Raw genomic sequence first — 72,089 nt, forward strand, 5'->3', positions numbered from 1 at the left:
TTTTCTACACAATAGCCCCATTTTGAGGTTAATGGGTAAAAGTACAAAGTCCATAAACTCAAGAAGGGTTTGATGTAGTCAACGAGGTATCAATACAACCTCATGACATCATAAAGTGACGTTGCACATGGGTAATATTTCTTTTGCATATATAAGGGACCATTGCATATTTGCATTACAAAGGATATGCTATGAGAAGGCTTGTTGAATACCTTGTAATGATGAGATGTGTAATAGGTTGGCACTACCAAGCTCTTTACTCATTCACAATCATACAACAATGAAAGCAGTTACATAATCATTCAAGGAATGGTGGGCAAATTGATGTATTTGGGATATTGTGCTTAGAGTCTTCTAGAGGTTACATAATCATTGCCCTAAAAACCCTACCACTAGGCTAGCTATTACTCCTTGAAATTACCTTGTGTTCAAATTAATACTTCTGATGAGTTTCATGGAACTTGTTTGATTTACTAAGTCAATTGTTTGATCACCTATCTTGTAAAAGAGTTCTAGACACTGTCCATAATTAGCAAGAGGAAAGACTAACTCTCACCATGCCTTCCTCCTATGAGTCTTCAAATAGTCTTAAAAATTAAGAAGAATAAAACCAAGAAAACTAAGCTGACGGAGTCTCATTATTACAACTATGCCAATGCTATGGATTTTTCTCTGTTTTTAATATGCATTTATATAGTCGAATTTGTAATAGCGTTAAACACAACCGTTCGAAAAAAAAGACCTTCCCACAATCATGTCTAGTTTAGAAAAGATCAAGAATTTTGAGGAAGATCCCTTTCACACTTGGCAAACTAAGATAAATTTCACTTTTACGAATAAACGTTTATGAAGTATTGCCCATAGAAGCCCTCAACTAGAGAGTCCGAAGCAATATAAAGGCAAGCAAGCTCTTGCTATCATAGCATTAGGATTGAGTGATCAATTCATCCTCATATCAATGGAGATAACTCTTTGGTGCACAAGCCATAAGTTCAAAGGTTGGTCTCCTTCTACAAGTTCAAGTTAAATCAAATGAAGAGTTTGACTTCTCAACTCTTAGATATTGTACCACAAGAAGAATATGGCAACATTGTAACTATACTAATCTTCCCTTATTAAAGCTAGTGGACATCTTTGGATTACATACGAAAGAAGAGAAGATCAAACAATGACAAGGATTCCACTATAATAAAGCTTACTTCAACAAGAAGACGTTTACGAGATCATCATCTTGAAGGGAAACTATGTTAGAATTATAGATATAATTCAGCAGTGACCAATGTAATTTAATAAGCTAGTTAGGGGCACTTTTCCCTCTTTAAGAGGTTTTTCCCCCTAACCGCAGTTAGTTCACTATGGTTAGTGACTACTAAGGTTTTATCACTAGGACAAAACCTTATCTCTCACTCTTTGAGTTGTACTCTTTACACTCTTCTATTGCAACTCAGCTCTCAAGCTTTCAGCTCTCCAGCTCACTCTCTCTTGCTCTCTCTCTCTCTCTCTCCAATCTCTCACATTTGGTATCAGAGCAATTGATCCCGCTCCCTGCTTCTTCCCCATTTAGCTCTAGCCTACAGCCCACACTCCTCCTGCTACCTGTCGTACCGTACCTACCGTACTGCTCCTGCATCGTCCGTACAAGCAAAGCAACCAACGATCGTACAGTTCCTGCGCCATACAGATCTGCAACACGCATGGTTGTCGTATAGCTCATCGTCCGTACAAGTGCCGTACAATCCGTCGCCAGACTGTACGGTTCGCCGTATAGTTCCATACCTGCACGTACGGTTCACTGCCACTAGCCGTACAGTTCGCTGTCACCATCCGTACCTGCGTGTACAAGCCATACAATAGGTCCTTATCCCTGCTTCCGTATAGGCCCCGCTTCTGTACAGGTCTTCATAAATTTATGCACCGTACAATTGTACCTGCTGATCCGTACTTTGTTCGTCCGTACAACTGTACCAGTTGAGCAGTACCTTGTTCGTTCGTACAACTGTACCAACTGATCCGTACTCTGTTGTACATCCGTACATTCTAATCAGTACTCTGTCGTACAATCACTGTACCAGTAGATCTGGTGGTATTTGTGCAGACATTTGCAGATCTTTGCAGTCATTTGGGTATTTTCGGGTTCATTGTTGCTTGTGAAGCAGACATTGCAGGCAGATTCAGAGGTTTAGCCAAAAATTTGGGGCTTTTTGCTGAAATTGCAAAATTTGGGGCTTTCTGTACTTCTGCTCCTTTCTGGTTGCAATTTCAAGCTCGAAATTTGGGCCTTTCAGTTTTGCAGTACAATTTCTTGAAGAAATTTGGGGATTTTGTAATTACACTGCAATTTCGCAGTGAAATTTGGGGCTTTTGCAGATAGAGCGCAATTCTTGCAACATTTGGGGCTTTTGATCAATTTGCCCCTTTTTGATTATAATTTCAAGCCTATTTTGGGGCTTTTGTGTTGGGAGAGCAATTTCTTTAGTTTTCAGTTCATACTGCCTTTCTTGAAGTGTTTTGCAGCACTTTTGGCAGATTCTGGAGAGTTTTTGATGCTTGGACAAATTTTTGACAGTGCAAGTACAGAAATCTGAGTTGCATTTACAGCCAGTGCTTGGCTGTGTTTTTTGGGAGTTGTGCATTTCATTCCCAGTAAAGGAATTCAGTTTTGTATCTGCTTAAATCTCTTTCTCAGATATGGCCCAGTAAAATCAGAATGACTTCCAGTTCGGTGGTCTTTCACAGGAAGACAAGTTGGATGGTACCAACTACTCCCTCTGGAGTTTTATGGTACGCAACATTCTGATTTCTCACAATTTATGGGATTATGTGAATGGGGGTGAGATCCGACCAGCAGGTATGGCACCTAATACCCCTCCTCAGCAAGGAGGTGGAAGAGGTCGTGCACAGGGTGCAGCTGCAGAGAACAAGTTGTTTGTGCAGATATAGCCACTACTCCATAGCAGAAGAGATGGGATTCACGGGATGCCTTAGCTTTGTCATGTATCTCTCTTTCAGTGAAAAGATTTATCATTCCGCATATCCGGTCGTGTAAGACCTGGAAGGCAGCGTGGGATATTTTAGAAAGCATGTATGCAGCCCGGAATGATGCAAGGGTATCTTTCTTGAAAAGAGAGTTAAGTAATACACATATGGAAGAGGGTGACTCCATGTCAGTCCACCTCACAAAGCTACATGATCTCAGAGAGCAATTATCAAACATAGATGAGATTATTCCTGATTCAGAGATGATTACAACCACTCTGAATTCTCTTCCTGAGTCTTATCTCAGCTTTCATACCTCGCTGAAATTATCATTGAGGGGGGGTGCAAATCCTCTCACTTTTCATGAGTTGATAGGACTTCTGCTTCAGGAAGAGCAGACCAGGAAAAACTTGGCTTCACGTGCAGGTGAACAAGCTATGCTCTCAAAGTTTAAATAAAAAACAAAGGGACGGGCAAAGACATCAGTAAATCAGCCTTCCAGTGGGTCAGGACAGCCTTCACAAAACACTAAAAATGATGCAAGTAAGCCCAAGAAGAAGGGTTTTTTTCACTACTGCAAAAAGCCAGGTCATCACATTGCAGAATGCAGGAAAAGGCTTGCAAAAGAAAAGAAAAACAGCTCCGGTATGGATGTTTCAGATTCAGCTCCTCATGCATCTGACAGTGGGGATGCTGCAGCCAACTTTGTTGGATAGGATTATGCCTTTTTATCTTGCATTTTAGATTCTAGGCTGGCTGCTCCCGATGCTCGGGATAGTACAGCCACTTGTAATGATGATACATATGCATTTTTGACTTGCAATTATGACTCTTCTACGGATGCATCTGCTCTCAGTGTCAATGAAACACTGAACACTTGGTATTTTGACAGCGGTGCATCCAAGCATATCACTTCTAGGAAGTGTCTTTTTACTTCCTTGCATCCACCTCCCATTGGTAAGAAAGTCACTTGTGCCAATAACTCATCATATTCAGTACGTGGCATAGGTGATGTTGAGCTTACTGCCATTGATGGCTCAATTTTCAGACTTTCAGATGTCTTATATGTGCCTGGTATAACCAAAAATCTTCTTTCAGTGTCCACTCTTAACAGAGCTGGATTTCAGGTCATCTTTGAGGATGACAAATGTGATGTCCGAGACAGGGAAGATGATTATGCCATAAGATTATCTGGTACTCTACTGCGTGGGCTTTTTCAGCTTGATCTTTTTAGCCCATGCTCTTGTAGTTTCTACCCCTACTGCTGCCATGCAGAATGCAGAATGATGGCATGCCCGATATGGCCACATGCATTACAATAGCTTGATGACACTTCAAAAGCATTCCATGGTTGATGCATTGCCACCTCTTGAGATACCTCCTCCACATGCCTGTGAAGGGTGCATTTTAGGCAAGATGCATAGATTCCCCTTCAAGAAGGATGGTTCAGTTAAAGCTGTCCGCAAATTACAACTTATACACAATGATGTCTGTGGTCCCATGAGGACTCCATCATTGGGTGGTCATCTCTACTTCGTTACATTTATTGATGATTACTCCAATTTCACTTGGGTCTTTGGGCTGAAGCGCAAATCAGAAGTATTCATGGTGTTTAAACACTTTTCAGCCATGGTTGAAAATGAAACCGGACTCAAGATACAGACATTACGCACAAATAGAGGTGGGGAATACTTGTTTGCAGAATTTGATGCTTTTCTGAAAGGCAAGGGTATTGTGCATCAGCTCACAGTTAGGTTGACCCCTCAGCAAAATGGCAAAGCTAAGAGGAAAAATAGAACTCTCATGGAGATGGACAGATGTATGCTGAAAAGCAAACACATGCCTCACAAATTCTGGCTTGAGGGTCTGATGTGTGCCAATTACATTTTGAATCGGGCTCCCACTAAGGCTTTAAAAACAAAAACTTCCTATGAGGTGTGGAATGGGAGAAAGCCTTCAGTGGATCATTTCCGCGTCTTTGGATGCCTTGCTTATGCTCATGTGCCAGTTGAATTTAGGCACAAGTTGTCAGATAAAGCCATTAAGTGCATATTTGTTGGGTACAGTGCAGAAAGCAAGGGGTACTGTCTCTACAATCCTGCTACACGCAAGATCATTGTCAGTAGAGATGTGATATTTGCTGAAAATTCAGCTCACACTCAGGCTGAATTTCAAATGCCTTCTTCTTCAGAGGATGTCTTTGAGGGGTTACTACCCATTGCCTTGGGTTCCCCTGCTGATATTTCTGATGCAAATCAGAATTTACAGCCACCTCCCGATGCTTTAGTTCCGCCACGGGATGTCTTGCCACCTCCACAGGCAGTGGAACAGGTGGTGCAGCAAGAAATTGCAGACATACATGCAGCAAACACAGTCCCAAACTAGCTGTTACAGACTCTCAGGGAGAGTAAAATTGATGCTCCGTTACCTGGCAGGACTCGCATTGCAGCAAGGCACATGGAAGGTGCTAATTCAGTGGAATCAACATATGCAGGTACTCTTCTTGATGAGGAGGAGCCTGCCACATTCGAAGAGGCAAAGGACAATGTGCATTGGATGAATGCCATGCACGATGAGTTGCAGTCCATTGAAAAAAATCAGACTTGGGATGTTGTAGACTTGCCACCAGGTAAACATGCCATTGGCACACGCTGGATTTTCAAGGTCAAACGGAAGCCAGATGGCTCCATTGACAGATACAAGGCAAGGCTGGTTGCTAAAGGCTATGCTCAGAGAAAGGGCATAGATTATGAGGAGACATTTGCTCCTACATCCCGGATGACCACCATCCGATCAGTTATTGCAATGGCTGCACATTTTGAGTGGAATGTTCATCAATTGGACATAAAAACAGCCTTTTTAAATGGAGACTTGCTGGAAGAGGTGTATGTCAAACAACCTCCAAGCTTTGAAATTACAGCAAATGCACTTCAAGCATGCAAGCTAAACAAAGCTTTATATGGGCTGAAATAGGCCCCTCGTGCATGGTATGCCAAGATTCATGCCTTTTTGACCAACAAGGGGCTGCACAATAGTCCTACTGAGAGCACCCTCTACATCAAGATGGATGGGGGGGAAATTTTAGTCATCCTTCTTTATGTTGATGACTTACTGCTCACAGGGTCCAATGAAGACAAAATTGCAGATTTCAAAGCTGATTTGCAGACCAACTTTAACATGTCAGATTTGGGACTGCTTCACTTTTATTTGGAGATCCAGTTCTCTCATGAGACACGTGGCACTGCTATGTCTCAGTCCAAGTATGTGCAGAAACTCTTGGACAGATTTAACATGCATGATTGTAAGCCCATAGCCACTCCCATGGAGCCGAGGCTGAAACTCACAATGCATGATGCAAGAGAATTAGTTGATGCCACACTTTACAGTCAGGCTGTTGGATCCCTCATATATCTCTGCAACACTAGATCTGATATTCAGTTTGCAGTATCTCAGGTGAGCAGGTACATGCACAGCCCAAAAACTATGCATTGGCAAGCAGTTAAGCGCATCTTTCTTAATGTCGATGACTTACTGCTCACAGGGTCCAATGAAGACAAAATTGCAAATTTCAAAGCTGATTTGCAGACCAACTTTGACATGTCAGATTTGGGGCTGCTTCACTTTTATTTAGGGATCGAGTTCTCTCATAAGACACGTGGCACTGTTATGTCTCAGTCCAAGTATGTGCAGAAACTCTTGGACAGATTTAACATGCATGATTGCAAGCCCATAGCCACTCCCATGGAGCCGGGGCTGAAACTCACAATGCATGATGCAGGAGAATTAGTTGATGCCACACTTTAGAGTCAGGCTGTTGGATCCCTCATATATCTCTGCAACACTAGACCTGATATTCAGTTTGCAGTATCTCAGGTGAGCAGGTACATGCACAGCCCAAAAACTATGCATTGGTAGGCAGTTAAGCGCATCTTCCGTTATTTGCAAGGCACGAAGTCTTTTGGCTTGCTATTTCCCAGGGGGGGTGACTTGCAGATGCATGCCTACAGTGATTCAGATTGGGCTGGTGATTATGACACTAAGCAGTCCACTAGTGGCAATTGTTTCTTTTTTGGTAAATCTTGCATTTCCTGGCTGAGCAAGAAACAATCTACAGTGGCTACCTCATCATGTGAAGCTGAGTACAAGGCAACTTTCACAGCACCAGTTGAATGTGTCTGGCTGCGACGTCTATTTGCTCATCTTCATCTATCTTTGGAGGGTCCTTCTCCAATTCTCACTGATAGTCTGAGTGCCATTGCAGTGGCAAAGAATCCAATGTTTCATGCTCGCACGAAGCACATTGAGGTTCACTATCACTACGTCAGAGAGAAGTTGCATGCAGGAGAGATTAGTATGATCTTTGTGTCCACACATGACAACGTTGTAGATATTTTCACCAAAGCACTACCACGTGAAAAGTTTGAGGCATTTCACAGTGCCCTGAACTTATATCCGTTTGGTGATTGATCAGCCTTGTACATGACATTGGCACTGCAGGGGGGTGTTAGAATTATAGATATAATTCAGCAGTGACCAATGTAATTTAATAAGCTAGTTAGGGGCACTTTTCCCTCTTTAAGAGGTTTTTCCCCCTAACCGCAATTAGTTCACTAACTATTATGGTTAGTGACTACTAAGGTTTTGTCACTAGGACAAAACCTTATCTCTCACTCTTTGAGTTGTACTCTTTACACTCTTCTATTGCAACTCAACTCTCAAGCTTTCAGCTCTCCAGCTCACTCTCTCTTGCTCTCTCTCTCTCTCCAATCTCTCACAACCTAAAGTGTCAATCTTATGAAAATTTCAAGGACTGCTACACCAAGAAGAGACTCTCGACGAGCCTTATCAAGGACAATGAAGACAAAAAAGAATTTAATGGTGTTGAGGCCATTGATATGATCCAACTTTTTCGAAGATGATTGGGTCTTTTAGGGTGAAGGCTCATCCTAGTTTATGTTGTTATCCCCCACTATTTGTAAACCAATAGACTATAATTAAAGTGAGATCACGTTAGATCTAATGAGTCAAATGAGTCTACTATTAATGCGACTAGAGGGAGTTCCAAGTCAGGGCCAATGGACTACCGCTTGGATTAAGGCCATCAATTTGAGGAGTAAATGTTGAACGAAGAGAGTGCTTTTAGTCTAGGTCATGTATGAGCATGTGAACATAAGTGTGTGAGACTAGATGTATGTGGAGTAAAACCAAATGATCCACAAAGTAATTTATATTGCTGCAAGCAATGTTGTATGGTACAGTAAGCAAACCAGAATTCTTGCTCTATCTAAATGAAAAATAAAATTCCTCAAGTTGACCATGTGACAAGGGATTCCTACTCCTACGCATGTCACAAAGCTGAGTAATATGTGTTCTTTCAGGTGCTCAATTGTGAAATATAGCAAGCTCCTTGTTAAGCTTGAAATTAACATTCCACAAACTCACGATTATCTTTGATAATTTTGCGCCTGCACTCACAATGGTTGTAAAAAATGCATGCATGTAATTGAAAGCGATTTCCTTTGATGACAAACAGCATAGCTAGAATTTGTAGCAAATCCATACAGCACTGGTCACCAGACACATGCTCATTGAAACCTTCTTCGACAATGCCATTAAGCCTTGTACAAAATTAGTACCCTGAGGAATGGACAAGATTACTAGATTGGAGTTTCTAAGAAAGGCTCCCTAAGAGTTCCAGTCAGTTGTGCTCCTCACAGTTGTTGGACTGCTACGGTTCACAGGGGAAGTCGCTAAATAAGCCTCTTCACCTTTCCATTTGCCTCATTTTGAACTTTGAAGCAGGTCGTGTCTGTGCTTGTGTCTGCTTCGAGCCCTGTCCATGCAAGTGAAATAACACATCCACAGAATCATAAGCAGCATATGAAAGTTTTAAGACTTTGAAAACTACAAAACTAACAAAATAAAATCAACGTTTCCAACCTGAGAAATCTCTGCAGGGAGATCTGGTCTATTTCGCTCTAATACTGTACCGCTGAAGGCCTGCACCAACACATCTTTATTTAAGGCCACTGATAACAAATTACAATCATGTTGACTAGACCTCATTGTACATTTGGGAAAAGTTTTCTAGCTTTTATACAACTTACAAGTACAAGATTATGTGCTGGAGCCAGTGGTGACCATAATTTTAAACACCTATAAATGATACTTTCCACTTGAGGAGAAAGGTTTTGGATGTGGCTTGAGCAGAGAACAGCAAGGAAAAAAAAACCTTATTTGCCACTGCTTTCTGTGGGGACCATCGTGTCTCCATTCTATCTGGAGGTGACATTGGAGCTTTCTCCAACTTGGCAGGGAATGAAGATGCATTTTGTGCTTGAGATTCTGCGTCCCATCTTAGCCTCTGGGCATCTGCTGCCGTTTGCATCTCCTGCACAGACTTGCTCACAGATTCTGTGAAATATTACATATCAGTTAAGTCAGAAATGAGCTTTGTCCTTGGCTGATCCCCTCTTCTGATGAGAAAGGAACAACATCTATAAAAAGGACTGAACGCAGTAAGGTGTGTTCCAAAGAGGAGCACAGGATAGCTCCACGATAAATTATAATCCTCTAGCCGATGATGAGGGGAAATGTGTCAGATTTACATGCAGCATTGCTTGACAAGACAGAATCCCAGAAAAGTGAGGACTGGGGAGAGCAACAGCTAGAATTATGATATCCAACAGCATTCTCTGATCTATGATCCTGTTGCTAATATGAGTACCAAGGGCAAGAGGCATGGGGGAGTTGGAGTTACAAAGAGAAAGAGAGTGTAGCATACCCTTTTCTGATTTGTACTTCCTCCACTCTTCAAACTGCATACAAAACGCCAAACCATGTAAAGAAGCTTTCCTTTAAGTACACAATCCGAACCACCCTCTGGTTGAAACTCGCCATTAAGAATTTTGATTTTACATATCAGACATCGTACTTGTGCAAACCCCGTAACGAACACACTGCCAAGACTTCTTCTAGCAATAAAAAAGCATGCTACACGAAGCCTTGAACACAAATGCTGCTAAAGCCAAGCACGTTTTGACAAATTTGAATTAACTTCTCAATAATGAGCATTCTGAAGACATGTACTGGCCTAGATATTCACAAAACTAGATTGATCACAGTCATAAGACAGTGATTGAAATTGTAATAGATGTTTGTAAACAGGCCGAAAATTTCCCACCAGATTCCTTTAAGTAATGCACTAGAGAAATTCTAGCAGAGTAAGACATTAACCTGTATTAAGTCACCTGGACCTCTTATACTTGGGCGCCGATCAAAGATCTGCTTATGAGAGGTTTTTAAATCTTCTGGTTGCATTTTATCTGCATGTTTTCCCCTTTCAGGCAACTCTTTTGTACTGATATGCTCTTGATTTCCATCTCCCTCTTTTTTTTCAAATGGTCGACTCAACAAGTTCTTCGTATCTTTTCCAAGCCCCCTTGCAGTCAACCTCAAATTGGCATCCTCTTCGTAGCTCACCTCCAATTCTGTGGCAGCTTCTGCAGCTTCAAGTTCACTGAGACGTGCCATAATTTGTTCATGCTCCTTGTCTTCACTGTCAGATGTTGATACATCTTGCTCCGTCAGCATATTCTTTAACTCACGAACTGTTCCTGTCGCATAGTTCTCTAATAATCAATTCAATAAATAAATCAAGCGACACAAAATTACTTAGCAAGAAACCTGTACTTTAGTAGAGTCGAACCTTTTAATATATGTACCTTGCTGAGTCTACAATACATTCACTCTTACAAATTCAGAAACTCAACAATGACTTGCCTAAAACAACAATAATAATATGACTTGCCTGAGAGTTTTGAAGGACCAGCTTCTAAGTTTGGTGATTCCCAGGAAGAAGGCTCAACAAAATCCTCTCTTATCTCTACAACACCTGCCTGATAAAACAATCAACTTTGATAGGAGCTTCTTCACAAGGCTTATTCACAAACCTGTTGAAGCAAATATACATAAAACTAAATTCAAAGGAATGTGCCCCTCTATGCAGCATGTGCGCACATATTTTTCTGCACTCCTAAGCTGAAAAGTTGAAACAAGATCCTCATTACAATGAAGTTTCCATGTAAACCAAGTGTTGAATAGTGTGGGAGTAGGCTGGGTTGCTATGCAAATACATATTCATCAACAAGATCGAATATAAGAAACCCTAGCAGGGTTGCCCTACTTCATAAAGACGTATTCAAATTGGACCTAGATTCCCATAAAGGTTCAAAGAATAACCCTAATCCACTTCACAAAGTTAACATATATCCACTAAATGTACGATTGTGTAGACCAGCCAATAACCCATTTATCACCACTCACCCATCATTGGAAGATCTTATCATAAAAAAGACATAGATAATGTTCAACTTGCCAGACTTCTCACGAGGTAGGGCTCTCAAGTCTCTTGTCTGATCCTCACAGAAACCATGGACTGTTGAACAGTCCTTAGGTCACCCCACAATGCCAAATGAAGTGATACCAAATGTCAATGTACTTGGACTTCTCATAATCTTTCGTATTTTTGCCAAGGGTATGACCTCTAGTTATAAAAAAGATCATGGCCACACAAGAACACGTAGCACGTGAGGTAAACTCAGCCTCTGCTGAAGGTTGTGTCACAATGTCTTAGTGGAAATACAGAGTGACAATTCACCACCATGAATGTGTACCATGAATGCTTGAGGCCACCTCCCCAATTAGCATCACAACACCCAATGAGCTGTGGGTTTGTGGACACGTTGTCTTGAGGTATGACAGCTTTAGGTTTGCTGTGTTATCTTCGCTCCGGAGTCCATTCCAATGGTGAACATACTGTTGAAAATGGGGAGAGGGTGAGAGACACTCAATCACAGGTTAGAGACAAGAGCTGAGGCACGAACTGATGTTGATAGATTGTGTTAAAGTACATGGCCTCATTTATAGGCTGGGCAAGCCTTATCTTCCCACACAAACACCTCATAGATGAGGTCACACACAAGAGAATCTAGATCCTATAATCTAGGGGAGGAATCACACCTACCACATGAGGTGGCACAAGTGGCCTCAAGACTCTTCACTCACACAACTGTAGGACACTCCTAGGACTCTAGGACCACACACACTAGGACTCCAATAGTTCCAACAAACCCCCCTTCGGAGCTAGGGTGAGAAACTATGACATCATCCAGACTGTGCATCCCAGGCAATCTCAGAGGCTAACACCTGAGCATAATTCAAAGGTTGAACCAAGCACTCTCATGGCTTAGGTGTCAACGTGATCAGAAACTCAAATCTGAGCATGGATGCATGACCAACTCATAGGTCTAGGGAGTACACCAACATCCTGGAACTCGGCCAGGCCTGATAAAGAAAAGACATAACAACCCCCCTGTCTCCTAACTGGGTACATGGAAATAAGTGGAGCCTTTTATAGGACAAGGCACACAAAATGACAAATTATTACATCATTTTAGGGGGACTACCCAAGGCAGAGTACCTAACACATTGACTCTAGAAAGCCCACTCTTCATCTATCACCTCATGGAGGGATAGACCAGAAACAGCAGCAGTGCAGGCTTGTTCCTCAGGTCCAGAAGGTGTAGCTTCATCGTCTTCGTCCTCGCTCTGCTCCGCAACCAGATTGGCATGTTCTTTGGCTTGTACCTTTGCCATCTTCTTGAAGCAACGATCCTCTAGATGGCCAAGCTTCTGACAGTAATTACATTTAAGAGGTTTTCCTTTCTTCTTGGGTTTATTCTTGAGAAAGAATGCTTTGCCAGACTCAAAGGAAGATTCTGCTTTCTCTGTAAGCCTACGGTCCTCATCAATGAGATGAGCTACCATACCCTTACAGCTCATATTGCGGCTGACTCTTAGGACAGCAAGGATCTCATTGTACTTGGAAATGTCTTCAATACTTGAGAGAAGTACAGCAACTTGATCATCATCTTCAACAATGGCTCGGATGGCAGATAATTGTTGGAGAATTGACCCAAGATTGCTCAAGTGTTCATTGAGGGTTTCACTTTCCTTCATCTTGAACTTGAAGAGTTTTTGTTTGAGAAAGACTTTGGAATTATTGATCTTATTTCCAAACAAATTCTCTAAATTTTCCCAAACATCATTTGCAGTCTTATCAAAATCCACATGGTGGATAAGGTTGTCAGCTAAAGCTAGCCCAATGATAGCCATTGCTTTATCATTTTGGTTCTCCCACCAACTGATTCTAGCATCATCACTTTGGGGTTTTGGCTCCTTGCCATTGGTGATATTCCATATGCCTTCTCGCATAAGAAGAAGCTGGAGTTTCGTCTGCCAAGTTGGGAAATTGCTCCCTGAGAATTTCTCGATGAACGAGGAGTTTTTTATGCTATCCATTGGTGGGAAGGTCTTAGCTGTTATTACAGCCAATGTCTAAATCCCTTACAATGTTTACTCAAATTTTGCAAAAAAAGCCCCAAATTTTACATAGTAGAAGCTTCCATTATGCCAAAGGAAAAAGCCCTAAATTTTTGGGTTAGGGTTGCTGCAAAATTAGGGTTTGCAGAAAATTGGGGCTTTTCAAAATTTCCTAGAGCATAGTGTTCTAGCAATACCAGGGAAGCTTCAGACCATAAAAGCCCCAACAAATTCACCCAAAATGAGGCAAAATTCTTGAAAAGCGCAATTTAGGGCTTCGGGCTCAGAAATGGGCTTCAAGGTCGGGCTGAATCCCCTCCAAATGTGGCGGCGATTTTGACACGGGCAGCTGTGATTGAGTTGTGGCAGCTGAAAGACGACTTCCAGGCAGCAAGATACTTCATGGAAAGCTCAAGTTCGATCAGCCATTCTCGTGATGCCATTCTCTTCCAGAAATATATGCGCCTCAGAAAACAAGCTGCGTAGAGAGGCGACGTACGTCCAGCATAACTCCGAGTTCACAGCAGGGAAATGGACCGGGCAGTCAAGCTGAGCAAAGGTGGAACTGTTTGCTGAGGCGTGGGCAACACAGATCAACACAGAAGCAACATAGGATGGTCTTCGATGTAGATTGAGGAAGCGTGAACTGCAAACCAAAAGAGCTGCGTTGACGTGCGAGTCAATGGCCACGGCCCTCACAAGGTCGTCAGTCGCCGGTACATGCGAGACGCCGCCAAATCATCGCAATGACACCTTCGCAGGAGCTGTCGCAGGTCATTGGGGCAAAATGCTGCTGCTGGAGATTGCGCAGATCAAGGGCGGAAGGAGGAGAGCTGAGAGGCGGCAGCAGCAATGGGCAGAACTGAAGCGGCCATCTCGACAGCAACGTGGAGATGGCGGAAGAGTGGCCCAGCGGAGGAGAGAGGTAGCGGGTAGAGGAGTTAGCAGGAAAGAGGTAGCATCAGCATGGGTAGGATTACTGCCGCGACTTCGGCATTCTTGAGGCTGATGGCGCAACAAACAATATCAACTCGATGAACAACATAGAGCTGCTCAATCGAAGAGGAATGCCATCAACCAGGAGCTTCAAGGTGGCTCTGATACCAACTGTTGAAAATGGGGAGAGGGTGAGAGACACTCAATCACAGGTTAGAGACAAGAGCTGAGGCACGAACTGATGTTGATAGATTGTGTTATCATAGCAAGTACATGGCCTCATTTATAGGCTGGGCAAGCCTTATCTTCCCACACAGACACCTCATAGATGAGGTCACACACAAGAGAATCTAGATCCTATAATCTAGGGGAGGAATCACACCTACCACATGAGGTGGCACAAGTGGCCTCAAGACTCTTCACACTCACACAACTGTAGAACACTCCTAGGACTCTAGGACCACACACACTAGGACTCCGATAGTTCCAACACATACAGCTTAACCATGGACTGGTTGACAAGTCTGATTTCATAGCATCTGTCAAGCCATGTTGATGTCATCCAATATATCAGCTTGCAAACTGTTGGCCAATGTAAGGTGGGACCCTCAAAAAGGGTCACTCTCCAACTTTCACTTTGACAGTGGATAGGGTCAAGTGATCTTAGATAAGATCAAGTGTTGTAAGGCATGAGTTACTCAGAGTGATCTAAGCCATGATGTGGATGGAGGTGCCCTTATAAGTTATGGGCATAAAACTATGTAAATGGTTTATGAAACAAATCGGAGAGTTTTTGTTTTCTTTCACTGATGCGTCACTTCTATCCCCTTTGAGTCCTCTTCCTCTCCCCTCCCTCAACCATGTTTTCTAACAAGGTATCAAAGCCAATTTCTACCCCTGCTTGCAGCAGATCTTGCCTTGGTAGCTTTATGTTGTTCATGCCATTTCTGCCATCAGGCCGTTGTCTACCTCTATTGTTACCACCACCTTGCTGTGTGAAGCAGTCTTGTTCCTTTTGCTGCCGTCATTTTCTAATTGGTCGACTCAGCAAGCCTGTCCACTTCCTTTCTAGTCAGCATAGCTTGCTGGGTAAACTTTCGATCCATGGGAGATATTCCTGAAGAGACGAGCAAAAGCTTGCAAATTTGGATTTGCAAGAGCAACGAGTAAGCTTTTGGGCATTCAAAGAGCCAAGCGAAGAGGCATTTCCGAATTGGATGAAGAGGAAGTGAGGGTTGTGAAAGTGTAGCCTTGGAGGAGCGGCCCGTTTTATAGCAAGTTGTTTCCTGAGGCGCCCGACCTGCTTCAGCCGCTGTTCATCTTTTGCTGACACGGCAACGAAGACTCCAGAGTAGTATCTCCAATCCAGACTTTGTGCACTAATAATGATCAGATCCAACAGCCACCGTTTGGCTGCTTGTGTTCTTTAATAGCCGCATTTATCCATAATATCTAATTCCTTCATCTTCCATGCACAGCTTGCATTGCAGTCTGAGTCTGGCTTCCCCTTGTACCATCCACTGGTAGACATGTGCAAGATTGTTTCCCGCTACGAAAGGGGGCGCGAAAGGGAACTGCTTGCGGGCTTCAATTCCTTACATAGAGTGGTATTTGATAGATTCATGATCAATCAATGCAACAAACTTGGCTCCATATAGATAATGTCTCCAACTTTTCAATGCGTACGTGACCGCATATAATTCCTTCTCCTCAGTCGGCCTCCGAATCTGAGTATCATCTAGCTTTTACTCTCAAAAGCTGCAAGTCGCTCCTCCTGGAAAAAAGTTGCAAAACACTAGCATCAGCTCTGCTCGGACTTCGAAGTGGAGCGAAGCTGATTCGCTGTTGTCTAAGGAGGTATTCAATGGAAACCACTTAGTAAGCACCCTGTTTAGATTTGCAATTTTTCTTCCATTTGGGTCTGCTGCAACATTTGAAAGGGCTGGTGCATAGACTGATAACAAGAGAGGGGTGTGGGGTTTTTAGCTACTAGCCCAGCCCAAAAGCTATCTCCTAAAAGCTCCGTAAAGCAGGAGCAAGTTATTAAGATTCAAAACAAGGAATGCACATAAATGCAAAGCACAAAATCCACCCAAAGCAAGTTATTAAGGCTCAAATGACTAAACAAGGAATGCACATACCAGATGATCCACTTGCTTGTCACAGGAATCATTTGACCTTGAAACCAGAGGTCCTTCCAAAGACTCCTCCCTCATGTTAGTGATACCAGCCAAGCAAGAGAAATACAAGCACTCAATGCTGTCCTTCACCTTCACAAGTGTTTCTATATCTTCTCCAAAACATTCTTATTGTAACGTCGAGATGTCACCAAGGAAAGCTCTTCTAAGACTACATGTGCTGACGTTGACTTTGTCTCCTTTGGATCTTGATCAAAGTCCTTTTGATCTGCTCTTTCTTTCTACAATCCTTTGCAAAATGTTCCTGGCTGGCCGCAATAGAAGCGCTTCTTTTGACATTTTCTTTTCTTCTTAATCTCATCATCAAAAGTATCCCCATCCTCGTCAGATTTGACATCCTTCTTCTTCTTCTTGACGGGCTTGCCGTCTCGCTAGGCATGCCCTTGTCCTTGCCATAAAAGGCCTTTTCATTGGATCCGTCATACTTCATTTCCTGAAGTTTCTACTACAGAAGCAAAGGCAATAGCTCCTCAAAGGTAACCAGGGGCGACCACTGGCCTGCTATCATTGTTGTCACAAAGCTCCTAGGAAGCGTGCCGAGCAAAAGCCTAGCCCATCCTCGCTGAATCTGTGGGACCAACTATTGAGAGTTTGTCCCTCCCCACCTTCTCTTGGTGATGTGGTCCTGTACTACCTCCCCCTCTTCCACAGTCATGCCGTACAACTCCATCTCGAGGTCTAGAATCCTTGCGTCATTATTCACCTTGCACATATTCTTCAATAGGTCCACACAACAAAGTGTCTGCCAACTGAATGTGTGGGAGCACCAAATCCGTAGTGATAGTGGCCGGGGCTTGCACATCACGCGTCACCAAGTCTTCCACTGCTACACGATCTGCCAGTACAATAACCACCGCCACAGTCACAGTGGCTGAAGTCGTCGTGGACTATGGCATCAACTCTACTCTATACCAGCTAGCTCTTGACCTTCATCTTCCGCAGAGGATAATTTGACCCATCCAACTTGCCCGTTTCCCCAAAGTTTGGAAGTGGATATCTTGCAGCCATGATAAGGAGCTGTCGGAGATAGAAGCCTCGTACACTTGGCTGAATCTGAGCCACCCTCCTCACAAGGACACTGCTCCTTCAAACGTAGAACTTGATTAAGGTTGTCCTTTCCCAAGGTCCTTTGCGAACTTTTGTCAAGGCTCCAATATCATTTTAGAAAATACAATAAAGGGTATGCAAATTGGAAACTAACCCCAGAGTAGAGTTATTGAGCCCAGGAACTCACACAATGGTAATATTCAAATCCAAAACTTCTTTCCTTAATGCGTACTATGCACAGATGTGCAGAAGGTAAATAGACAATGCTCAAAAGAGAGATGTAGAGCCAGCAAAATATATTTCTGTCCAATTTGGATGCAATACAAAAACTATGTCCAATGCCCCATGCAGTGTTTGTTTTGGTTCCTTAGCCTCCTTTGCTGCTCTGAATGCACAAGTCACCTCGAAAGTTGTCTTCTTTTGCTGCTCCTACACAATCATGATCCAGCTCTTCCACTCCGTATAGATCTGCTCCTTCGTGTGCTCCAAGAAGCTGCCGCAATCCTAAGATCTCTTCTTGCTTGCCTCTCCCCAGAACATCCACCCTGGGGGCTGGACTGCTCTGAAGTGGCTGAAATGCCCAAGATATGAGCTCAAAATGAATGTATTAAATGCCCCATCCAAAGGGGCTTTATATAGAGGGCCGTATGCCTCACAGACAGGCCGACTTTCATAGACCAGTCAGCCAACCTAGTTGGCCAACCAACCTGCCTTACCAGCCAACTTGGTTAAGCTCTATATAATACCTTTGGGTCTGCACGTTGCATCCCTTTCTCCAGTCCTTCCTCCTCTTCTGTCCGACTGGTTTCAGCCCTATTCCAGGTCCAGAGCTACTACTTATTGTCTGTACTAGTGCGCCACCTGTACCAGTGTCTCCAATAGCCTCTAGTGACTGCAGCAGCCTCCCAAAGATGACGCCTGACTGATGTGTGGCAGCCCAAACCTGCATGCCCCTGTTCAGTATGGTTCTGCCCATCAACTCTGCTACCAACAGCTCCATGTTGATACTCCACAGTTCCGTACACATCCTGTATGTTATGTTCACACATGGACATAACTAGGCTAGTGTTATGGAGGTCAGGTTGACCTATGGTCATGTGTCCTAACCATGGGATAGTTAGGACACATGGTACCTTTGGTACACTAAAGGGAGTCTTAGGCTTGAGACACCTAAGACACCCTACATCTATATAAACAAGAGCCAATGCTCATTTGGGGCATCCATACAAGTGGGGCCCCCTGAGAATACCTAACTGGATTGAGAGCATAAGGGACTGCTGGTATGGGACGCGTAGACTTACCCGAGATGGACTACGATTGGAGGTTGCACAACCTCTAGCTTGCGGGTGATCCTAAGAGATCTACTATTGGGTGCGACATACTAGCCGATACCACATGTGTCCCTTGGTTTGTATTATGATGTTAGTCTATGCTTGCAGGTTCACACGAAGAAAGAGGAGATCCAAGAACCCTGGCTTAGGGGTTGTTTCCTTTGGTATCAGAGCGAAAACTATCTTCTTGATTCGAGAGCTTCGAATGTTTTGTTTGCCTGTTGCAATTGCTTATGTGTAATTTTGAGCTAAAGGATGGATTAGAGAATTCGTGGTGTTTGAATCTTGACCAGCTGTATCACCTTTCCTCAGCTGGTGAATTCTCACAGCAGATTCACGCGCAATCAACTGTTCTTACAGCCCATCATCTGCTGTGATTAGCTTAGATGGAGGCCACTTCAACAACTAAACAAGGCTGCGACATGAGAGTTCGGAAATGGCTGTTTGATACACAAGATTACCATAACCTGATGACGCAAACTTTGTTCAAGCTGTGAAGAAGGTCGAAGAAAAACATGTGATGGTTATCCTTCAGCCTGCCTTGTTCAAATGGTAGACAAGTGAAAGAGCATTTATCAAGCAGAAGTATGAATTGTATTGCCTTCTACTTACCGCATATAGTGAGCTAATTAATCTTCCTTTCCTTATTACAAGGAGCGCAATAGAAACTTACGGCAACTTCAGCAAGAGTGTCATTGAAGAAGCGAGACTCTGCCTGGAGGTCTGCAATTTCTGAATTAATACCAGCAATTTTGGAGTCCAGAAAGGTTCCACGTCTGTCTAGTATCTCCACAGTCTGCTTTGCAGTGCACTCTGCATAGTAGCCCTCACCAAGAAGAACCTGCATGAATAATTCAACGATCTAAATCAAGATAATCTTCTGAAATGTGGTCTTACTTTTCCATGGATGTAATCCATTATCCTTTTGAAATCGAGCACCCAAACTCCTTTTAAAAAAAGGTCTTAGCAGAGACCCAATGGTTATAGTTATAGTTACAGCTATAGCTTCACCCTAAAATTTCACTCTAATAAATTTCTTACTGATCAAATACCAGGAATTCATTTGTGTGCACCAATCGTCCTGGGAAAAAGGCTGCCTTCCCAAATGGAACCTGGCAACATAAGCCTCTTTGCTTAGTAATTACTTCTTTGTCACCGAACGAGGGACTCAAGAACGCATTAGAAACATAAATAGACCTGCCCGATTTAGCAGCCACACATAATATCGACAAGTTGCAAAATAGCTTTCATGTATCTGGTGATATTCATATGGTAGATTGCTTGACATCATTTGAACAATTGAACTTAAAAAAGAAAAACAAGCAAACAAATAGCAGATCACTAGCTGATGGAAATTCAATGTATAAAACACATAAAGAAGTTCAAAACAACACAGATCGCTCTTGTTTCCTTTGCTGACCCTACCACTCCCTCGAGGATATGCTGGGAAATGTATCCAGTGACATGAGACAATCCAATGCATGCTATGGTCACAATGTTTACGCAGGTGGAGGGTGAAAGCCTTCCAGACATACAGAGGGGGAATTCTCAAGACAGAGGCATTCGGAGCTGTCTACATGTATTCTAAAGATGTTAATATCTTGGACTTTGCAAGGATAGAGATACTGACAAATGCATGTGAAAAGGAGGATTCTCCAAGAGGGATCATGTGCATGTTACTGAAGAGGGATCAATAGGGAGTACATGTAACCTTTGTAGGCTCAGGATTCGAGCTTGAGTGGAGGTCAACAAGAGCTTGGGTTCGGAGGCCGCATGGAGCAATTCCCGAGCTTCTGGAAAGAGACTCATTGGTGGAGAGATACGTGCAGCAGCCACTTCACAAGTTCCAAGGATTGAGGTTGAGGATGCAGCTGGAGGATGATCAGGTTTAAATAGACCCAGGATGCTTGGTACCTTATAGTATCTAGCCTATTCCCAGATCGACCAGATGGACACATTGTTGGGGTAAAGGCACTATAGCCACCCAAGTACAGTTAGTACACTTAGTACTTTATTTGTTAAGTACACTAAGTACACCGTACTTAGTGTTGTAACCTTATCCTTTCATATAAAAGGTTGACTGTGTGCTAGGGGAGGTACACACATACGTTTTATCCCCACACTTCTTGTGTTTATCCTGCTTGTGTGTGTTGGTGTGCTCCCACTCTCCCCTTCCACAACTGGTATCAGAGCCATCATCAAAGCCATCGCTAGGCAGCCAGCATCAGAGCCATCGCTAGGCAGTCAGCAGCACTGCCATCGCTAGGCAGCGGCGACAGCAACAGCAGCCTGCAGATAGCGCCTTCAGCTGCTAGCGCTACCAGCGCTAGCAGCCTTCGAGGCTGTTCGTCACCAGCGCCAAGGCCACCGACGACGCCAGCGCCAAGGCCACCAGCAACGCCAGCGCCAAGGCCACCGACGACGCCAGGGCCAAGGCCACCAGCGACGCCAGCGGCGCCACCAGCAGCAAGCCAGGCGGCGCCAGCAATTCCGCCATCAGCGCCACAAGTGGCCACAGGTGCATGTCCTCGCCATCGCCATCGCTGGAGAGCTCGGAGACGTTCACGATCGTAGAGCAGCCCGCTTCACCCGTTTTTTTTTTGTTCCTTCAGCCTTCAGCTCTTTTCAATCCCAGCGCAATTTCCAAGCTCATACTTGAGCATTGTGGGTCAGATGTATTGTCAGTGAGGTAGATCTGCAGATCTATGCCTCCTATGTGAGAGAAATTCTCATTTTCTTTGAATTGCGGAATCAAGGGGCTTTTGTAGCCACAGCCAAGCATTGGCTTATACACGCACTTGTTTGCGTATATCCTCCTGATTGGAGTTGATTTGTGCAAGGATTTGATGCATTTTATGACTTACGGGACAGTGGCAGATGCATATGAATTGGGGCTTTTGACATTGTTATGCATATCAGTGTTGGGGGAAACACCTAGATGCCTTATGTGATCAGTGGAGCTTTGGGAAAGCGGTGTATGCACTAAAATCTTCAAAAATTGGCTTCCAGTCAAGGGGCTTTTGCCTCATTCAAGTTCTAAACTGTGTAACACAGTTATAGAGGCAAGAGAAAGTCTAATTCTGACAGTTTTGGACAGTTATACAGTCAATTTCTGTTGCTGTACTAGAAAGTACAGTCGGGTACTGTCCGGAGTCAATTTTTGGACTGTAAACAGTCACTTTACTGAAGTTTAAAGTGCATAAAACAGTGCTGTTTTCACTGTTACAGCAGGGACATACATTGTGTCAAATCAAGGTACTGCTGTACTGTACTACAGAGCATCAATTAATGCATTAAGTATTTCTTTTCTGGATCTGCAGCAGGCAGGAAACAGACAGTATTTACTGTTAAGTGGGAGAAAGTTGCAGGTCCTGTGTTCCATTGCAGGAATTAACTTTTGAGCACAACTACAAGTGCATCTGTGCACTTAGTTTGCAGGGAGTCAGGCACCCAAGTGTGGGTTATATTTCTTGCTGATTGTAATGACTTCATCCTCGGAATCTTCTCTTCTCAATATTAAAAAGTTGCAGGGTGCTGCTAACTACCCAATGTGGAAAAAGATGTTCCTGAATGTGCTAATTCTCAGGCAATTTCATGCTCCTATTATACACAAAGGTGTGAAGCCCACTGGCACATCTGATGATGCTTGGGCACTAGCTGATCTGTCAGCAAAGTCCATAATTGAATTGTCACTCCATGAGAGTGTTGTTTGGAATGTGGATGGTGAAAAAACAGCCTGGGGTGTGTGGAAAAAGCTACAGGACACATATGAGCAGCAGAGTGTAGCCACAAAGATATATTGGCTGCGCAAGTTCTTCAATCTGAAGATGAAGGAAGGGACCTCCATGGATGCACATCTCAATGAGTTTAATTCAATTGTCACTCAACTTGCAAATCAAAAATATGTGGTGGATGAGGAAACCAAGGGTATGGCACTCTTGATCTCTCTTCCTGAAAGTTGGGATACATTCACCACAGCTGTAACAAATGCAAACACTTTCATAAGTTTTTCAGATATCACAGGGCTGATTTTGCAAGAAGAGCAGAAGCTGAAAGCTCAAGATGCAGTAAAGCCTAACAATACCTTAAATGCAAGGGGGAGAAGTCAGCAAAGAGGCAAATCTCAGGAAAGGGGAAAAGGGAGGAGCAAGTCCCGCTCCAACAAAGATGTTGAGTGCTACTACTGTGGCAAAAAGGGACATACCAAAAAGCAGTGCTTTAAACTGAAAAATGATAAGAGAGACAAAGCCAAAAACACTGATGCGTCAGATGCAAAAGCAATTGTACCAGTAAGCAATGGCAAGAGCAGTGTGAAGATTGAAGAGCTTCATTCTACACACGGTTATGACAGTGAGGGAGAGGTTCTATTTCTCTCTACTTTGGATGCTCATTCTCTCCATGCAGGAGATTTTGCAGACATGCACTCTTGGATCATTGACTCAGGTGCCTCATTCCATGTTACACCTTACAAAGAATTGTTTGTAAGATATGCAGCAGGCAGTAATGGAGTCGTTTTTCTAGGGGATAATCATGCATGCAGTATTGTTGGTATTGGAGATGTCGGGCTTGTATTTGCTGATGGTACTCAGCTTATGCTTCACAATGTTAGGCATGTACCCGAAGTCAAGAAAAATATGATTTCTACTGGCATGTTGGATGACGAAGGTTTGTGACCAGCTTTGGTCATGGTTTCTGGAAGGTCACCAAAGGTGCCCTGGTTGTTGCCAGAGGCTCTAAGGTTGACACAATGTATACTCTTCATGCTAAAGTATGTAATCATGCTGATATTCATGCCACCGAGCTGCCGAATATTTCTATGTGGCATAGCCGGATGGGACATATGAGCATAAGTGGAATGGAGCACTTGGCTCGCCTTGGCTACTTACCGTCTCTTAAATTTTCTGATTTAAAGTTTTAAGAGCACTGCATATATGGTAGACAGTTACAGTGTCCTCATAAAAGGAGATTAGGACATAAAGATGCTCAACTTGAGCTTGTGCATACAGACGTGTGTGAGATGCCTAGTCCTTCACTTGGAGGTGCATGGTACTTTGTCACATTTATAAATGATTCCACAAGGAAGGTGTGGGTGTATCCTCTTCGATTGAAGAGTGATGTCTTTCCAGTGTTCAAGAAATGGCTTGCTATGGTTGAGAACCAAACAGGCAGAACACTGAAGGCTTTGCGATCAGATAACGGTGGGGAGTATATGTCTAATGCATTCAATGCATTTTGTGATGCTAGAGGTATTAAAAGAGAACTCACTGCTCCTTACAGTCTAGCGCAAAATGGCACTGCAGAGCGTATGAATAGAACCATACAGGAAAAGTCTCGCTCTATGATGTCACATGCTGCTTTACCTCATGGATTTTGGGCTGAAGCTGTAAAAACAGCAGTACACCTCATCAATAGGTCACCAAATAAAAGACTAGATGGCAGAGTGCCAGAGGAGCTTTGGACAGGAAAACCTCCTTCCTATAAGCACTTGAGGGTCTTTGGCTGCACTGTGTACGTGCATATACGCAGAGAAGATCGCAGCAAGCTTGATCCTAAGTCTCTTAAATGCATTTTTCTTGGATATGGTGACAGTGGTGAGATGGGTTACCGCCTATGGGATCCTGTGAATAAGAAGCTAATACGCAGCAATGATGTCTTATTTGATGAGTCATGTATGTTTAAGGCAGCAGATAAGCCTTCTGATGCTTCAGAGGTTGACATTGATGACTCGGGACATCCTGTACAATTCAGGCAGGCTGCAAATCAGCCACAACAGCAGCGTAATCAGCCAATGCATGATGCTGCAGCAGGTCCAAATGGACAGCCCGCAGTGGCGGAAGATGTACTACGGGACATGCCACCTTTGGAAGACCTCCCAGGCATAATTCTGCAGCCTGACCTACTAGAACAGCAACCTGTTTTAGGTGAGCAGCAAGTTGGACAGCAAGACCAATGGGTCCGAAGGTCCACTCGACAAACGAAACCGCCAGACAGATTTGTTCCAGGAGCAGATTTTATTATGCTTACAGATTGTGGAGAAACCTTCCTGTTACAAGGAAGCCGTGCAAATGCATGATAAAAGGCTATGGGAACTAGCCATGAAGCCTGAAATGGACAGTCTCCATAAAAATGGTACTTGGGAATTGGTGCAGTTGCCTAAGGGCATGAAAGTACTACCATGCAAGTGGGTGTATAGATTGAAAGTCACACTTGGAGCTAAGCCAAGGTATAAAGCCAGGTTGGTTGCCAAGGGCTTTAAGCAGGAGTATGGTGTTGATTTTGATGAGATCTTTTCTCCAGTGGTTAAGATGACCACACTCAAGATTGTACTTGCTTTGGTTGCATGTGAGAATTTGGAATTATGCCAAATGGATGTGAAGACAGCCTTTCTTCACGGTGATCTTCATGAGGAGATCTACATGCAGCAGCCGGAAGGATTTGCAGTCAAGGGCAAGGAGTCACTTGTATGCAAGCTTAAAAAGAGCCTTTACGGGCTGAAACAGGCACCAAGGGAATGGTATAAGAAATTTGATACCTTCATGAAGTCCCAAGGTTTCAGGAGAAGTGATGACGATCACTGCTTATATACCAAAAGGGCTGCAAATGGCAGCTTAATCATTCTCATTTTATATGTGGATGACATGCTTATTGCTGGTAAAGCTCGTGAGGAGCTTGATGACCTTAAGAAAAGATTGCATGAGGCCTTTGATATGAAGGACCTTGGTGATGCAAATCACATACTGGGAATGTGGATACGGAGAGACAGGGGACAGCGTTTGTTGTATTTGTCTCAGACCGAATATATTGGCAAAGTATTGCACAGGTTTCATATGGAGGGGGGGAAGACCCTTAGTTCTCCATTGCCTCCGTATGTGAAACTCAGTGCAATGGACAGCCCACACTCAGATGCTGATAGGGCTGAAATGGCCAAGATTCCGTATGCTTCAGCTTGTGGCAGTCTCATGTATGCCATGGTTGCAACCAGACCTGATATTGCGTTTGCAGTGGGAGTGGTTAGCAGGTATATGGCAAATCCAGGCAAGAAGCATTGGAATGCAATGAAAGGTATCATGAGATACCTGAAGGGCACACAAGAGTTGTGCATATGCTTTGGCAAGCGAGATGCAAAGGTGCATGGTTATGTGGATTCAGATTTTGCTGGTCATCCCGATAACCGGAAGTCTACTACCGGTTATGTTTATACATTCACTGGAGGTGCAGTGTCATGGATGTCAAGGATGCAGCAGTGCATAGCCTTGTCTACTACGGAAGCTGAATATATTGCAGCCACAGAGGCATGCAAGGAGGCCTTATGGTTATCTCGGCTAGTGGGAGACTTGGGCATTACAGGTGATATTCCATTGTTGCATTGTGACAATCAGAGTGCTATTCAGTTGGCACACAATCCTATCTTTCATGCAAAGACAAAGCACATTGATGTGAAGTATCACTTCATCAGGGAGGTGATAGATGATAAGCTGATTCAGCTTGTCAAGATTCACACAGATGATAATCCAGCAGATCTGTTGACAAAAGGCTTGCCTGCAGAGCGGTTTGCACATTGCCGACAGTTGATGGGTATAGGTTGAGCCTCATTTATTTTTACTTGAGGGCATATTGCCTTTAAGTGGGAGGTTGTTGGGGTAAAGGCACTATAGCCACCCAAGTACAGTTAGTACACTTAGTACTTTATTTGTTAAGTACACTAAGTACACCGTACTTAGTGTTGTAACCTTATCCTTTCATATAAAAGGTTGACTGTGTGCTAGGGGAGGTACACACATACATTCTATCCCCATACTTCTTGTGTTTATCCTGCTTGTGTGTGTCGGTGTGCTCCCACTCTCCCCTTCCACACATGTTGGTGCCTGGGTATCTTGAAAGATTCTGGCATGCTCGTGACATGGATGGGCAATGCCACTGGCATGTGGTGCTAGGATGGTATCATTGTTCTAGACTGGATCCAGTTGTTCAGGATGCAGACCAGGTACGCATTCATGGACCTGACAATACACTTCTCTTCGACAGAGTAGGTATCAGACCGCAGTGTGCCATTGAGAAGGGGTGTTGGAATACGAGGTTCAATGCCCTAATTATGACCACCATATGAGGAGGACAAAGGTGCTTGACACCTATAGCATGATAGGTGTAGAAGGTGCACGTGATATTGGTGCCACATAGCCATATGTAGGAGGATGCAACATGGGCAGCACACTATTGTCCTATACGGCCACCCTGGCCAGCACATATGGCTGGCATTAGGCCCTGGTTTAGGGCTGGTTTTTAGGACAACCCCCAGCAATAGGCACTCGCAAAGTGTCATGTGCACGGATTGGTATCTGACGTGTACTAGGTACACAGAACTAGCTCAAGTTAGCCTGGGGAGGCTTAGAGCTAGGCAGGCTTGATTCTCGGGTTGAGTGGCAAGGGTACGAACTATTTATAGGTCTTCGCTATTTTTGGCGCCGGGGCCCAAGTCTATAAAAGAGGCCCAGGGGGTTCAGTTCTCAGTGTGCAGTTGGGAGCAAGTTTCGTTCCCAGGTGCCAGGTCTGATCCTGGATTGAGTCGCGGACGCGCGCTTGCATCTTAGCGTAGCCCAAGGCCCAGTGGCAGATCCAGGGCTTCACAGCGCCACCTGGTGGTATGGGACACCAGGCTGGTTTGGATCTGATTGGGAGTTCGTGCCAGTAGCTCAGCTCGTGGCTCGGAGGGGACATCTTCTGATTCGGGATCACATCCCGTAGATGTCACGGTTGGGTGGTGAGCAGCCTGCTCAGTTCTGATGTTGTGTGTGGTTGTTTTGCAGATCAGGGGTTTCAGGAGTGCTGGGATGTGTCAGTTGGTATCAGAGCCAGCTCCTGAGGTAGGAACTTCTGATGCGAGAACTTTTGACGAGTTTTCCCTCCAGGTATGCCCTAAATTTCGAAATCTGTTGCTGCATTTTTGCTGGAAACCTGGGATAGGAGGGGTGGAGAGATATCTAGGAAAAGGAAGAAGAAAAAGAGAGAGAAAAATCGAGATCCCTGAAGGCCTGTGAGAGAAGGCTAGAGGAAGGGGAGAGAGAGCAGAAAAGCAGGAGAGAGTGGCGGAAAAAAGCTGCAAGGGAGGCGAGGAAGGGGCGCCTGGGATTGTACGGAACAGTCTGGGGGCAAAATGAGGCTCGTGGGGCGGTGAAAAGGCTGTGTACAGCCTGCGCAGAAGGCTGATTACAGCCTGCACATAGGGCTGCGTACAGCCTGCGCATAGGGCTGCGTGCAGCCTGCGCAGAGGGTGCTTTTTTCGAAAAAGCACCCCTCCAAAGCTAGGGGAGCTTGGCCTTTTTTGGAAGCAAAGTTTCCAAATAAGGCTGCCCTGCTCCCTATATAGGTGGGGGCAGGGTACCAGCCTACCCACAAGCCAGCCTAGAGCTTCGAAGCAGTGCCTCGATTTGAGCGCCAGCCTGCGTCAGCCGTCCCTGCCTGCGCCAGCGCTACCCTGCACCGTGCAGTCTGCAGCGTCCGTACACTGCCAGTGTCAGCCTGCGACAGCCATCATAGGCTCTGCATCAGCACCATACGGAACTGTACGGAATACCCTGCGCCAGCCTACGCCACAGTCAGCGCCAGCTGTGCAGATCCCGCTGCAGCGAGCCCTGCGTCAGCCCTCCCTGCACCGAAACAGTACCCGTAGACTGTACGGACGCCGTACAGTCCACATCAGCGGCCGTACAGTCCACGTCAGCAGACCGTACAGCCACTTCAGCAGCGCGTGTATCCGGTTGCGGGTTCGGAAAGGTCTCGGGATTCGTGGGCTTCTGATTCGCCAGGTTCCAGCATCTCCTTCCGTCAGCATCCTTCGGGACAGTTTTCTTCTGCTCCATTCTCCTCTGTGTTTCGTTTCAGTCAGTTATTTCTCTCAGTTCGTATTCAAATCAGATTTCAGCCATGTCTGAGGCTCCAAATCCCGAGTTCACCATGGGAGAGCAGGACTTGGATTACACTCCTGTGGGAGAGGAGGATCAGGGTCTCTATGACGACCTGATAACCAAAAAGGCCTTCAGTGAATTTACGACTGCTCTTGATGACAAATTCGAGCAGGTCAATGCTAATCAATCGGGGTTGACACAGCAACTCCAGGGGATACAAGCAACTCTCACCCTTCTAGCTAGCACTGTACAGGCACTCACGCATGTGGATGCCATGGCTTCAGTGCTAGGCCCGAATATAACTCCAGATCCTTTCCCAGGTGACCAAAAGTCAAGAACAAAGGAGGTAGTTGACACTTGGTTGCACAAGTGGCAGGTACACTTCCAATTCCACCCCTATCCAGATGAGAAAAAGATCCAGCTTACAGCAGGGTTTATGTCAGGTAAAGCCTTGCTATGGTGGAAAGAACTCCAGCCTAAGCCTGATACTTGGACAAATTTTGAGGGCATCTTCAGGAAGGAGTTCCTGAAGAAGGAGGATGACTACGATATCGTTGGCAAGCTCAAGGCCCTCGATATGTCAAAATTAAACTTGACCTTTGAAGTTTATCTTCAAAGATTTAGGGATCTGCAAACCAGGGCCACTAAAATGGATCCAGTGACCTTGTTCGGTTTCTTCGTGGATGGTTTGCCAGACTCCTAGAAGTTGCAGATAAAGAACAACAAGTGCACAACGTTGCAGGAGGCCATGACATATGCACGCATATATGATGATACCATGGCCGGTACCAAGGCAACCACAGTTACCGATACGAGTGGAAAGAACAAACGCAAGTTCTTTCAGCATACGACTGGTATTGCGGAGACGAAGTCTACGGACAACGCCTCCAGGAAAAGCTTAACTCCAGCAAAGAATGGTAAAGCCCGTTTCCTTCGCACTCTGAGGCTCAAGAAAGAAGGGCGATGCTTCTATTGCGAGGAGCGGGGCCACACAAAGAATGAGTGTCCTAAGCGGAAGAACCAAAAGTTGGTGCTAGGACCGAAGCTCTAGGCGGGTCCACGTACCGCAGCCAAGGGAGCAAACCAAGTCGCGATGACAGGTATTTCAGTAAATGTCATTACCTGCCCACTCTCTTGTAATTGTACTTTCAATACTTCGTTGTTTGGTTCCCATGATCTTTTCCGAGTTTATGGAGAAGTTAGGGACCAATAGGTTCACATTCTTTTTGATCCGGGCAGCTCTCACAATTTTGTTAATTACAAATTTGTGCAGAAGATGGGGCTGTCCACAGTACCTAGCGACCACACCTATGAGGTGCAGCTTCCAGCTGGGAAGCAGTTTTGGGATCGCAAGGTTGAAGCGCTTCCTATCCGGATTCAGGCCTACACGGGAGCTCTTACATGTTATGTTATGCATCTGGAGCATGTAGACTTGTTGATCGGGATAGAGTGGTTTAAAACCCACAATATTCAGATCGGATGGACGGAGCATACGCTTTCTTTTGTAGATAAGGACACCCAATTTTGTATTCAGTGTGATCAAATTTCCCCTTCTCAGGGGCCTATTGTATCTGCGATGCAGCTTCGGAATATATTAAACAATTCTCATTATGATGTCTATCAGTGTGTTCTGATTCCACTTTCTTCATTTGTTGTTTCGGTAATTAACAAGAATGAATTAAGTGTGTTTGAACACGTGAATTGAGAATGTTGTTAGATAATTTTAAGGACGTATTCCCAGCTCAACTACCGGAAGGTTTACCTCCAGAACGGGCAGTAGATCATCGCATAGACTTAGTCCCAGGGGCTCAACCTATCAGTGTAACACCTTATAGGATGAGCCAGGTAGAGGAGGATGAGTTAGCTATCCAGCTTCAGGATTACCTGAATATGGGCTATATCCGCCCAAGTAAATCACCTTGGGGTGCACCTGTCCTCTTAAGAAAGAAGAAAGATTCTTCCTGGAGAATGTGTATAGATTACAAACGATTGAATAAAGTCACAATTAAGAACCGCTATCCTTTACCTCGTTCCGATGATTTGATAGACCGTTTGGCGGAAGCGAAGTATTTCACTAAGATTGATTTGCGTACGGGTTATCACCAAATCCGTATCTATGCTAAACACATAGATAGGACCGCATTCCGAACTAGGTATGGTCATTACGAGTTCCTCGTATTACCTTTTGGTTTGACCAATGCTCCTGCTACTTTTCAGCAGATGATGAACGATTTGTTCAGGGATTTTCTGGGCAAATTTGTTGTAGTGTTCTTAGATGACATCTTGGTACATAGTAAAACGCTTGAGGATCACATAGGACACCTCCGGGTTGTCTTAGTTGTTCTAAGACAGCATCAGCTTTATGCCAAGATGAGTAAATGTGACTTCTTTATGAAGGAGATCATTTACTTAGGACACAAGATTTCTTCTGAAGGTATTAGCATTGATCTGGATCGTATCCAGAAGGTTTTAGAATGGCCTATCCCTCAGACTGTGAAACAACTTCGTTCTTTCCTAAGGATTTACGGTATTTCTTCGCAAGTCCGTGCGTGATTATTCACATATCACGGCACCCTTGACCAACATATTGAAAGGTCGTGGACGCAGGTCCAGCCGATCTCTTGGAATGATGCAATGAACAAGGCTTTTGAAACCTTGAAGTTTTCTATCAAGAAAGCACCCGTTCTTGCATTACCCGATCCTACCCGGCCTTATGTTTTAGAGGCCGATGCGAGTGATTATGCGATTGGGGCAGCTCTATTCCAAGAGGGCAGACCTGTAGCTTTCGAGAGTAAGAAGCTAGACGACGCTCAGTATCGTTGGCCCACACTCGAGAAGGAACTTTATGCTGCAGTGTATGCTCTTAAGGTTTGGAGACACTACTTGTATGGTTCAAAGTTCCTTATATTGACTGATCATCAGTCAATTAAGTATGTGTGTGATGGATTAGAATTAAGAGGAAGGAAAGCTAGATGGGCAGAATTAATGCAGGATTTTGATTTCGAGATACGTTATCGTAAGGGTTCGTTGAATAGTGTGGCGGATGCCTTAAGTCGAGTTAAGTTTGTAAATGCTTTGTCATTTACGGAAATATCCTCAGACCTATTTCAATCCTTGAGAGGGCTATACGCAACTGATAGTCATTTCAGTTCTTATTGGCAGAGAGTCCAGGATGGGAGCTCCATGGTTGACCAAGACTCAGGGATTGTGCCACCTAGGATACAGGCGGCGGGAGGTCAGTGGATGATTAGGAACGGCTTGCTGTTCCGGAATGAAAAGATTTGTGTGCCTGATGTTCTCGACCTTAAATCCAAGATTCTCTGGGAGTGTCATGATGCTCCTAGTGCGGGACATCCAGGTATACATAGGACTCTGTCTCTTGTGAAGCATACCTTTTATTGGCCTAAGATGTGTGCATTTATAGAGAACTATGTAGTAGGTTGCCGGGTTTGTCAGGTTACTAAGGCTGAACGCCTTAGAAGCGTGGGCTTATTACAGCCTTTACAGATTCCAGGTAATAAATGAGAAAGTATTTCCATGGATTTTATTACTGGTTTACCTCGAACGCGCAAGGGTCATGACTCTATTTGGGTCATAGTCGACCGTCTGACAAAAATGGCTAGATTCTTACTTACAAGAACAACTATTTCAGCTGTTCAGTTGGCTCACGAGTTTGTGGACCACTTGTTCAAGCTGTATGGTTTGCCATCTGACATAGTCAGTGACAGGGACTCAAAGTTTACAAGTAACTTTTGGACACTTGTTTTTGAGAAGTTAGAAACTACTCTAAGTATGAGTTCCTCGGATCATGCACAATCCGATGGCAGTACAGAAAAGGTCAACCAGTTGGTAGAAGACATGCTTCGGGCATATGTATCTAAGAGACAGTCTTCATCGGAAGATTATCTACCTATGATTGAATTTGCTTACAACAGTGCAAAGCATTCTAGTACAGGTTACAGTCCTTTTATGCTTATGTACGGGTTTCAACCTAAGTCACCAGTTATGGTTGGATTAAAAGGGATTCAAAATGATCCTGCTAAGAATTTCTTGCTAGATATGCAGGAAATGTTGCAGTTTGCCAAGGAGTCTATTAGAAGTGCCCAAGATCGGGACAGATATTATGCTAATAGACATCGTTCACCCCGAGAGTTCTCTCAGGGAACGATGGTATATTTGAGAATTCCTAAGGAATCCAAGAGCCTAAGTACTGGTTTGGTTCCAAAATTATCCCCCAGATACTGTGGCCCATTCAAGGTCATTAAAAGAATTGGACCAGTTGCATATCGACTAGAATTGCCTCCTGATGTTGAAGTACATCCAGTCTTTCATGTCAGTAGACTGAAAGAAGTCTTGGGTGCAGATGATCAACTTGTTTCTCCTCATGAGATTATAGAAGTTACAGATTTAACTTTTATTCCTCACAAACCTGATTGTATTCTTGAATTTCGCGAAAGACAGATTCGTAATCGTACTATCACGGAATACAAGATCAAGTGGAAGGATCGTGTTGAGGAGGATGCAACATGGGAGACATTACAAAACCTCCAAAGAACATTTCTAGATTTCTTAGCGAACTCAGGAGTGAGTTCTTAGAGGAGGGGGAGTATGTCATGTGCACGGATTGGTATCTGACGTGTACTAGGTACACAGAACTAGCTCAGGTTAGCCTGGGGAGGCTTAGAGCTAGGCAAGCTTGATTCTCGGGTTGAGTGGCAAGGGTACGAACTATTTATAGGTCTTCGCTATTTTTGGCGCCGGGGCCCAAGTCTATAAAAGAGGCCCAGGGGGTTCAGTTCTCAGTGTGCAGTTGGGAGCAAGTTTCGTTCCCAGGTGCCAGGTCTGATCCTGGATTGAGTCGCGGACGCGCGCCTGCATCTTAGCGTAGCCCAAGGCCCAGTGGCAGATCCAGGGCTTCACAGCGCCACCTGGTGGTATGGGACACCAGGCTGGTTTGGATCTGATTGGGAGTTCGTGCCAGTAGCTCAGCTCGTGGCTCGGAGGGGACATCTTCTGATTCGGGATCACATCCCGTAGATGTCACGGTTGGGTGGTGAGCAGCCTGCTCAGTTCTGATGTTGTGTGTGGTTGTTTTGCAGATCAGGGGTTTCAGGAGTGCTGGGATGTGTCACAAAGGTTGGGGGGGGTTGGGCCATTTATAGGCACGGACCAAGGTTGGCTGCTGGACAGGGCCCACAGTGGTTGATCGGCATCAGGTCGGCAGTACCCCAGCCTGAGGTTGGCAGAACCAAGACTGGTCCGCCAGATCAGGCCCCTGGTCGGCTAGTACTTGGAGGGCCTTGTGCCCTATATAAATGCCCCTTTTTGAGGGGCAATTCAGTTAGTCAGTGTGCAGACTAGGTTGGAGAGCAATCGGGAGTGCATGAGTAGTGTAGCAAAGGGCTCAGCCTAGAGCAGAGCAGCTCTAAAGCCTACTATAAAGACACAGACGTTCAGGGGGAGTTTGCAGAAGATAGCGCAGCATACAGGGTGCTTCTTCCAGCATATGCTGCAAGTGTTGGTACATATTTTGGATAGGTTTTGTACTTTGTTTCTACATCGAAATATGAGGTCTTTTGGCTGTACATCTCAGTGTTCTCTCTCCTGGTTCTGAATGTCTTCTATCTATCTTGTGTTCACATGCTGAAGTGTGATTAATGGTTGTGCATCCTAGCATATTTATTACATTCCAATTAGAATGTAATAGATCGGTGACAGAAAATCCTTAGAGAGACTGTTGTAATGTATATAAATGTAAATGGGTGGTTATAATGTGTGTTGAAATAATTACAGTAAAGGATTTGTATGTCAAGAGGTTCCGAGACGACTAGAAGATTTAATAGATTTGTTTGGGGTGATTTGCTAGTCATGTGCCGAGGGGCAAAGAGGTGGCTAGAAATTAATGTGGACACCCAAGATGGCTAGAAGGTTAGTGCATTTGGGTGAACACATGGTACTCACCATGTTAGGTAATGAACCTTCTTGGGGATCATGGGGTGATCTGATTCATGCAAAGGTGGAAAGAAAAGAGAGAGACAGGCCCACTTCAGGGTATGCCTACATTGAGCGAGTATAGATTGCAATCGGCTGGGTGGTGACTTAGTCTCGGAAGCCTATGAATGGTTTTGATTGGAGAAAGTGAATTGGAGCGTGACACTCTTGGTTAAGTGGTTTGGGTGGTGTTGTGGAAGTTCCATTGCAGGGTGATCCTCAGAACGACGACCAATGGTTCAGAATTACTCGTAGTAGTTCCAGGGTGACCTGGAAGGCTGGAACAGGCTAACAAGTAGATTGTGGGGCTGAAGCTGAAACAGTGTACGACAAAAATCCGAGCGAGATTCAGATAGCTGATCAAAAGCTAGCCAAGTGCAAAATCGATAAGGATTGACCATCTGTGATGCATGCAAAGGCTGTCAAGCAGATTGAGTACTGAGTGGAAGGGTTCATTTTGGAAAGGGCTTCCTTGTGCTAGAGACAGCCTGAGGGGCTGGATCTTGGGTTGGTCAGAGCGGGTTGCAGATCAGGTAGAGCATGGACGACCATGTGTGGAGCATCATGCTACAGATTAGAGGAGATTGCAGAGTGAAAAGCAAACCTGTTAATCATCTTAGGTTCGTGGATCAGTGGTGCATCCATGTGAGCTGAGGGATTGAAGCCGTTCAAATAAGAGTGCTCCCGGCGCAGAGTAGCACGTTGTGTGCCAGTTGAAGGAGGAGGCTGAGCATTACGAGAGAAATAGATCAAATCAAAATATGCATCAACAAAATACTTACTAGCTTCCCTGATATTCAGTCTAATGCTGAATAATCATATCTTGGAGACACAAATCTCAAAAACACAAAGCAAACACCACTAAACTAACAAAAGCATGCAAAAAAGTATGCCATCCATAACATCCAACATTGATCTGTCGCTGCTCTGCTGAAGACAAGAGGCTCCTGGCAGCAGGATCTGAAGTGGCCAAGGGTTGCTGACGCGTGAGCATCCTCGATAAGCAGTCCTGAGTGTACTGTTGGGGGCTAAAGGAGGAAAGGTGCGTGGGTGCGAGGTTGGGGAGTAAAGAAGGCTAGGTGCTAAAGGAGGCAGGGTGTGTGAGCGTGAGGCACAGAGGTCAACAGCAGCAGTTAGGCAACCTTTGGGCTTGCTTGCTAGGGAGGGGAGACTCCATAGCTGAGAACTAACTGGGCCATGGTCGACCCCGCTAGGATCAGGAGAAGAACAAAGTGGAAACGAAGGCAAGAGGGAGGAAACAAGAGCGCTGTGTGTGTGGGGGGGGGGGATTCTAATAATCCTCCTCAGCAGGGTGATAATACTTCTGGCCATACATGTTGGCTTCTGAACGCCATCATAGGTCGAATCTGTTACTCCAGCTCAATCTTATTGACCTTTGGAAAGAATCACAGCCAATGTTGCCAGGCTATACTTTTCAGCATAACGCTCAATCTTCTTATCGGGCTCGTCTAGATCATTGGTACAGGGTTAATCCACAGCACTATGATTGGTACAAGGTTAACCCTCAGCACTATGATTATTGGTACACGGTTATTGGTACATGATTATCGGGCTCGTCTAGATCATTCGTACAGGGTTAATCCTCAGCACTATGATTATCTCACTGCTAAATTATGGATGGATTATGATTTTACGCATTCTAATCATGCCCCTTTGTGGTTGAGGATCTCTCTTCATGACATGCTTGATGATCGGCTTATTCAAAGAAGGCTACTCATTGTCAATAATAGTTATTTGGCGCATGATGCATACAAGGCCATGGTTTATGAGGCTGTCCACCCCTTATCACAACAATATCGCTTTGGCATTGCTTGGGAAGCTTTCATTGCTAGAATGCAAGCAGTTATTCGCAATTATGGAAAAGCTTACATGAAGACTTTGAGAGAGAATGTTGCTCATGCTAAATTTACATGTCAATCCTTGACTGAGCTGAGTCGTATCAATATTTCTATGGAAGAAAATCAGATTTTATGCCAAGCTAAACATTGTTTGCAATGCAATGACAATGGAAAAATCTCTAAATGGGAGACATGGGCACAGCAAAGGGGTTTTTTGGATAAAGGATGTTCATCGAAAGCCTTTTTTAAAGGCTTACACTATAAGGCACTCTCAAAGTATTTGCAGGGTTCTTCTCTCTAATGGTGTATGGACTTCTTCTCGAGCACAGCTTGCCGCACCATGTGTTTGTCATTTTGCTGCTCAATTTGCTAAAGCAGGCTAAAGCAGATCCTCCTTCGTAGGAGGTTATTTCAGCAAGGCAGCGATTATTACAGCATGTCACTCCCATTTTCTCACCAACACATGCTTTGGGAATTCTTCTTGGCATATTGGGATCTTCTCAAGTCTCCTTTGCTGCAAATGATAAATAGTGCTTGGCAACATCAATACATGCAGGATTCTTGGAAGAAAGGGCTTGTAAAACTTCTGCCCAAGAAGCCAATCTCTGAATCTCTGGCTGATAGGAGGCCTATCCCTCTGATGCCTGTTATTTATAAGATCGTCACCAAAATGGTGGTTGATCATATCAAAGAATATTTGCATGATGGCCTTCATCCGGCGCAATATGGTTTTATTCCTCGTAGGCATATAACTGACAATACTGCAAATGCCTATATTGGGATTGAGTATGCCAAGTATACTGAATAGGATATTCTCTAGTTGCAAGTAGATTTTGCGAAGGTTTTTGACACCATCCAATGGAATTTTATAGCTCAGACCATGTGAGCTTTGGGTTTTGGTCAGAAATTGCAGCATATCATCTTTTGGCTCTACAGTAACAGCAAAGCTGCATGCATCTTGTCGTAGGATATTTCTAAAGCTTGGACACTCCGTTTTCAGTTCGCCAAGGCTGTCCTCTTAGTGCTATTCTATATAATATAGCCACGCATCCTATGCTTCAATATATTGACCATTTGGTGGCGACTACCATGTTACATGGCTTGCATGTTCCTGGAAGTAGCCCTCTGGTTGCTCAAGCTTATGCGGATGATTCCTTTTTGGTGCCACGGAATACTGAAAGGGACCTTTCTTCGCTTATGCAGCTCTCTCATTGTATGGGCTGGCAGCTGGCCTTCATCTCAATTTTCAGAAATCTCGCTTGTTGCCTTTGCATTCTAAAGATTAGTATAGCCGGGGGAAATTGTCCCACCCAATCAATTGGTACGTCATCTTGGTTATTCTTTGGGTTGGTCAATTACCCGTCGTCAACAAATTGATTGGGTTCTTGCCAAATTAAAGAAAAAGCTGGAATATTGGAAGTTAGCTACTTGGCCTTTGCATGTCCGGCTCAAAATTTTTCAATCTATTTTGGTGGTCTAGATTCAATTTTATCTGCCATTGATCTTTTTTAAGAAAGGAGATCTTATATCCTTTATGTCCGCCACTATGGAAATTTTCTGGCGTTCAAAGCATGGCAGGAAAAGCTTGCGCTTGATTCCAGTATAGCAACTATGTTCACCAAAATTGCATGGGGGGTTGAATATTCTCAACATTCATGTGCAAATTCGGGCTCATAAAGGGAAAATGATGCTGCAATTCCTACATGGTGATTACCCTTGGGCTGCTATGATGCGCTACTTACTTCTTCAACTTACTACTCCTACTTTTGGCTATTGGCAACCTATTCAGTGGGATTTTCTATTGGGCAGTATTGAAGGCAAGGTTAAAGGTTGCCCTCTTGTTTCTCAAATGTTTTTGGATTGGAAACATATTCTCTCGCATTTGGCTTGGCATGGCTGGGACTCCTTGCAGGGTAACTCTTTGAGAGCTAAGAGCATCCACCGGTCATGGGTTTTTTCTCCACCATTGGCTTTATATGAGCCCAGACGCTCATATTTTCTTAATTCAAAAGGGATCTCCTCTATCGCAGATGTCAATTCAAAATGGTGGCACTCTTTTATCCTTTCCTTTGGCTACTAAAAAATATGGTTTAGGGATGCATTATCGTCCTGTATGGCAAGTCATTACTCGGATGCTTTAGCCATTTCAGCCAATACCGCCTTTAGAACTTCAAGACAGGCTTTAGGATTGGACTCTTCTTCCAAAACACTCATCCATTCGTCCTTTGAAGCTGTTTAATATTACAGTCTCATCTTTATTATATAAAGTTCTGCTGTCTCCACCTTGGGCGTCAGACAAGGCTAATCAGATTTGGTGTTTACATCGGCCAGTCAAATGATGGAGGAAAAGATTGAAACAGATTTGGCACTCCAAGGTCCTTCTACGACAACAGGTCTTTCTATGGCGTGTTCTATTGGGGGTAGTTCCGTTTGGACAGCTTTTATCATGCAGACGTATTGTTCCAGCTATTTGTCATAGGTGTTTGGCTCCGAGGGAATCTGTATCTCATATTTTTTGGCACTGCCCCGAGACATGGAGCTTCTTGGGCATCCTTCGGCAGAGATTGCGACTTAGATTTCCTAAGGCTTCTTTCGAAAAGCTTTTCTAGCTGTTTGGGATCTATCCTCAACGGCCGGATTTTTAGTTGTTCTTTACCTGGGTTCGCTACTGGGCACTCTGGACTCTTTGGAAAGATAGACCACAGAGTCTTTTTTCTACTTTTTTTTTTTTTTGTCGCTCTTTGCAGCAATCGCTCTTCAATTTTCTACAAACTCACAACATAGATTATGATGTATATTTATCCTACACAGAGATTTTCTCTTGATGTAATCTTTCAACTTCCCAGTTTTGGGATAGCTATCTTGTAATATAAAGCAATCAAAGTTTTCACCAAAATGTGTGTGTGTGTGTGTGTGTGTGTGTGAGAGAGAGTGGAGGAGGAGAGACGACGGCGAGGGAGACGAAGTGTGCGAGAGAAACGAACACGACTCGAGGGTCTCCGCTCATCCCTGCGCTCTCCGTACACGTCCGCGTCACGTTTCTGTTCATCCCTGCGTTCTTCCGCTCGCTCCTGCGTTCTGCCCGTACAACTGTACGGACGCCGTACAGCCACACTTCTCTTTCTCTGCGTTGCTCCGTCGCGTCTGCTTGCCCTACGCCATCTTCCCCGTTGCACAGCCGTACCACTTGCCCTTTTCCGTACATATAGTCTTGCCTGCTGCGTCAGCCGCCCTTTCCACTTCTGAAATCCGTACAGTCTTTACTCTCCCTGCCTCCTCCTTCATTCCGTACAGCTCGCATCTCTAGCCTATTCTTCGTCCGTACAGCCCTTCTTTGTTCCGCCCTTCCTTCAATCCTGCCCTGTTTCTCTTCATGGAAGATCAGTTCAAAAGCTACTCTCGTAAGGAGTCGACCCGGGACTCCAAAAGACAACAGGTTGATTTTTCTACTACAGATTCGGTCGACGCTCACTATGTCTTTGATATGCTTAAAGATGAATTTCAGCACAGCCGGAAGGAGTGGGCCAAACCTCCCCCGGCCATCAAATACAAGTTGAAGCTTCCATCATTGGTTGCTCCTCTTCGAAAATTCTCTCAGCAAGCAGTTATCATCTTCTTCCCAGGAAAGTTACCTTCAGCAAATGATGTGGCTCAGTGGGTTCAGGCATTGTTGGGAGGCTGCTTTGTTGAAGGGGTATATTTTGCTTCTAGGGGTTTTTATGAGGTGCACTTTTCGGATGCCTCATATCGCCAGCAGATTTTGGAGATGTCGCCCCTTTTCTATGGCAGACAAATGGTGCATGTCATGCCATGGTCGCCAAACAAAGATTACCACAGCCTCATTCGACATCACTGCCCTGTATGGGTTGAGGTAGTGGATTTTCCAGACTATATGAGGGCTGAGTTACCAAGTTTGGCAGCCACTTTGGGGCAAGTTGTATGCCCACCCCGCCCTTCGGGTAATCGCAATCGCTTTTGTATTCTTTGGGATACAGATCACCCAACCCCTCCTTCCATTGCGGTAGAAGTGGAGGATGTTCCCCTTGGTGAAAAATATTTTGACTTGAAATGGGGAGTTTTTGCAGGTGCTTGTTTCACATGCCATAAGTTTGGCCACTTAGCCTCACAGTGTCCTGCATTTCTGCATCAGCTTCCACCCACAGCTATTGCTCCAGAAAATACTCCCCCTCCGACTTATGCCTCGGGGTCTAAGGCAATGCCTACCAAACTGGGTGATGTGGCTCTCAAATCTGTCCCTTCCAAAGAAAATGTACTTCAGGTTTCAGCTAAGCAAAAGGATAAGGGTAAGGGCAAAATTTCAGAATCTCATGTCTCTCCCCAGGGTGCCTGGCAGCAACCCAAAAAGGTTTTTGCTCTCAAACCACGTCCACTACAATCTCGCCATTGGGATGCTTCAATTTCTACCCCTGGTCAGACCTCTTCCCCTGCTGACAGCCTTGCTTCTCAACTGTGGGTTGATGTGCTAAAAAGAGGCATCCCTGTATGTGATAATGATGAGGATCATAGAGCTAATGATCCAGGAGCCCAGGTGGATGTTGATGTCATGGCTGAGGCCTAACAGTTTACACTCTATTCTGCCTTTTGGTTTGACTGTACATATCTTTTATGTCTACTTCAATTACTTGCATTACATACAATGTTCAGGGTCTTTGCAATGTCAATAAGTGGAGACTTTTCTGGCATTATGTACATAGAATGCATCCCGATGTGATCTCCTTACAAGAACACAACCAACACTTCTTGGCTGGCCAGCAAGGCCACTATGCTGGTTATGATATTTTTTATGCTGGTACAATGCACTTTTCGGGGGTTTGCATGCTGGTAAAACATGATATACAGCCCACGGTGGCCCACAATGATCCTCAGGGTCGATGGATGGTGATCAGGTGCACCTGGCAGGATACTCTCTATGAAATAGCATCTGTTTATGCCTCACAAACTTCTGCGACTAGAGCTCAAATGTGGGCCTCCCTCAAACAATACCCATGGCTTTCCAATGCTTTTTTGTGTGGAGACTTTAACAATTCGCCTGCCTCCCAAGACAATACTACTCATCGCTCTCACATGATCCCCACTGAGTTCCGACATTGGGAAGATATGCTCTCATCTCTGCATGCACAAGATCTATGGCTCTCAACAAGGGACACAGATATGGGTTATACATATCATCACAATGCCTTTACTCATTACTGGGCTCGACTTGACAGATGGTATTTGCTGCATGCTCAGCAGTATGCTGATTTTACATGTACATTGCGGATTGATCACTCCCTCCTGCTATCTGATCATTTTCCAGTATGCTTGACATTATCAATAGCACGTCTGACAGATGATATGCCTTTTTTTGGTCATCGCTTGCTCCATGTTAATAGTGCCTACTTGCTTCATCAACAATTTCAGAACATGGTGAGAGTGGCTGTCCGTCCCCTCCTCTTACATGCTCAGGAGGATATGGATTTTGCTTGGATCAGTCTTGCTCATCGCTTACAGGCTGTTATTCAAGACTACGGACGGAGTTACATGGAAAACCTTCGGCTCAAGATAAAATGGGCTCAATCCCACAAGCAGCAAATGGATGCAATCAGTTCTCATAGGCAGCTTACTTCTTCTGAACAGGATTCTTGTGCTTATGCGGTTCATATCATCCATCAAAATGATCTTCGCAAATTAAAGAAGTGGCAAATCCGAGCTCGTATGAAACCCCTTTTGGATAAGGGCTGCTCCTCCAAAGCCTTTTTTAAAAGTCTCCATGCGGATAGGCGAAAGGAGGATATTTGCAGGATCAAGAAAGCTGATGGCACCTGGACCACTTCCAAATCAGACTTGGAATTGCAATGTTCTAGTCATTTTCAGCATCTCCTTTCTTCTCAACCTGATCATTTGATGCAAGTAAATGCAGCCAGGTCTCAATTCCTTATGCATGTTCAGCCCATAGTATCTCGGGAACAGGCCCATGCATTGGAGCAGCCTTTTATGCTTAGTGAACTGGAAGATGCTTTGAGTCATCTATGCAAAAGCAGCTCCCCTGGTTGGGATGGACTGACTGTTGAATTCTTCCGTGCATTTTGGGGTGATCTCAAGAACACTCTCCTTCTAATGATCAATCATGCTTGGGCAGAACAATCTCTTCCTCCATCCTGGAAACATGGCCTAGTAAAATTGATTCCCAAAAAAAGGTTGTGTGAGACGATGGCTGATTGGCGGCCTATATCCCTCATGCCTGTCATTTACAAACTCATTGCTAAAATGATTGTCCTCAGGGTTCGCTTCCTCTTGCAAGCAGGACTTCATCCTAGGCAGTATGGGTTTGTCCCCAGAAGGCAGATCACTGACAATATCTCCAATGCCTTGCTTGCGATTGAGTATGCCAAATATTCTAAACAAGATGTTCTCATTCTGCAAGTAGACATTGCGAAAGCTTTTGATACTGTCCATTGGGATTTCATCTCTCAAACTATGCAAAAATTGGGATTTGGCCCTCGACTCGTCCACATCATTTACTGGCTTTATTCTCACGCCACGGCACAGTGCTTGCTTGGTGGTGGGTTGTCAAGAACCTGGACTATGACTCGCTCAGTGAGACAGGGTTGCCCTCTTAGTTCCTTACTGTATGCCATTGCTACCCATCCGTTACTCTTGCATATGGACTATCTGGCAGATACAGGACAGCTTCATGGCTTGCAAATTCCAGGGGCACAGTCTTTTCTTGCACAGGCCTATGCTGATGATTCATACTCCATGCCAAGGAATTCTCAAAGTGATCTTTCTCGTTTGATGCATACACTGAATGATTTTGGCATAGCTGCTGGACTGCATATCAATTTTCAGAAATCAAAACTTCTAGCTTTGAAAGAAGCTGATTGGCATGCACTTTTTTGGCCAGGCCACATTATCTCTTCCCTTACTATTGTCAGACATCTCGGATACCCCATTGGCTGGAATATTACTCCGCAACAACAGCTCAAATGGGTGCTTCAAAAGATCAACAAGAAGCTGGAATACTGGCATTTGTCCACTTGGCCTCTACATGTTCGACTCCGGATAGTACAGTCCATCATTATGGCATATGTGCAATTTTATTTGCCTCTTCTTCCTTGGTCTTTCAAGCATTTGGCTTCCTATATGTCCCAAGCTATGGAGATATTTTGGAAAAGCAAATCTCATAAAAAAGCTTTGCGACTACTACCTATGCAGTCTATTTGTTCACCCAAGACTCATGGGGGGCTGAATATTCTCAATCTCCAGGTTCATATGTTGGCAAGAAAGAGCACTATGATTGCTGATTTTTTTCAGCAAAAACAACCATGGGCTATTATGTTAGCAGCTATGTGTGGAAACATGGCTTCCCATGCATATGGGCATTGGATTACAGATCACTGGGAAGCAGTTTTATCTTCCTTTCAGGGAAAAATTCCTGGTTGCCCTGTTTCTACTGCTTTTCTTCATGATTGGAAGAGAATTCTTTCATATGCAAAATGGACAGGTGCTTCCTCTCATCATGGTAATTCTTTTCGATTGGAAAGCATCCATTGGAGCAAGGTGTTTGCATCGCCTCTCGCTTTACAGGCACCTATCAAAGCATATAATCTCATGAAATTGGGCATAAGATTTGTTGGTGATGTTGTGGATCAACAAGGCTATACACTTTCATTTCCACAAGCTTGCAGGACATTCTCCTTGGGTCTGCATCATAGATCCATTTGGAGAACACTTTCAACTATGTTGCAGCCATTTGTTCCGGTTCCTCCACTGTTTGCACAGGACAGATTAATGGACTGGAATTTGACTTCCATACCTCCTGCTACCCATACGCTCTCAATACACAATCTGACCTCCTCGAAGGTTTACAGATTTCTTCTTCCACAGCCATGGATTGACAAGCATGCCAACACTCTTTGGAATTTGGATAGGCCTTTATCTTGGTGGCAATCCCGACTCATGAAAATCTGGAAAGCCAAATTGCCATTGAAACAGAGGCTTTTCTTTTGGAGATGTATAGTGGGAGCCTTTTCCATTGGGGTGAAATTGGCAGCACGCCGCATTGCTTCTCCTTTCTGCCCCCGTTGCTCTCATCCCCGCGAGACAGTTCCTCACTTATTATGGTTTTGCCCGCACTCTCGCACATTGATCACTCATGTTTCTCATTTACTGCGGCTTCGGTTCCCTTCTATCAGATTTGGGAAACTTTTCTGGATGTTTGGATGCCTCTCATCTCAGATGTCTCCATTACTCCTTTTCTTTCATTGGACTCGCTTTTGGGTATTATGGACCATCTGGACACAGAGACTGCATTCTAGGATGGGTCAACAGTTTCCTCAGGCATATATTTTCTTCAGAATGTCCCTCAAGCAATCCTTACATGACAGTCTTGCTGCAAGGGATTTGGATGCTACTAGCCTTGAAGTGTTCTCTACTTGTTTTTGAGTTCTTCTATCGGGCTCTCTTTTGGAGTTCTTTGCTAGTGTGTGGGAGACTTCCCATATTGTAAATTTATGAGGATATAAATACAATGGATTTTACCAAAAAAAAAAGTGTGTGAGAGAGAGAGAGAGAGAGAAAGTTTATTAAAAGTCTTCAAAAGATCGAAGCGTGTATGAGACTAAAAGAAGCCTAATACAATGACCTGAAAGGGTTGAGCCTCTAATCGGGCATCACACTAACAATGAACTGAAAAAATCATATCATGTCAGATCTAATACATGAAATCTGGGCCCGTGGCCAGGGTAGAAGCTCAAGGTGATCCTGACAATGAATGAGGCTGTGATGACAGGAAACAGAGATTTATCAAGAAGAAAGTTCAAATACCAAAAAAGGAGCAATCCCAAAAGATGATAGAAATATTTTTAAACAAAAGCCTTAGCAAATATTGCAAAGCTTGTGTGTGCAGAACAAGAGCAGTGCGTGAATTAAGGAGCTCAAGTAAGATGTACTGTTGTCTAGTTTTATTCGTTGATCTACATGCTTATTTGATCCAACAATTCAGCTGGCCTTGAGGACCTTTAGAAAATATGCACAAATTGCCTTGTCACTCCTTTGTTTAAGAAAGTCCTGAAAAACTCGCTCTAGGCACAAGCACAATCTTACTGAATCTTTCCCTACACTTTTGAGTAGGCCCATTTCTACTCGTTGTTCACACATTGGCTATGTATCCTCCTCCCAAAAGATTTTGTCCCATGTCCTTGTCTCATATCTTGAAATGAGTAATCCTGTTCTAATGAAACCGAAATTCTTCCTTCCATAGCAACATAATTGGGGAAGGCCAGCTTTTGTAGGTCCTAAGGGAGTATTAGAAGTGACCACAACTGTAGCGAGAGATAGACTATCCTCACTCTCTCTCCTGCTCACTAACTGCAACTGCAAGATAATGCACTCAACACACAAAGTGATGCTGTGGATGTGAGTGAGAGAATCAGAGGGAGAGAATGTAATGGACCTCCGAAGAGGAAATAGATACAACTGAATAATGAATGCCCAAAGGGCTAAATACAACTATATGAAGGAGCTGAAACCCTCACTGCAAAACTAGAAGACTAGAACTACCTAGAGGAGGTGAATCCTCACTAGATCCTTGAAGAGGCTAAGGCTACCCTACTGGTCAGCTGCAGGGAGGCCTAGGTGCTGCTTCTGGAAGGCCTGAGGTGGGATGAGAAATGAAGGCCAAGGGGCTGCTTTTGTGCTTCGTGGGAGCCCCTGTGCTTGAACTTGATGGCATACAAACGTTGTCGATTGCTTGTTCCTCTTTTGAACCAATGAAGTAAAATCTGCTCTAGTTCCACGATCTTGGCCTCATCAACAAGGATAACCCTCTGTCTCAGGAAAGAATCTGAAGCTCTGATACCAATGTAGCGGGAGATAGACTATCCTCACTCTCTCTCCTGCTCACTAACTGCAACTGCAAGATAATGCACTCAATACACAAAGTGATGCTATGGATGTGAGTGAGAGAATCAGAGGGAGAGAATGTAATCGACCTCCGAAGAGGAAATAGATACAACTGAATAATGAATGCCCAAAGGGCTGAATACAACTGTATGAAGGGGCTGAAACCCTCACTGCAAAACTGGAGAGGAGGTGAATCCTCACTAGAGGCTGAGGCTACCCTGCTGGTCTGCTGCAGGGAGGCCTAGGTGCTGCTTCACTGAAGGTTGGAAGGCCTGAGGTGGGATGAGAAATGAAGGCCAAGGAACTGCTTTTTATAGGCCCCCTTAGACCTCAAAACTGACCGACCAGAATGGCCGACCCTACTGCTGCCCACCGACTGGGCTGTCATGGATGACCGGCTGCTGATGTGGCACCGACCAGTCCATGTGGCAGCCGACTGGCTGCTGACGTGACGCTGCTGATGTGGCGCCTTTGCTGCGACTGTTACTGCGAGTGCTGAGCTGGCTGCCTGTGTGGCAGTCCAGCATGGCCGCTGGCTGTGGATGCCCATGACAACAACTGCCCCCTTGCTGCCTGATAATTAATGCTCCTTTGGTGCGGGCCAGCTAGGTCCATGCTGTGTTTCACGCTCTGCTATTTCCACTGTTCTAGCCCCAGGTCCATGCTGTACTTCACGCTCTGCTATTTCCACTGTTCTAGCCGTACGATGAAGCGCATATGCACTATGTAGATGTCCTGGAGTCCCAGAATTGGATAACGACAAAAGTGAACCTTGCGTACCTGTATTCTACCTGCGTAGAAACATGCTCTCCTAGTGATTAAAATAACGTCATGTCAATGCATCCTAAAAGGCTAGTGGTGCATGTGGCACACTATGTGGACAGAGCCTTTGCATGGTTGGATTCTCAAGCCTGTCTTTAAGCTAAGCAGGGTCCCAAAGGTAATTCCAAGCCATATGCAAGCACCTAGCGGGGCAACAGAACATAAGAAGCAGGAGGAAGGCCTATTCAATCAGGCAGACCAGCTGGCTAGAATTGGCATGAAAGCCAACAGTAATAGTGACCAACCTAAATGCTAGCGGGCGTAGCTCATCAGCATGTGATGCTAAGTTCAGAACCGCATCAAATTCAGAAAGAACAGCACACCGAGATGCAAGATTGCAGAGCTTGGCCCGTTATAAACCAGAGCATGCAGCCATGATTGTATGCACGAGTGTAGTTGACTCTTCCAAAGCAGCAAATCCTGTAGCCAGAAGGCCTGGCATCTCTGCTTCAAACTTTTATATATAAGAAGGAGTGTGAACAGAGACTCAGATAAGGCGTATTGTTTCTGAACATCTATTGCATAGACACAGTGTTCTATGCTGTAGGCCATGAGTGGATGACAAGATAGATCTAACGAGTAAATATACATGATATTTGTATCCTAGAGAAACTGCGATTGTCCAGATGCCCTTCTCTCTCAGCATCAAATTTAAGATTTTAAAGTTTATGACATGCATTAAAATCCTTAACAGAATTTGTGTACTGACCATTATATTGTGTGTGATTTTATTTGGTAGTTCCTGAACAAGCTTTGAGAGCTCTTGATTGTCCTTAAGGTAACCGGTCAGAGTTTGAAGCGTATGATGCTGAGTTTGCAGAGCATCCTGGACATGCTGGGAGGCCCTCTCCGCGTCAGCCAAAGGAAATGCATCCGCCAATCGCCTCACTTCCCCCTTCAAAGGGGGCGCCATTCGAGGTCCGCAACACAGCCAAACAAAAAAATATGTATATGAGACTTCAGCTCGTTGTCTTCCTAGGGCTGCTTATTATTAGTGAGCGTTGGCTTTTATCTCGCTCTGCTGCCTTCTGTTTGTTGCTCACCGTTTGTTCTATCTATTGATGGAGCTCGGCCTTAAAATGGGCTGTGTCGCTCTGGCCTTGGTTGAAAGGTGCTTGCCGTTCCCCGGCGCAGCTCAGGATTCTATCTTGGTCATCGGTATGGGGCACTATTGGCACTTTCAAGAGCTCATGCCCCGGGCGCAGCTCTGGATTCTATCTTGGTCATCCCGTATGGGGCACCACTATTGGCACTTTCAATTTCCCCATAAAAACAAAAAAAAAGATAATAGGAAGGATGGAACCCAGTAAGGTAATAGGAAGGATGGGCCCGCACACAAACACAAACCATATAGGGCCGAACTATTGCACAGCATGAAATGTAGGATTTGAACAAGATGCAGACAAACTCTAGAGAAAGACAAGTCTAATAGCGAGGACGAGAAGGGAAACCTAGATCAAGGAGAACAGCAAGAGCAAAGCAAAAAGCGTGACTTTACTAAAATGTGCTCCTATATTTCTTTAGAACGATCTTCATAAACATTAACGCTTATAATTAGGACACATGGCTTAATGAGGGCTCATAAAAAGAAAACTTCCCTCTAGGTTGATTTGTGTCCATCACAAATCAACATAAATATTAACGCTTAGAATTAGGACACATGGCTTAATGTGGGCTCATAAACATCAACGCTTAGAATTAGGACACGTAACTTAATGAGGGGTCATAAAAGGAAAACTTCCCTCTAGGTTGATTTGTGTCCATCACATGAAGGCCGCCCACTCCATGGCCAACTCCTCCAGCTACTACATGATTGGCCCATTCCATCTCCTCCAAGTGCTACACCAATTAAAGGTTAGTGACATAAATTAGAAGCTTGGTTGTGTGAACCACCATACCGGACAGCCATCCTTCAATTTTATTTCCTCCTCATGGGCAAGCAGGTGGTGTGAACCCAACCTGAGTTTGCAACCCTCAAAAGCGAAACTTGAATATGAGAATAATTTTTCCTTGTTAAATAGGATCAACAAGAGTGCACAAGTGTGGGTAGTGGTACAGCAAGCGCTTTTGGATGCCAAAGAGAAAGCAAGGCAATTTTTGTAGGATGATCTTCACATAGCTTAGTTAATTTAAAATTACACATGGAAATTCACAAAAGAGTTTCAATCCTCCACTATAGCACTACCTCTTAAGGAGGCGGTCCTAATAAACTATAGGATATAACATTTTATTCAAAAACATCAAAAATTTTATTATACACATTCACGAAAGCAAGTGTTCACTCCAACTTTGAGCCTCCTTGCAAACTAAAGGAGACAACCAATTGATAACAATTTCCTATGGTGTTGGGGATGTGCAATGTTGGGGAATGGGCCGGAGGAGGAGTTTTTGGGGAATATGATGAGCGACCAGAAGTCACGAGCTAAATTTTGAGGACTTTCCAACCAAAAAGTTCGACCACGGTTCATGGAGGGCCAAAGGAAGGTGGTTAATTATTAACCTTGGGTAATTGTGGGCATGTTTTGTGCTAGTTGAACTTAATTATGGTTAGTTCAGTTAGAATTGTGAGCCAGTTAGTTTAATTGTGGACTGGTTAGTTTAGTCAGTATATGGTAGGTTGAAATTTGGGGCCAGATTTCTTGCCTCGATCGGACGGTGGAGATTAAATCTCCACTGATGGGCCATGGGGGGCACTTCCAGGGAGGATAATGCTCGAAATCTTGGAGGCCACAAGCCATATTCCAAACACTTTCTAGCTAGGAAAGTGCAACTGGAGGGAGAGGTTAAATTACTAACCTTGGATGAAAATCTTAATTGCGAGAGGTGATTTAAACATTGGGTGTGACCCAATTATGCACGATTCTATTGGGTTAGTTCAGTTGGTTAACATCGCGAAGCCACTTTTCGTTTATGAAAGTGGCCACAACGAATGGCAGAGATTTAATCTCCGTCCACTTCATACCTTTATGGCTATTAAACAACTGAGGCCTTAAAGACCTTCAGTCTTAATTGTTGCTACTCCATGTCAATACTAGAAATGTAGCAAAAGATTTTATTCTAGAGTGGATTGACTTTGTTAGGGACTAATCAAATTATTCCACCAAGTGCTTAGTTAGCCTTGTGGAGTTCAATCTCCTCTAAAGATATGTCATTCTATAACTAGACTACAAGTTGGTACAAGAAGTGGAGCAAAAGATTCCTTTTCTTTGTCCTTTCATGTGCTAGTTTTGAGAGGCTAAAATGAATCATGAGTGGTTCCAGTGAGATAAGAATGAATGAAATTCTACTATGTGGATGTTAGAAATCATATCTAACATGTGGATCACCTAAGCATTTTTGCTTTTTGTAGGCAAGATTTGTGGCAACTTGAAGATTTTGCCAAACTTTATCCAAGAGAGTACTAAAAAAGGTGATGTGTCATTATGTATGCATCTGTTGAAGCAAAAGTATGCATGTGTAGCACAATGTGCTAAGGTGGCACTATGTGAGGTATAGTGTGCCATGTGGATGTTGAGTTAGCAGATGAGGTAGTTGTTGATATGGTAGTGTTGAGGTGTCATAGCTAATGATGTGGCACTACCATGTGGTACTTGATGACATGGTAGCTGACTATGTTGATGATGATATGGTAGTGCTGTAGTAGGCGTTGATGGCCTATTGCCATGTATACTTGTTGATGTGGCTTGATTACCATGTGGAGGATAAGGTGATGTGGTAGCCAGATGTTGCCCCTATGTGTGATCCAATATGCCACGTGGCTTATCTACCATCTAGAATCCATGTATGATGGTAAGGCTACATGGAGAAGGTTAATCTGATCTACCATGTGGCTAATTGCTGCATGGCTTGCTATGAAGAAGAGGTTAAGGAAGAGAGATAAGTGGAGGAGATGGCAATGGGAAGAAAAAAAGGAAGAAGAAGAAGAAGCTAGAGATGGCCAAAAGGAAACCTTTCGGTGAAGACAAACTTCCAGTGGAGTTTTACTCGGTGGGACCTAATTTGGTGGATGTGTGGGAAGAATCAGTGGAAATGGGTTTATTGGGGGGGGAGAGGTTAATGTTTGAATGATCAAACTTATCCCTGAAGGTGGACCTATGTCCTCATCTCTAATTGGAGGCCTTTGGCAATGCTTAATACAAGCTACAAAATCATAGCTAAAGCCCTAGCCCTACGTCAAAAAAACAAAATGCAGAGGTGGATTCCAGAAGAACAAAAATGCTTCCTCAAAGGAAGGAACATCTTTGAGGACATCATCACCTTTTTGGGAGGTCCTTGAACTTGCACATGAAGAGAACCAGAATATTTGCTTCTTTAAAGTTGATTTCAACAAAGCCAATGATAGGATGGAATGGGGCTTCATCATTCAATCCCTTCAAGATATGGGGGTTGTGGTCCCAACTTCCAGAAATTTGTGGAGACTCTGCTAATTAATGCTTGAGCCAAGGTGGAGGTCAAGGTTTAGCTTCTGAACACTCTATGGTGAAGAGATCCAATAGACAAGAATAGCACTGAACAGTGGACTCCTTCTAAACCCTAGAACTCTTAGTTAGCTTCCTCAACCCTATCCTTCTTCTAAACACTGCAAACCCTTTTCTAAACCTTTGAACTCCCATGGAGGAGAAAACCTCCACAATTCCATGTGATCAACTCTTCTTCCTCGCCTAGCTCATGGTAGAACCATTTTCCATGCTTTAGCCTACACCTCTCCTCGGAATACAACCCGTCGACCTATGCTAACTTGTGAACAGCTATGCTAGGTGACCAACACCCTTGGACCTTGGAAATGAGAGAAAAAGAAGACAATAGGGAGTTACTCAAACTAAGATCATATGGAAGGGCTTCTCTAGGAAAACATGAACTTTTGCCTCAAATGATTCTTTTGTTACATTTTGAAATACTCCCCCTTAAGGGATGGGAATTTTAAACATGCTCCATGGTTAAATAAAAAGGGAATACATGTTTGGAATGCCTTATGGGATAGAGAAGCACATAATTTGAAAAATGACCAAGTTTTACTATAAGAATATCGTTGAAATTGCTTTGATTTACTCTTCTTAAAGAGAGACTTAAGGTCTGGGAAGTGACTCATTAACTTGGATGGGAGGTAGACAAATAGACTACCTCTACAAGTTTAATTGGAAAGGTAAAAAAGACTTCTCCCTATACTATAGGTTTTTCTCCATCCAATCAACTTAGCACAAGTTCTAAACAAAAGATGGCTGAGACATGATGGTCAGGATGTTTGGAAGAAGTGATTTTGCATAATTTAGGACCTTGACATACCAGAGAAGCATTATTGCCTTCTTTGGCTTGTCATTCATAAAGCGGCATGCCTTCTTTGGCTTGTCATTCATAAAGCGGCATGGATTGGTGCTAGAGAAGCTGAAATAGCGGAAAGGGCTTAAAGATCCCTTGAAGACATCTCCCCCCTCTTCTTGAATTGCATACTTTCTCTGGCAGTCTAGAACAAGGCTATAATGTTTTTTGCCTTCTTTCCCCTAAAGTAGTTGTTCAGCGTACTTGGAGACTCCCCCTGAGGCTATGGGGGTCAATTGTTTTGGTTTATCTAGTTTCAAAGAACATCTTTAATGTTTAGGCCAATTTGTTGATGCTGCTGAACTCATTGTGCACTGGTTTGGCCCAAAAATTTTATCATGATAAAGCATGCTCTTTTTTTGAGGCAAAAGAAATTAGTCTAAAATTTCAAAGAAATTTTATATATTGATGATCCATATATCCTTGGAATCAAGACGAGAGACAAAAAATAGATGTCTATCAGTTTTAGAATGAATTTATCAATGCCCTTGATTCTTTCTCACACTGGTTTGGAAAAAATAGTTCTCTCTTTCAAAAGTAATGACTGCTAACATGTCTGCTTATCATGTGAGTAGGCCAAGCGCCTAATTGACCAACATATATACAACTACAATGAAGCACTTGCCCACTTGCAGGAAGAAGCAGAAGATCATTGCAAGGGTTTTAGCAACTGCAAAGGTCTATCAGAATATCTGCAAAATTAGGACATCCCCCCTCTTTTCATGGTTAAAGAAGAAGTTCCATGAAAGTCTCAAGATGTGCTTGATACTTGAATGTCTCTAGATACACGCCTCTCAAATGTCTCAGAATACACATGTTCCATGTCTATATCGGGATTTACTTGTTGCTGCCCTAGGCTTTTTGTTCAGAGAATTCAATTGTAATGATGAAGCAAATTGTCATTAACAAATTTACAGATAATGTTAGGAAAGATGTGGCTCTTACTTGTGAGCATGTGGCTATTACAAAAAAAGTGAGGAACCCACTGCTACTAGGACTTGCATAGGTGTCGACGTAGGTTTTTTTGTACATGTCGCTTGCTTGTAGCTTGCTTCCTCTTGGATTGATAATGCTTCCTCAACCCCCGCGAGACAAAGGAGTCGATTCAGCAGGAGGTTATGACGGCTTGCTTCCTCTTGGATTGATAATGCTAGTAATTACTTTGTGTAGTTGCATCGCTACACTGCGTTTGCTTCTTGCACTAGCTCTGTGTTACATTGCTCTGCTATTGGCACCATGTGAGTTGTGGCTATAGGTTTGTGTGCTTGTTATGTTAGTCTTTCTTCTTGCCTCACTATATGCTTGTTATGCACCTGCTAGCCATCTTACTTTGCTTCTGTGTATTATAGTCATTATGCTATGTTGCACTTGTTACTGGTCCTATCATAGTTGATTGCATTTGCTTCTTTGCTAGAGTCACATGCATTGTCATCTACCTTGTATTAAAGCATTGCAGGTTGTCATTGTAATTGCTCATTGTTGTAGTTCTAGTTTGTTGCATTGTAGCCTTAATTGTGTCAAGTTGACTATTGGTGTTGCTATGTTGTGTGTAGTGTGCTACTTACATGTGTAATGAGTTGCATTCGATTGTGTAGTAGGCTTATCCTGTCAATTGTGAGTTGTGTCAAATTGTGCTGATGTAGTCCGGCATTTTGCTATTGCTACAAGTTTGTGGTCGGCATTGCTTTAGCTTTGTTGTTGCTTTTCTTGGCATTTTTATTGCATAGGTCATAGAGCTAGGTTGTCTTGTAGCTAAGTACAATCCTCTTAATCCTCTCAAGTCTAAGTTGCATCTCAATTCAACAATGAATCCATGCTAACTATACAGCAAAGATAGGTAGTAGAGGTAGAACGTGATCATAGAGACCTTCAAGCTCTCCCTCTCAAGTCCAACTTGCATCTCAGTTGAATGAATGAATCCATGCTAGCTATATAGCAAAGATCATGATCACAGAGACCTTTGAGCTCTCCCTGTCAAATTAAAATTCTTGCAAAATACTCCATCCTTCTAAATATTTTCTCTCTCTTAAACATAATGAATGAAGCTCACAAGATCATAAATCTCTCACAGAGCTGGACAACTCTCTCACAAAAGCTAGAGCACTCTCCCGTAAAAGGAGAAAGGAGACACACACTCAAAGAAGAAATTTGAATGAATAGAGACCCTCAAACTTTGTAGAATACAAAGAAGAATAATGCCTTCTGACTTGACAAGAGCAAGGACTTTACACTCATGCCCCACTCATGAGCCACCATAGGTTCTAATACCATGTTAAAGGATTCAGTGGGGGGGGGGCATAGAGCGAGAGAGAGAGAGAGAGAGAGAGAGAGTAATCATCCTTGGGGAACAAGAGATGGCCCATCAAGGCAAGGATAGAGAGACTATTTTGTGGCCAACTATGGTACAAGGTAGTCATGGTGCTTAAGAATCTTGGTGATATACATGCCCAGGGCACCAAGGTGGGTGTGTGCAAACATAGTCATAGATGATAGTGTGTCCTTCTAAAGTGATGCTGCTTACATGCACATATTGTGGGCATGTTAAGAGGACATGCTCCTCTATCTCCACTAGTCCCAAGCTACATAGCCAACATAATCCTTTTTCTCTTGGGACATTGCTTTGTGCTCCTCTCTCAATCTTGAGAGTGTGTGATCGAGTGCGGATGAGTGCAAGATCCTTCCTATATTGGTAGGGATGGGTATGCTTATGTATTTCTTAGCATTATCTTTTTTGTGAGTGTATGTGACCTAGGAGTCTAGATTGATGTGCACACAATAGTACCTAATATTTATCCCTTTACTCTGTTGACTGTAAGCTGAGGTGGAGTGCTTGGAATGCCTTCTCATCTACCCCATCTCGTGATGCATCTAGGTCTAGGGCTACATCACATCTTTGGAACCAACCCTTGATGTCCTACATCCATCCTAATGATAGCATCTTGCTTTTGTTTGGTTTTAGGGTCTCTTACTTGCTTCCCAATCCTTCCCCAAGAGTCTCTCCATCTTCATGGATTTGACCTTCCTTATGTATTGGAAAGCCCTTTCCAGTGCTCCAAGTTCAATGGGTATGTTGCCTATTTCAAGGAGTAATATTAGGTGAAGCCGAGTAGTTTTGACTCCCAAGTGTCTTCCAAAATATCAGTAAAGTGTGGTAGTTTTGACTCTGAAGTGTCTTCTAAGGAATGATTTTTGCATTTCTCAATGTCATTCCATGTTGTACTCCCACCCCATACTTCTACCCCATAGAGCACTATTTGTATAACATATGCATTGAATAGAATGCATCTAATGTACCATGTGCTAAACTCTCACAGCTCAAACTGTGATGGAGAGGTTTGGAAGAACTTGGGTGAAGAGACCCTCTTAGAAGGGTGTTTCATACATGGTTGTCGGCCTCACTAGTGTGTCAAAGAGCCATCCCTTCATGAGGGGGTCCTAGAAGTGTGCTTAGAAGCACTATCTCTCTTGGCGAGCTAGAGCTCCCTGCCCTCGTGTGAGTTGTGCCCTAGCCACATGAGTCATCATGAAAACTAGTCCTCCAAAATAGGTGTATGACTCCCCTTAGTAAGTGAAGCTACACTGATGTAGCACTATACAATCTTCACCGGCTCCCCTTAGTAAGTGTTGTCTCTGTGCCAACATGGACTTAGGTAGAACAGAATGTGTGTGTGTTGTCTCTGTACTTGCACAAGGCTAGAAATAATCCCTCTTAGAAATCCAATTTGCATGTTCTACGTGCAAGTTCTACATATGATTCCTACATGCAACTCCTACATGCGAGTTCTACATGCAACTCCTACATGTGAGTTCTACATGCAACTCCTACATGCAAGTTCTACATGCATGTTCTACATGCAAGTTCTACATGCATGTTCTACATGCAAGTTCTACATGCAACTCACTTGCAACTCCTACATGCAACTTCTATATGCAAGTTCTACATGTAGAGAGAGAATGTCTTACAATTCCTACATGCAGAGAGAGCTCTCCAACTTGATAAATACACCGTAATGGAATGAAGTCCACACTCTTTGGGGCATTGTGTTGAGTTCTACTTTGGTATTCCAAGCAATTGTCTCAAGTGTCCATGCTTTCTTGCACTCCATGTCCAAAAGCATGTCCTAACCTTGTAACTCCTCCTCCCCTCTCCTCCAACATTGCAACCCATCCTCTTCCTCTCCTCCTCCCTCCTCCTCCTCCCTCCTCCCTCCTCCTCCCTCCTCCTTCTCCCTCCTCCTCCTCCTCCCTCCTCCTCCTCCTCTCCCTCTCCTTCTCCCTCCTCCTTCTCCCTCTTCCTCCTCCTCCCTCCTCTCCCTTCTTTCCCCCATGCTCTTACACCTTCTTCCTCTCCCACTCCTATGCTCCCCCTAAACCCTCAATTCCTCAACCCTTAACCTCCACGATCTACGAGGGAGACGAGTTCTCCACCATGTACTCTACCTTGAACCTTGGATTCTCCTTCTAACCCAGGAATTTCTTCTAGACCTTGGAACCTCCTTCTAAACCCTGGAACCTCCTTCTGAACCCTGGAACCTCCTTCTGAACCTTGGAACCTCCTTCTAAACCTTGGAACCTCCTTCTAACCCTTAAACTCCTCCTAAATCTTGCAACCCCCAATGAAGGTGAAAGCCTTCATTACCTTAACCATGATGATACACATTCCTTTTACACATGTGTGCACTATGTTTGCTTACCACACTTAAGCCTATGTCTCTCACTGGAATACGACTCAAGGTCCTAAGCTACACGTATACTACAACCGACAACCCTGATATATTTGTAGGTGACAAAAAGCCTCGGAACCCTGCATACTGAGAATACCTTGCGCTTCCTACGGAAGCTGTGGGAAGAGCCAACATTTGGCACCACTGTCGAGGAGCCTAGCGTCTCAAATAATGAGTAAACATATGTAGGTATGTGTAAAAAACAAACTACTTTGAACTTTCATGAACATCTCACTCAAGAGCTAGGAGAGGTAATTTTTTTCCAACTCAAGTTTTAAACAAAAAAATCCTAGCTGAAACTCTTCGCTACCGGTTTAGGAAAATGCATGGTTTCTAGAAAAATGGCACCTTAAGGAATAAATCAGACCATGTGATGTTGTCAGAGTGTAGAGCTTGAAATTCTGAACATTTCTCCTTTTTACGGAAGCACATTCTGGCACAACCACCAAAAGTTATGGGCAATCAATGATTAAAGGTTCTAAATGCCATAACCCAAAAGAAAAATTAAAACCACCTCCCTAGTTAAACGTGGACAAATTCAAAGGTGCACATGTGTTTGACTAAATCCACAGCTCCTTCTCCTTCCCTATAAAAGAGCACCCATTTCTCTCACACTTTTTCTTTCACATCTTGCCTCCATCCTCTTCCCCATTCCGAGCCCTGTGCGAGACACTCCTCCCTCTCCATCGACCACCACCCTACTCCCATCCTCACATGGTGATAACCTAGCCATCCACCCACCATCTGTTGGTCTCAACAATCCCTTTACATGAGAAAGACTTTGGGAGGCATTCAGGTACACCTCTTCTCCTTTGGATGCCACCAAGTTTCCATCTATCTTTTTCCCCCCACCCCCTCCACCATGCCCCACCATCCCCTCCACTCCCCCCCCCCCCCTTTTTTCCCCCCTCCCTCCATTTCCCCCCCCCCCCCCCCCCATTCTCCATCTATACCCCCCCCCCCCTCCTCCATCTCCCCCTCCACCACCCCCCCTTTCCCCCCCCCCCCTCCATCTCCACCTCCCCCCCTCATCTCCACCACCCCCCTCTCCATCACTCTCCCCTCCATCTCCACCACCCCCTTCCATCTCCACCACCCCTTTTTTCCCACCCCCCTCCCTCCATTCTTCCCCCCCCTTCCCTCCCCCCCTCCCATCTCCACCCCCCCCACCCACCCTCCTCCATCTCCACCTCCCCCCCTCCATCTCCACCACCCTCCCCTCCATCTCCACCACCCCCTTCCATCACCACCACCCCTTCCCCCCCCCTTCCCCCCCCCTTCCCCCTCCCTCCATTCTTCCCCCCCCCCCCTTCCCTCCACCCCTCCCATCTCCCCCACCCCTTCCCCCCCCCCCCCTCTCCCTCCATCACCACCCTTTCTCCCCCTCCTCCATCTCCACCTCCCCCCCTCCATCTTCACCACCCCCTCTACCCTCTAACACCCCCCCTTCTATCTCCTTCACCCCCCCTCCTCCATCTCCCTCTCCACCACCACCCCCTTCCCCCCTTCTCCTCCACCACCACTCTCTTCCCCCCTTCTTTCTCTCTCTCTCTCTCTCTACCCCCTCCCTCTTCTCTCTCTCTCTCTCTCTCTCTCTCTCTCTCTCTATCTATCTATCTATTTCTCTCTCTCCCCCCCCCTCTCTCTCTCTCTCTCTCTCTCTCTCTCTCTCTCTCTTTCCTCCCTCCCCCTCCCTCTTCTCTCTCTCTCTCTCTCTCTCTCTCTCTCTCTCCCTCCCTCTCTCTTTCTCTCTCTTTTTCCCCTCTCTCTCTCTCTCTCTCTCTCTCTTCTCTCTCTCTCTCTCTCTCTCTTTCTCTCTCTCTCTCTCTCTGCGCCTCTCTCTCTCTCTGTCTCTCTCTGTGCCTCTCTCTCTTTCTCTTTCCCTCCCCCTCCCTCTTCTCTCTCTCTCTCTCTTTCTCTCTCTACCCCCTCTCTCTTCTCTCTCTCTAACTCTCTCTCTCTACCCCCCCTTGCCGGCCGCTTCAATTACCTAAAGATTAACCTATTAGCAAGGGCTTAAGTGCTTGTTTCTTAGGGTAGCAGCGCCCATCGGTAAGGCGGTACTCGTGCATACCACCCGCCTCGCCAACGGTGACGCCCTCCCCGCGCCTCGCCTCCCCTGTGCGCCTCGCCTCCGCACCGTCCTCCTCGCCATCGCAACCCGCCTCACCGCCCCCCCCTCCTCCCCCCCCCTCACCAACCCCCTCCCCTCCTCTCCACACAGCCTCCCCTCCTCAGTTCGAAAACCCTCCCTCTCATAAGAATAATACTTGGGAATTATGTGACCTTCCACCAGGAAAGAAGGCCATAGCAAACAAATGGGTATACAAAGTGAAGTATAATCCAGATGGCAATATTCAAAGATACAAAGCCAGACTAGTTGGAAAAGGATTTGCACAACAATATGGTCAGGACTATGATGAGACTTATGCTCCAGTATAGCAAAGATGGATTCCATACGGTTCTTGATGTCACTAGCGACACTCAGCAAATGGAATGTGGACTAGCTCGACATCAAGAATGCATTTCTCAATGGTTACCTAGATGAGGAAGTCTACATGCAACAACCAGTAGGATATATTGAACCAAGAAAAGAGAATAAGGTTTGCCACCTTAAGAAAAGTCTTTATGGCTTAAAGCAAGCACCAAGAAGTTGGTACAAAAGAATTAACAAGTATTTTACTAATCTGGGATACATGAAATCCAATGCAGATCATACACTCTACTACAAAGTTCAAGGGGAAGACATTACTATTGCACTTTTGTAGGTAGATGATCTAATTGTGACAAGAAACAAGGATAGCTTCATCAGAAAGCTAAAACAAGACTTATCTACAGAGTTCGACATGAAAGATCTTGGACTTATGCACTATTGTCTTGGAATTGAGTTCTTGAGAGATTCAGATAGCACATTCATGAGTCAACTCAAGTATGTTGACAGTCTCTTGAAGAAGTTTCATATGGCAGATTGCAAGATTGCAGCCACTCCCATGGAACAGAGTTTGAAACTTACTAAAGATTCAGAAAAGCTTACAATCAATGACAGATACTATAGGCAGCTCATCGGATCTCTTATATATTATGTGACTATCACTCGGCCAGATATTTGTTATGCAGTAAGATCACTAGCACAGTTTATGGCAAATCCAAAATAGTCTCACTGGAATGCAGCCAAAAGAATCTTGAGATACATAAGAGGTACAAGATAGTTTGGGATAGAATACAGAGGAAGTCATCCACGGGTGCATGGATACTGTGACAATGACGATGATGTATATGATCACCTATGCTAGGCTGGTCTACCAACAAAGTTGGGTGTATGTGCCACCGCTCCTCCCCCCTCATCCCATTGAATTATTATGATCTTTGCTTCAATGACCGATAAATTCTCCCATGGCAACCATCTAATCGCACATCATGGCTAGTCGATGATGTATATGATCGTGCCTACGCTAGGCTAGGCTATCAGCAAAGTTGGGTGTATGTGCCACCACTCCTCGCCCCTCATCCTGTTGAATTATCATGACCTTAGCTCTGATGACCAAGAAATTCTAGCATGGCAACCATCTAATCACACGTCATGGCTAGACGATGATGTAGATGATTTCCTACGCTAGGTTGGGCTACCAGCAAAATCCAGCTGGTGGATTGTGTGCACCTTTTTTTATCTTCAACTCAAGCAGAATATAGAGCACTCAATATAGGTTCATGTGAAGCTATATGGCTCAGAAGACTATTGTCAAAAACATATTACTTTGATGAGTCAAAGCCAACAACAATATACTATGATAATCAATTGGCTCAAGTATTGGCTAAGAATCCAGTATATCACTCTAGGATAAAGCACATGATTGATGTCAAAGAGCACTTCATCAGAGAAAGAGTGCAACTTGGTGACATCACACTACAACATTGTGATAGAAAAGAGAATGTTGCATACATCTTTACCAAACCACTTGGTAAAGAGCTTTTTGAGAAACACCGACTAGTGGTTTGACGTAGAGGAAGGACATTCCCATTAAAGGGGTGTGATGGAATGTAATGCTCAGTCCTTCTTCGATTCCCTAGAATCGTCATCTTGAGGGAAGGCCTACTTCATGATGTTGATCTTGAGGAAAGGTGTTCAGAGTTCACGCTTAACATCATGTGATCACGTGTGCATAACACCATCATGTGATCATATGTGCATAGAACTAACCAAATAGAGTGCTATAAAGGAAAGAGTTAGATGCCCTAACCCTAACCCTAAATGGGTTTGTATGTATTCTATATTTTCAACTAAATCTAGTGTACAGTTAGTCATTTGTGGTGTGCTCTCTAGCTGTACCCTCTCTCCTCATCTCCACTCTTCTCCTCTCCCCTCTTCATATTTTGTCACATGCCTTATATATAATAGGTGAAAGTGGTTGGAAAAAAAGAGTAATTATAATCCAAGTCTATGCAATGATTTTTTTTTGAAAGAAAAATAAATTAAAAAAGGCCACCAGAGTTGTAGGAGATAGGGGAAAAAGGGATTGGATGGAATTGAGGAAAGGGGAATAGAAGGGAAGGGGAAGAAGAGGGTAGGAAGGGAAGGGAAGCAAAGAGAGGGGAGGGGAGGAAGGGAAGGGAGGGGAAGGGGAGGAAGGGAAGGGAGGGGAGGGGAGGGGAGGAAGGGAAGGGAGGGGAGGGGGAGAGGGGAGGGAAGAGAGTAGAGGGGAGGGTGTTGAGAAACCATGCTCAACATCATATGATATACATAAAGAGTGCTATAAAGGAAAGGGTTAGATGCCCTAACCATAAACCTAAAAGGGTTTGTATATATTCTACATTTTCAACTAAATCTAGTGTATAGTTAGTCATTTGCAGTGTGCTCTTTAGCTGTGCCCTCTCTCCTGATCTCCACTCGTCTCCTCTCCCCTCTTCATATTTTGTCATGGTATCAGAGCATGATTGTACCTTCTGCTGAGGTGCCATCTTTGTGAGAGAGTGATTGAGAGATCGAGAGTTCTTGAGTGTTCTCTTCCGTGAGAAACTTCCATTCATGTTGATAGAAAGTTTTCATCCCTTTCCGTTCATTTGAGAGAGAGAGATAGGGAGTGTTTCTTAGTATTATGTTTCTTTGTATTCAGAGAGAGAGAGAGAGAGATCTTGTGAGAAAGAGAGTCTTTGAGTGTTCTTTTATTCCATTCTATCGTTTTGAAAAAGAGAGATTATGCTTCATGTGATTTCACTGTTTTGCAAGAGAACCTTTTAGAGACATCTTATTTTGTGAGAGACTATTCTAGCCAACTAAGTTCTAGCCTAAGCTTCTACACATTGAGCAAGGCTCATCAAGGGAGCTAGCAACCAAGCTTCTACACATCAACAACAAGGTAGCTAGCAACCAAGGCATGACCAGAATGAGTAAAGGTGACTCTTTATGCAATCATTATGTAAACGAACCTGAGAACATGTTTCTTGCAAGCAAGGAAATGCAAAAGACTGAAACAACATATCTTGACATTGATTGCAATTCAAAAGTGGAATTCAATTATCAAGTCGTCCAAGTAGATCAAGATCCTTGGTACATCGATAGCGGCGCATCATCTCATATGACAAAACATCAGTACATCAATAGCGGCACATCATCTCATATGACAAAACATCAAGAATGGTTCACAAAGATGAAACCATTAGAAGATCAGAAGAACGTTATCTACACTGTAGATATAACACACCGAATCCAGTGCAAGACAAAGGCATTGTCCCTATGAACAATTTCACTAGAACAAAAGGAATGGTGAAAGATGTACTCTATGTTCCAAAACTCAGCAAGAACCTCCGATCAGTTAGTCAAATGACAGAACATAACTATCGAGTCATCTTTGATGGAGATGAATACACGATCAGAGACAAATCCATAGGATATCAACTAGTATGAAAAGCAATCAAGGAAGGACGCTTGTTCAGAAGGCTAGCTACATACCAGATAAGCATGCCATGTCAGCTCAATCACAACAGATGCCACTATCTGCAAAATGGCACAAGAGATATGGACATGTCAATTTCAAAAGCTTGATAGAGCTCAGAAATTAGAATATGGCAATTGGAATTCCTAAGCTACAGTTTCTTGGAAAAGCTGGCAAAGCATGCTACTTTGGTAAACAAAAGCAAACCAACTTTGGCAAAAGCACCGCTTGAGCACGGAGTATCCTTGATTTGATTCACACATATGTATGGGGTTATGCCCAAACCCATAGCATCAATGGTTCACTTTACTACTTGACTTTCATCACCGACTACACCAGATATTGTTGGGTCTACTTTTTGAAAGAGAAATCTGAGGTGTTTTCCAGATTTCAAGAATTCAAAGCCATGGTAGAAAACCAGACAGGAAAAAAGATTAAAGTTATGAGATCAGATAAAGGAGGTGAATACATGTCTTTAGCATTCATGAATTTTTGCAGAAGTCACGGCATTCGAAGATAATTCACTTGTGCAGATACTCCTCATCAAAATGCAAGAGTTGAAAGAAAGAATGGTACTTTAGCAGACAGTGCTAGAGAAATGCTCAATGAGAAGCATCTTCTGAATCAGTATTGGGTAGAAGCAATAGCCATTGCAAACTACTTGCTTAATCGGCTTCCTACCGAACTGATTTAGGGTATGACACCTTATGAAGCATTCACTGGACATAAGCCACAAATTGGGCATCTCCGCATATTTGGTTGCATAGCATATGTCCACATACGTGACAACCATCGCAAAAAATTGGATGTGAAGTCATGTAAATGCATCATGGGCTACAATGAAGACAACAAAGCATACAAGTTGTATGATCCAATCAATCAAAAGGTCATTATATCTAGAGATGTAATCTTTGATGAGGAATCATAATGGAAAACCTCAAATACACAGGAGATAGACACACCTATTACTTAGTCATCTATAGAAAAGGTTGATGAAGAAGAGCAAGAATTGCTAGAAGCACCCCAAGAAGAGCCACAAAAACTTAGACGGTCTACTAGGGAAAGAAAACCACTAGCCAAATTGACATATGCTCAAAAAGGCAAAGCAATTCAGGCTGAAACCACCAACTATGCTCTTATGACTACCATCACGGCTACAGAAGAGCCAGTGTACTTTGAAGATGCAGTTGACAAACCAGAATGGCAAACTGATATGAATGAAGAAATGGAAGCTTTGTACAAGAATAATACTTGGGAATTATACGACCTTCCACCAGGAAAGAAGGTCATAGCAAACAAATGGGTATACAAAGTGAAGTAAAATCTAGATGGAAGCATTAAAAGATACAAAGCTAGACTAGTTGCAAAAGGATTTGCACAGTAATATGGTCAAGATTATGATGAGACTTATGCTCCAGTAGCAAAGATGGATTTCATATGGTTCCTTATATCACTAGTGACACTCGATAGATGGAATGTGTACCAGCTCAATGTCAAGATTGCTTTTCTCAATGGTTATCTAAACAAGGAAGTCTACATGCAACAACCAGCAGGTTATGTTGAACCAAGAAAAGAGAATCAGGTTTGCAATCTCAAGAAAAGTCTCTACAACTTAAAGCAAGCACCCAAAAGTTGGTACAACAGAATTGACAAGTATTTTGCTAATCTAGGATACATTAAATCCAATGCAGATCATATTGTCTACTACAAAGTTCAAGGGGAAGACATTACTATCGCATGTTTCTACGTAGATGATCTGATTGTGACCGAAAGCAATGATAGCTTCATCAAAAGGTTGAAACAAGACTTATCTACAAAGTTCGACATGATAGATCTTGGACTTAAGCACTATTGTCTTGGTATTGAGTTCTGGAGAGATTCAAACAATACCTTTATGAGTCAGTTGAAATATGTCGACAGTCTCCTAAAGAAGTTTCATATGGCAGATTGCAAGATTGCAACCACTCCCATGGCGCAGAGTTTGAAACTTACAAAAGATTCAGAAAATCCTACCGTCAATGATAGGTACTATCGACAGCTCATCGGATCTCTTATATATTTGACTATCCGACGGCTAGATATTTGTTATGCAGTAAGTTCACTTGCACAGTTTATGGAAAATCCAAAACAGCCTCACTGGAATGCAGCTAAAAGAGTCTTGAGATACATCATAGGTACAAGAAAGTGGAATAGAATACAGAGGAAGTCATCCAAGGTTGCATGGATATTGTGATAGTGACTATGTCAGAGATCATGAAACTAGGAGATCGACACAAGGATATGCATTTTTCCTTGGTCAAGGTGCTATATCATGGTTGTCAAACAAGCAACCAACTGTTCTTTGTCTTTGACAGAAGTAGAATATAGAGCACTCACTATACAGGTGCATGTGAGGCTATATGGTTCAGAAGACTATTGTCAAAGACATATTACTTTGATGAATCAAAGCTAATAACAATATACTGTGATAATCAATCGAATCAAGCATTGGCCAAGAATCCAATATATCACTCCAGGACCAAGAACATTGCTATCAGCGAGCACTAAGAGTGTTATCGGGTGACATCATAGTGCAGCATTGTGATAGCAAAGAAAATGTTGCATACATCTTTACCAAACCACTCGGTAAAGAGCTTTTCGAGAAGCATCGACAAGCTCTTGGTTTGACTAAGAGGAAGGACATTCCCATTAAAGGGGTGTGATGGAATGTAATGCTCCGTCCTTCTTCCATTCCCCAGAATCATCATCTTGAGAGAAGGCCTACTTCATGATGTTGATCTTGAGGGAAGATGTTGAGAAACCATGCTCAACATCATGTGATCAAATGTGCATAGCACTACCACATATAAAGTGCTATAAAGGAAAGGGTTAGATGCCCTACCCCTAACCCTAAAAGGGTTTGTGTATATTCTACATTTCAACTAAATCTAGTGTACAGTTAGTCATTTGTGGTGTGCTCTCTAGCTATGCCCTCTCTCCTCATTTTCACTCTTCTTCTCTCCCCTCTTCATATTTTGTCAGAGGGGAGGGAAGCGAAGTAGAAAAGGAAAGGGAAGGGAGAGGAGGGAGAATAAGTGCCCCATCATATGAAAAATGGGAAATTTCTATTAATTAGTTGTGGATAAAGGAAGAGGGGTGAAAAAAAAGAGAGCAAGGCCATGATTAAACTAAGGTATAAAGTGGGGAGGGATAAATTAAGGAATAATGGATGAAAGGGCATTAAAGAAAGAGGGAAGTGAGATGGGGGGAGGGGGGAGGGACCATGCATTAAAGAGGAAAGGACATCTCAAAGGGGGAGGGGAATGAGGGAGCATTTATAATACTATTATAAGAAAATGGGCATATAATATTACTTTATAGTTTAGTGGTAGGAATAGGACAGAGTGAATAGGGACAGTAGGAAGAGGGAGAGGGGAAATTTAAATTCTTTCCACACTTGCATCGCCATATTAACCAATGATGCTTCCCTCCTCGCTGCCATGTCTTTAAAAAACTTTGTGATTGTTTCGGTGTTTGTTGTTACAATGATAAAGTCCTTGGACACTTTACAAATGTTGCTATTTGAGGCTCTGAAAGGTATTTATTGGCACCATTGGAGATTTTAGAGTATTGAAACTCTCAAAAGGTGTTTATAGACACCGTTATGATATCTAGAATATTTTAGAGGATTCTTATGGTAAATTAATGTCACACACACACACATTTTTTTCCATGCATTTAAATTATTAATAACGGTATGTTTTTAAAGGAGAATTCTTAAAAATAAAACTTTATACTAGAGTTAAATAAGAATTATATTTCCTAGTTCTATCATTATTAGTTCAAAATGATTGTGTGAGTAAGCTTGCTTTTTACATGGAAAGGATAGTGCCATAAAATAAACTTTTGAAGTGGGAATGATATGTCCATTTGGGAAGGATTTTTGAGTAAAGTCCAAATAGGAGAAAATAGTCCAAAATTAATGAAATGAGTGTTAGTGTAGCATGGTTTATCACAATAGAAAGATAAAATTCTAAAGAAATTTCATACTCAATCAAAACTATTCTTTGTCATGGTATGAAAACATATCAAGGATGAAATGTATTTTCAAAGGTGTTGTACCAATAGCAGTGATGACACTATAGGTGTCACATTATGTGATACATACTCGATACATAATGGGCCTTCTTTCTTCTCTGCTTATGTAGACATATCTCCTCCCATTACAATGGGAGGTGCACTCATCGTGAGGATGCATTGGATAGAGTTTGCAAAAAATCCTTACTCCCATAGTTTTTTAAAGTTAAGAAAACGTTTTGTTTTTAAAGGAGTCATGATGAGTGCAAACATTTTCAAAGGAGAGAGAGAGTTTGCCTTGTTCCTTACTCACATAGTTAGTTTATTTTTATTTGACGATTTTCTTATTGCCATAACATTGATGAGTTGTAACATACTCTGGTGCACTTAGGAGTATTTCCAATTCTTGTTAGTCAGATCCTCATTTGAGGCTATGCAAGAATACCTAAAGTTGGGAAGTCAAACAGTACAAAGATTTGAGCAAATAGGTCTTCTTAAATGAATTTTTTTTTAAAAAGTATAAATTAGAGGAAAAGGGAGGAGAGGAAGAGAGGGGAACCTAATAAAATTTATTGTAACCTAAGTAAATTAGTAGGGACATGGAAAAGCTGGTCTCTATGGAGACACCCCAATCTCCCATTTGCACTTAGCCTCTCCACAGCTTTCTATCTTCCTCTTTCTCCATGTATTCATTTTAGCTTTGTCTATTCCAAACTTGCTCAACCTACCTCCTTGTGCAAACTTCGTGGTTAAGGCCTTGCCTCTTCCTCGCCCTCATCCTTATGTCCCACCATTGCTTGCCCCCTCTTGCTTAGACTCAACCCCCTCCTCATGCCTGTGCCTCCCTCACGCCTCCCTCCTCATTTCTCTGTCTCCTCTACACATTTGTACTTGGCTCTGCTCCTCTTGTCTTTGCATCGACCTCCCTTTTTCTCTTTAAATTACCTCTCTACTCTCTTCTTTTCATTTACAAGGGTTTGATGCAAACATGGGTTTGTGTGAGTATATTTGATGAACCGTGTACAATCTATATCTATGTGCAAAAATGTTGTGTCAATGTGAAATTTCAGGTTTGATCAAGCGATCAAGTTTCTCTATTAGTAAGTTACGTCAAGTTTGTGTGTTGTTCGCGTAGTGCTATCAGTGTCATTGTGAATTTTCTTTGGAAAATTAGTTGCATTTTAAGCCAACACGTCAATATGCTACCTCTCTCTCGTGTCATTGTGAATTTTCTTTGGAAAATTAGTTGCATTTTAAGCCAACACGTCAATATGCTACCTCTCTCTCTCTCTCACACACACACACATACAGGTTCTTTTTTATGTAATACTTCTCTCTCTCTCTCTCTCTCTCTCTCACACACACACACACACACACACACACACTCACACACTTCAATATGCTTTCCCTCTCACTCTCTCTCTCTCTCTCTCTCTCTCACACACACACACACACACACTTCAGTATGCTTTCCGTCTCCCCCCCCCTCTCTCTCTCTCTCTCTTTCTCTCTCTCTCACACGCACACACGCACACACACACACACACAAGCTTCTCACATATGCTTCGTTTTCTTTTAGAAAGGTGAAGTATAGCCATGTTTCGCGATACCGTCGACTCTGAACATGAAACTATATTCCTGAAACCTTCGATTCCAAACATGAAACGAAGTTTCTTGTGAACCAATTTTCTCACGACGAATTAAGAGAGTGAAATTCTGAAAATGGCAGTCAGACTTCGAAGAATCGATGCAAAGACCAGTAGCATCTCCTGCTGAAGTTACCTAGCGTTCAGAAAACGTACTACACACACATCCACCTCTCTATCAGCTGTAATTTCTACTGATCATATCTGCATCTTCGTCACAAACTCAACGTAGGACGCGCAACTTAGCCAAGAGAAGACATAAATGAAATTTATTAAGGTTTTCATAGCGAGATATACAAACATCCCCATCATCTAACGTCGAGCACAATCATCGTTCGACTGGTAGTACCAACGGAAAAATGAAATAGACGTCCGTGACGTCCTGCACAACATAGCGCCAAATGCAAAGCCAACAAGGTTATTCGGCTCGCACGTAAGATAAGGTAGAGAAGACCGATCGCAAGCATTTGGAAGCACCAAACAACGATGTCTCCAGATTGGATTTCACATGTCAAATTCACTTCATCAAGGCGTGAGAGTATAAAATGAGGTCTTAAGTAGTACAACGAATTCTTGTACAAAATATGTAAAAGTATTCCGCTCAACGGCGGGAGTCACTGAGCAGAGGGCTAAACCGGCGAAGCAGAGCAAAGTCGCAAGCGAGAAGTATACAAGAGGAAGGAACGGGGACGGGATGAAGCAAGTTCGTTTCGAAGGAAGAGTTCAAGAAGAGCACGAACTTCATCATGCCATTTCCGCCTTCGAGTTGAAGGTTTTCTTCAACCATCCCATGACCCGGGATTTGGGTTTGGCGGATAACAACGAGTCGTCACCCTCGAGGCTTCTGCAACGCTGAAGTTGGGCACTAGAGGTAGGAATTTCTTTGCAGCTGGGTTTGCTTCCTTTAGCTATTTCTGATCCGTCTTGCGCCTTCCTGATCACTAGAACACCTTCGTCGGTGAAAGTCCAATGATCTGCCCAGCTGAGGCCGGAAGAACCTTGCCTTCTGAACGAGACGCCTCGTGTAAGAGTGGCCATAGGGTATGATCGAACAAGAGATGCAAACAACTCGAGACTCGTGTAGCAAGCTTTATTGGGAGCTGGTAAATTGGTAGACAGACTAGCAACGAGAGATGGCTCTGATTATCAGATAAGAACACGTGATACAAGAAGACAACCTCGAGTTGAATGGAAGTATAAGTTATTTCAAATAGTTGCTGCATTTAGGCAAACCCGTTACAGAATCGATGTTGTATTATCATTTTCTCGTCAGCATCGGTGCGTGGAGCAAACTTTTTGAATGGCGATGCAGTTATTGAGCTCCGGTCCCAGCACATGGATGATGGAATGGCCTTTGCAGGACGAATCAATGATTATCCGTCGACTCCAGCTTGTTTGTTCTTCAGAAATCTTTATTAGTGGGCATTCAATTCCTGCAGCGGCCGCAGAAGCGAGATTTGCTGCCACGCTACAATCTAATATCTTTACTAATCTCTGCAGGGGCTATAATAAGTAGTAAGGGTCGGTTTCATCAGCTCGCGATGAATGAGAATAGCTACCGTAAATTTTGGGTGGTGGTGCTAGAAACAGTGTTGCTGCATGGTTCCGGCTGGTATTGTAGCCTGAAATTGTGATGATTAGAACAAACTTTCCCGTTTTATCTGTTGCATGGATGCGTAGCCGCTAGCTTATCACAAGGATCTCGTTGATTTTTTGCATGACAAAGTCACAGCAAATATTTATCAACTTACGAACTTCGCATCACTATCTTACAACTGCAGCGCGCCTGTCACCCGAGACCGCCTTTAAATTCACTTATCCCGCGGATTCGAGATTACTAAAAAAATGCACGAGAAACTTGGAACCGCTAATTGCATGGACTTTGCTAACGGCTAGCTAATCATCAACGAAAACCAAATTTAGCCGTTATCCGCTCCCTCAGAGGCTGTTCCCACGCTTGGCAAAAGAGGCATATTTGCCACTTTTTGCCAACGCTTCACTTGTTCCCGTGAAAGACCCCGGGAATATCGATGCTCAATGGTGGCATATGGATGCCCCGATGGAGATGGGAATTCTGTCTCTCCACCCGGGCATTTAGGGGCTTGGGCTTTGATTTGGGGCTCAATATCCAATCCACTCCCTCAAGCTCTGACTAGAGTTCTGACATCGAAAGCTCTCTTAGAGTCCCCATGCAAAAGAAAAGCTGGCGACGTGGGTGGTAATCACTGGGCGTGTTTCGGAGCAGGTCAGGCTGGCAAATGCACAGCTCGAGGTCCCATGGCTAGGCGGAAGTCCACTAGAGGCTCCGAAATTGGGGACTGGGCCTCGCTCACGACCTGTTTCCACGCAACACCAAATGCTCGCATTCAAGTGAGCACATTGGGCTCAGTGAGTTTCCACGTGAGGTAGCCATCTCCGCATTCAGTGCAAAAATCGGATCCACCAAGAATTTGTGGATCTGTTTTACCATTCAAATGCTGGCACCCGCACAGCATTGGGCCTGCGTGGAAATAGGTCGTCGACTACTCCACGATTGGCTACTCAAAGCCAAATGCTCTCCGAAATCGGAGAAGTGGGTGAGGCGGATTAGAAGACATTCAGCAGTAACTGTGGAGAGCACTCAATCCGGGTGTGGTTCTCTTGTGCGATCTGAATAGCGAACGCCCTTGGCTCCTCTCATGAATCTGAAAACCCCTAATCCCACGAATCTGAATGGTTCCAAAGCAAAGGCAATCTCAGCCACCCGTCACATACGCCATTAGGAAAGAAGGAAACTTATTTTGGGGCCCTCTAAGAAATTCACTATTTACCTATTTTTGTTGCACTCAAATATGGGAAATGTCATAAAATACGGATACTTACTGCAAAAATGGCAGTCTAGTACTCAGGCTTCACATTAAATGCATATATAAGATCCTTGATTTTTTGTGCAGAATTTGATGATTCGGACATCGCCAGCATGTCTGGAGTGGGCCAAAACCCCCAAATCGACCCTGAAGACATCGAAAATTGACGCACAAAGGCCCGAAAAAGGGCAAAAATGCCCAGAATGGGGGGATTTGCACTAAA

The 72,089-nt window shown here is 43.8% G+C and overlaps 1 protein-coding gene across 4 annotated transcripts; it reads right to left on the minus strand.

Annotated features, from left to right (window-relative positions):
- Positions 1 to 8,445: 8,445 nt before the first annotated feature.
- Positions 8,446 to 48,380, minus strand: LOC147883989 (uncharacterized). 4 transcript variants are annotated; one of them, XM_087398614.1, is made up of 9 exons: positions 48,058 to 48,380; positions 19,924 to 19,983; positions 19,545 to 19,712; positions 10,787 to 10,874; positions 10,213 to 10,592; positions 9,761 to 9,794; positions 9,209 to 9,390; positions 8,917 to 8,976; positions 8,446 to 8,797 (listed from the first exon to the last, which is right to left on the minus strand). In XM_087398614.1, the coding sequence occupies exons 1-9, from the start codon at positions 48,259 to 48,261 to the stop codon at positions 8,741 to 8,743; spliced, it is 1,233 nt and encodes a 410-aa protein (XP_087254740.1). In that variant the 5' UTR covers positions 48,262 to 48,380; the 3' UTR covers positions 8,446 to 8,740. The 4 variants fall into 4 exon arrangements, with proteins under 4 accessions (XP_087254740.1, XP_087254739.1, XP_087254741.1 ...); XM_087398613.1 differs by having other exon boundaries at positions 8,447 to 8,809; positions 10,213 to 10,586; XM_087398612.1 differs by having other exon boundaries at positions 8,450 to 8,809.
- Between the last annotated feature and the right edge of the window lie 23,709 nt (positions 48,381 to 72,089).

This window comes from Dipteris shenzhenensis, chromosome 27, assembly GCF_047967505.1.
Source record: "Dipteris shenzhenensis isolate YYH24624 ecotype China chromosome 27, Dip_SZ_1.0, whole genome shotgun sequence".
NCBI lineage: Eukaryota > Viridiplantae > Streptophyta > Polypodiopsida > Gleicheniales > Dipteridaceae > Dipteris > Dipteris shenzhenensis.

Excerpts from the sequence above, each read along its gene's own strand:
- LOC147883989 (XM_087398612.1), bottom strand. The coding sequence starts at position 48,261 with ATGGCGCCCCCTTTGAAGGGGGAAGTGAGGCGATTGGCGGATGCATTT. Across the intron at positions 19,713-19,923 it reads TGCACACAAATGAATTCCTG|GTTCTTCTTGGTGAGGGCTA; the intron begins GTATTTGATCAG and ends TTATTCATGCAG. Across the intron at positions 8,810-8,916 it reads TCCCTGCAGAGATTTCTCAG|GGCTCGAAGCAGACACAAGC; the intron begins GTTGGAAACGTT and ends TTGCATGGACAG.